Source organism: Ovis aries, chromosome 6 (assembly GCF_016772045.2).
Source record: "Ovis aries strain OAR_USU_Benz2616 breed Rambouillet chromosome 6, ARS-UI_Ramb_v3.0, whole genome shotgun sequence".
Lineage (NCBI taxonomy): Eukaryota > Metazoa > Chordata > Mammalia > Artiodactyla > Bovidae > Ovis > Ovis aries.
Window position 1 is genome coordinate 33,586,244 of NC_056059.1, and position 72,089 is coordinate 33,658,332.

Sequence of the window (72,089 nt, forward strand, 5' to 3'; positions counted from 1 at the left end):
TATTTTCTTGGCCTCCAAAATCACTCCAGATGGTGCCTGCAGCCATGAAATTAAAAGACGTCTGCTCATGGAAGAAAAGCTATGACAAACCTAGACAGCATATCAAAAAGCAGAGACATCACTTTGCTGACAAAAAGGTCCATATAGTCAAAGCTATGATTTTTCCAGTAGTCATGTATGGATGTGAGAGCTGGACCATTAAGAAGGCTGAGTGCCAAAGAATTGATGCTTTTGAACTGTGGTGTTGGAGCAAACCCTTCAGAGTCCCTTGGACTGCAGGGAGATCAAACCAGTCAATCCTAAAGGAAATCAGTCCTGAATATTCATTGGAAGGACTGATAATGAAGCTGAAGTTCCAATACTTTGACCACGGGATGCAAAGGGCCAATTCGTTGGAAAAGACCCTGATGCTGAGAAAGATTGAGGGTAAAAGGAGAAGGAGGTAGCAGAGGGTGAGAAAGTTATATCACCAATTAATTGACATGAGTTTGAACACATTCTGGGAGATAGTGAAGGACAGAGGAGCCTGGCATCCTACAGTCCATGGGGTCTCAAGGAGTTGGACGTTTGACTTAGCAACTGAAAACCAATAACAAAATTATAATTCTATGAGATTTTCTCTTTAATCTGGTGTATTTTATTCCACTATGATATGCCAGAATACTTTTAAAACTATGGTTAATGATTCTATGACCAATGCTCCACTTAGAATTTTGCCATAGATGAAGACTGATAACATGTGGATGAGACAGTTTAAACACAGAAAATATTGTTTGATGAAAAAGACAATGCTTTTCTCATGCACTCTTGTGTTAGTTTTTCCTTAAAAATTTGTAGAAACAAAAGAATCATAAATAGTTTCACATGTACATTATCCATATTTGCAGTTTCATTTAAAAGATCACTGTCATTTTCTTTTTCCCAAGTTAAGGTGGCTGTGCCTGTAAATTCTTTGATTTCATAATACATCTTTTGCAACTTTGTTTCTCTTCATCTTCACTCTCATCTTCTACCACTTTATCTGGGTTTAAAGTGAGTTTTTAATAGATAAGTTTCAGAGAAAGAAATATGGATGCATTAAAATGTTGTCAAGATAGTCCTCTGAGTCATCTTGCAGGAAAGTATTTTAAAATAAATACAGTCTATACTGCAACTGAAATTTCAATGGCAGGAACATCATCAAAGGTATGGTATTTTGTTTTTTACAGTTTTACCATTCCTGCTTGTAACCTTAAACTTGTAAAACAAAGTTATAACTCTTATTTCTTAAAAATGAAAATGCATTATTATAAGGGTCAATGACTAAAGCAGTAATGTTGTTGTTTAGTTACTAAGTCATGTCTGACTCTTTTTTGACTCTATGGATTGTAGCCTGCCAGACTCCTCTATTCATGGGATTTCCCAGGCAAGAATAGTGAAGTGGGTTGCCATTTCCTTCTCGAGGGGATCTTCCCAACCCAGGGATTGAACCTACATCTCCTGCCTGGCAGGTGGGTTTTTCATCACTGAGCCACCTGGGAAGCCCAAAGCAACTAATACTAAACTTTCAATTTGCGACGACACACAACTTAGTAATGACACGAATTCATCAAATTTCCTAAACCTTATGTAGAATGAAAATAGGAGGGAAAAAGGCCTTTGGTATTTTGAGAAGATACAGAACTGGTCCTTAGATAGTAACCCTTGAAAAATGAAATGGTTTTTATTATAAAACATACATAAATGCACGCACGCCTGCTTGTGCACTGACACATACCAGAGATACAGCAGAACATTATTCCTTCAAAACACATTTAAAATACATCAGTAGAAGTAATGATATAACTGCATCTATTAATGAAGCTTAAGACATTTTTCCCTAATGCCATTGTTTCAGTGGTTCTTATTATTGTGTGTAAGAAAATATTATAACTTTTTAAATTATCTCTGTTTCATCTTAAACTAATAACAATCAAAATGACTGTGAATGATTTAGACTGAATGTCAGCAAAGTGGTGATGATAAAATTGTGACGTTAATGCATTGCACAGATCAGAATTTTTTTGAGTTATGTGTAGGAATGCAGATTAATAAGAAATGAGGATAATACATTTGAATTTAGACTTTCATGTATCTTTTCTCTGAGCAGCAGTAGGAGTTTACAGAGGATACATCTAAATGATAGACAGTGCTCCAAAGATAATCATGGCTTAGAAATCTAATTATAGAATAATGTTCAAGTTTCCAAATTAAGTTGAATTCTAGAGATGGGATTTAATATATTCAGGTGGTTAGAGTCATGTTAAAAAACAAAATAAAGAAACAAGTAAACTTCTTATTGCTACTCACTAAAGACAGAAACTTTGCTTTCCTAAGTATTAAAACTATCCTTTAATATGTATATTATCTGGAACTCGACCTTCAGTTTCAAGCTCAGACTGTTTGAACATGGAAATCCTGTCTTGATCTTTGACTCTGTAGAATTTATTTCATCAGAATCAATCAGTCTTACATTTTGTTATAGAAAGGAAAACAAATGCAAAATTTGTGCTTTGCTTATGTGGCAGATAATATGATTAACTTGTTCAGCATTCTTTCCAGTCTTTTTAAAATTTGGGTTCTGCAACAGTTTTACAAGTTCCAAACTGAGACAGGTGAGAGGAGAGAAAGGGTGCAAGACCTTTATTTTATCAGATTCGATATCAGTAGCAACAGAATAGTTTTAAGCTATTAATAAAACCTTCCTGAATCTGTCACTTACTACAGCGAAGGCACCATTTTTCTATATCACAGCTCTGGTTGTAGTGGAGATAGAAATATCATTTTTCTGTAAGTAGCTTTTGAAGTGGCAATGGTAGCTTTCCCAGATATGGCAGTGACAGAGGAGATTTTCCTGGGCTTTGATTCAGTGTGTTTAGCCTAGAGCTTCACTCTTCTACTTGCATGCCCACCACTCCCCTTTCCCCTCTGCAATGGTCTTATATGCACCTATTAAAATTTTATGCATAACTTGAACCATACAGAGGTATGAGAAATATTTGTAGACATTCAACTTCAAAGAAGGAGAACTCTATGATTGCCTTTCTGATTTATCTAACTTGTTTCCAGTTCCAGTTCAGTCAGTCAGTTGTGTCTGACTCTTCACGACCCCATGAACCGCAGAACGCCAGACCTCCCTGTCCATCACCAACTCCTGAAGTCTACCCAAACCCATGTCCATTGAGTTGGTGATGCCATCCAACCATCTTATCCTCTGTCATCCCCTTCTCTTCCTGCCCTCAATCTTTCCCAGCATCAGGGTCTTTTCTTTCCAGCATCAGAGTCAGCTCTTTGCATTAGGTGGCCAAAGTATTGGAGTTTCAGCTTCAACATTAGTCTTTCCAACGAACCCCCAGGACGGTTTGACACTGTCTGACTTGTTTGACACTAGTGAAAATCCTTTAGTAGATGAAACACAATGCTATGACATCGAACCATAGATGAATGGACCAATTACTTACATTACCAAGTGCAATGACCCAGTATGAAATGCCTGTTGAAGTTAACATTGTGGTGGACCACATGGCTGCCAAAATAGAACAAGATTGCCATACTGCTACTGCTAAGTCACTTCAGTCGTGTCCGACTCTGCGCCACCCCGTAGACAGCAGCCCACCAGGCTCCTCCGTCCCTGGGATTCTTCAGGCAAGAACACTGGAGTGGGTTGCCATTTCCTTCTCCAATGCATGAAAGTGAAAAGTGAAAGTGAAGTTGCTCAGTCATGTCCGACTCTTAGTGACGCCATGGACTGGAGCCTACCAGGCTCCTCCGTCCATGGAATTTTCCAGGCAAGAGTACTGGAGTGGGGTGCCATTGCCTTCTCGGAAGATTGCCATAAGGAATATACTAACTCTGTTGCTGGTATGTTCTTGAAACTGTATTAGAGAGCTTAAAGAAAGAAAATTTGCATGTCCATGTTCTTATCTTCAGATCAAGATGAGTTCTGAAAATTGGAAAGCTTCTATGACTACCAAAAAATGATTTCTTAAATTTTTTTTTTTTTTTTTGCTCAAAGCTTGTTTTAAAAATCACAATAAAGTTGATGGCATTGTCCTAGTTTTTGGATAGTAGAAACAAAGTCATAGAACTGGAATTTTAAAGTCTTAAATTATCTCTTCAATATTGTGCTAAGAATCTTATATGGAAACTAATTTGGTATAATAAGGTTGGGAAATTTATGATGAGCTTTGTGTGATTTTTACTGTAATTACATGAGAGTCCTTAATACAGCCATGTTAGGAATCTTAAGTCTTCTTTAGAAAGCAGTGATGGGATATTATTTACATAAGTAAATCTTTATACTTTTCCTTTATCAGCAGATTTCCAAAGTTTGATAAGATTTCCCAGTAAAATTATCAGAATTCCATGGCATTCTCAATAAATTATTCTTAAAAATAGAGTTTTATTATCAGATATCTACAGTAAACATACGTTTGTACAAATATTCTCATTTTATTTATTTATCCATTCTTTCATTTAATATAAAGCTTTCCATATTTACCATTTTATCCTGTGTTTTAATTCTTTCATTAGTTATATATATAAATATTTAACTAATTTTATTTTTTATTTCCCTCTCCCTTTTTACACTACTATTTTATATAGAATGGACTAGATATGTTATTTTATCTGTGCTGTGCTTAGTCACTCAGTCATATCCGACTCTTTGTAACCCCGTGGACTATAGCCCACCAAGCTCCTCTGTCCATGGGGATTCTCCAGGCAAGAATACTGGAGTGGGTTGCCATGCCCTCCTCCAGGGGATCTTCCCAACCCAGGGATCAAACCCAGATCTCCTGCATTGCAAGGTGGATTCTTTACCATTTGAGCCACCAGGGAAGCTCATGAATACTGGAGTGGGTAGCCTATTCCTTCTACAGGGGATCTTCCCAGCCCAGGAATCAAACTGGGGTCTCCTGCATTGCAGATGGATTCTTTACCAGCTGAGCTACCTGTTATTTTATAAGCTACAGGAAATTAAGGACAGATTTTTACTGATCTAAAAGGGAGAATAAATACCACTCAGACATGAAAGTGTGACAGATCAGAGTCTGCATGTTCTATTTTGTGAAAGGGGTAGGGACATACAAGGGATTATTTCTGTTAAGTTAGTTGGTTTCAGGCTGTTGTTGCAGTACTATTGCTCAAAACTTTAAGCATAAGAAAGATATGTGCTTATGTGAGTCTTCTGAGTAGTTGTTGACTTTGGCAAATACTGGGATTTACTCACTCAATATCCTTTCCTATAATCTCTCATGAGCAGACAGCAGAAAAGCAAAAAGTACATGCTCAGATTTCTTTGCATTTAGAGTTTGAAATATAATTTAAAGCAATTGGAAGCATTTTTGCAAGGGTTAATTTAGATAAAGGTAGGATGTAAGACATCTATTTTGTAGCACAGATCATACTAGTGGTAAAATGGTCCTGAAGCTAGTAGATTCTTTTTTTAAAAATTTTATTGGAGTACAACTGATTTACAATGTTGTGTTTAATTTCTGCTGTACAGCAAAGTGAACCAGCTGTGCATATATGTATTCTTTATCATATTTTTTCACTATGGCTATCACAGGATAGTGAATATAGTTCCTAGTGCTATACAGTAGGACACTGTTGTTCATCCACCTTATATATAATAGGCTTCATTTGCTAATCTCAAAACTCCCAGTCCTTCCCTCCCCGACCTCTCCTTAGCAGCCACAAGTCTGACCTCTATATCTGTAATTCTGTTCTTGTTTCTTAGCTGGGTTCACTTGTGTTGTATTTAGATTCCGCATATAAATGGTGCCATGTGGCAGTTGTCTTTCTCTTTCTAACTTATTTTGCTTAGCATGATAATCTCCAGGTCCACCCACATTGCTTGAAGCTAGCAGATTGTTGATTCATCAATATCTGCAATGATGGGACAATGTTCTTTATTTTAGCAGAGTTACAATAGATTTCTGTGCTCAAAATTGTTCCTGGGATCTAGACAGTGACCTTCTGCCTTTTAAAAAATTATGTACAAGCCCAATTCCCTGCATTTATTCATTTCCGACCTTAAAAAGACTGCAGTGTATTCAGTTGTTTACAAGTGAACACTTTCTAATATATAGTCTCCAAATGGGTGCTCTATTAATTTGATCAGATAGAAGAAAGGGTTCAAACTCTAATAAAAATAGTCACCTGACTAAAAACATTTGATAATACTTAAAAGAAGTAACAAGATTAGATGTGAAATGTCCTTCTATAAAGTGACTAACAATATATTTCTAATCTGTTAAGAATATAAAAAATAACATCAAACTAATCTGAGAAATTTTCCACCAAGCTACAACTTGATACACTGCCAGTTGAAAAAATAATTTTTTTAAATTTGCCATATTTCTGTACAGTTTCCAAGTGCTCCTAGTTTGGGTTAATAAAAATCTATTTTCATTAAATTAACTAATGTTTATGCTGTATATATTGATTTATTTCTATTTTCAGTAGGTAAATGAAGATAAAATATATGACAGTATTTTTTTAAACTCATCAGTAGTAGGTGAAATGTGTAGATAACCACATTGTTGCAGTCTTTCAAAAAACCAAATCTGGCTTTTTTAAAAAAACTGAAACCACATTCTGCATGTGTAGGCAGTTGACACTTGCAGAATAACTTGCAATTATTTTATGGAGCCTATTTTAGAGATCTAGTATTATGATTAGATTTCAACTGTCACTATTTCAGTTATCACCATCAATTTAAAAAGCTAACCATTGACATGAATCCACCACGGGTGTACATGCATTCCCAAACATGAACGCCCCTCCCACCTCCCTCCCCATAACATCCCTCTGGGTCATCTGTATGGCAAAACCAATACAGTATTGTAAAGTAAAATAAAGTAAAAATAAAAATTAAAAAAAAAAGTTAACCAGGAGATCTTATGTGATTCATCTATATCATCCTAATTGTCTCAAAATCATTATAGCAAAAGAAATTGTATAACATAAAGTATACAGACACTGGCAATATCTAGAAAATGAGAAAAGATAAAGAGCGATAATCAAGGGATAGACTGGAAAGTCACATACCCTCAGCAATGCCAGATTAATCCTTTTTACTTCTTATCTCCTGCAGCAAAGATTAACTTGATAGGTGATTTGGTGTCCTAATTCTCCCTAAAGTGTTGTATTAGAGATAAAATAAGATTGGTATTGACTGCAGGTTTGCTGAAATGAAAAAAGCAACATTCAAATACTCAGAGGTTTGTAGTCAGAAAGACAAAGTGAAAATGCAGATATGTTAATGTAGAGGAGTAGGAAGTTAGGCCACCTCCTTCAGCCTCCCATGGTGTTGGTTGCTCAGTCACTCCTGACTCTTTGCCACCCCAAGGACTGTAGCATGCCAGGCTTCCCTGTCCTTCACACTGTCCTGGAGGTTGCTCAAACTCATGCCCACTGAGTTGGTGATGCCATCCAAACATCTCATCATTTGTCTTCATCTTCTCCTCCTGTCTTCAATCATTCCCAGCATCAGGTTCTTCTCCAATAGTTGGCTCTTCACATCAGGTGGCCAAAGTATTGGAGCTACAGTTTCAGCATCAGTCCTTCCAATGAATATTCAAGACTGGTTTCCTTTAGGATTGACTGGTTTGATCTCCTTCCAGTCCAAGGGACTATCAAGAATTTTCTCCAAAACCACAGTTCAAAAGGATCAATTCTTCTATGCTCAGCCTTCTTTATGGTCCAACTCTCACATCCATGCATGACTACTGGAAAAACCGTAGCTTTGACTAGACAGACCTTTGTCGACAAAGTAATGTCTCTGCTTTTTAATATGCTGCCTATGTTTGTCATTGTTTTCTTCCAAGGATAAAATGTCTTTTAATTTCATGGCTGCAGTCACCATCTGTAGTGATTTTGGAGCCCCAAAAAATAAAGTCTGTCACTGTTTCCATTGTTTCCCCATCTATTTACCATTGAAGTGATGGGACCAGATGCCATGATCTTAGTTTTTCACTCTTCTCTTTCACCTTCATCAAGAGGCTCTTTAGGTCCTCTTCACCTTCTGCCATGAGGGTGGTCATCTGCATATCTGAGATAATTGATATTTCTCCAGCAATCTTGTTTCCAGCTTGTGCTTAACCCAGCCTGGCATTTCACATGATATACTCTGCATATCAATTAACCAAGTGGGGTGACGATATACAGCCTTGGCTGACTCCTTTCCCAAATTGAGCTAGTCCATGGTTCCCTGTCTGGTTCTTACTGTTGCTTCTTGGTCTGCATGCAGGTTTCTCAGCAGGCAGTTAATTTGGTCTGTTATTCCCATCTCTTGAAGAATTTTCCAGAGTTTGTTATGATCCACACAGTCAAAGGCTTTAGTGTAGTCAGTGAAGCAGAAGTAGATGTTTTTCTGGAATTCTTGCTTTCTCTATGATCCAATGGATGGATCCAATTTGACCTCTGGTTTCTCTGTCTTTTATAAATCCAGCTTGGACATCTGGAAGTTCTCAGTTCATGTGCTGTTGAAGCCTAGCTTAAAGAATTTGAGCATTATTTTGCTAGTGTGTGAAGTGAGGGAAATTGTGTGCTAGTTTGAACAGAGTTCCCTGTGATTTACAATAGATTCTTTTATTTATAGAATTAAATAATTACACATTTTAAAACATTAGCTAGTCCTTATGGTTTAGTGTTCAGTTCAGTTCAGTCACTTAGTCATGTCTGACTCTTTGCGATCCAATGAACTGCAGAACGCCAGGCTTCCCTGTCCATCACCAACTCTGGGAGCTTATCCATCGAGTTGGTGATGCCATCCATCCATCTCATCTTCTATCACCCCCTTCTTCTCCTGCCCTCAATCTTTCCCAGCATCAGGGTCTTTTCCAGTGAATCAGTTCACATCATGTGGCCAAAGAATTGGAGCTTCAGCTTCAGCATCAGTCCTTCCATTGAATATTCAGGACTGATTTCCTTTAGGATGGGCTGGTTGGATATCCTTGCTGTCCAAGAGACTTCCAAGAATCTTTTCCAGAACCACAGTGCAAAAGCATCAATTCTTCAGTGCTCAGCTTTCTTCACAGTCCAACTCTCACATCCATATGTGACTACTAGAAAAACCATAGCTTTGACTATACAGAACTTAATTGGCACCCATCAGTGGTTTAGTGTAGAGTGAAGCAATTCTTTTCTCTGTCCCCTCTGTATCCCTAGGCTTACTTCCCAGAAACTATGTTTTACTTCTTTGCTTGCTTTTTAAACTATTTCATGTGATAATGCTATACACATAGATAATATGGTTATATTTTTTATCAATTTTATTTGTTTAATTTCTCTTTTTATTATACTTGGAGGATATTTACTTTACAATATTGTGATGTTTTTGCCATACATCAATATGAATTGGAGTTCACTCAGACTCACGTCCATCGAGTCAGTGATGCCATCCAACCATCTTATCCTCTGTCGTCTCCTTATCCTGCCCCCAATCCTTCCCAGCATCAGAGTCTTTTCCAATGAGTCAACTCTTCGCATGAGGTGGCCAGAGTACCAGAGTTTCAACTTCAGCATCATCCCCTCCAAAGAAATCCCAGGGCTGATCTCCTTTAGAATGGACTGGTTGGATCTCCTTGCAGTCCAAGGGACTCTCAAGAGTCTTCTCCAACACCACAGTTCAAAAGCATCAATTCTTCGGGGCTCAGCTTTCTTCACAGTCCACCTCTCACATCCATACATGACCACTGGAAAAACCATAGCCTTGACTAGACGGACCTTTGTTGGCAAAGTAATGTCTCTGCTTTTCAATATGCTGTCTAGGTTGCTCATAACTTTTCTTCCAGGAGTTGATGATGGACAGGGAGACCTGGCGTGCTGTGATTCATGGGGTCGCTAAGTGTCGGACATGATTGAGCAACTGAACTAAACCGATACATGTGCACCCTCCATCCTAAACCCCCCTCCCACCCCTTTCCCCACCCCATCCCTCCAGGTTGTCACAGAGCACAGGTTTGGGGAGCCTTGCTTCATATATCAAGCTCTCACTGGTTATCTATTTTACATATGGTAGTACGTGTTTCGATTCTATTTTCTCAAGTCATCTCACTGTTTCCTTCTCCCATGAGTACAAAAGTCTGTTCTTTATGTCTGTGCCTCCTTTCCTGCCTTGTACATAGGATCCTTGGTACCATCTTTCTAGATTCCGTATATATGTTTTAATATACTGTATTTGTCTTTCTTTTTCTGACTTATTTTACTCTGTGTAATAGGCTCTAGATCCATCCATCTCATTAGAACTGACTCAAATGAGTTCCTTTTTATAGCTGAGTAATTTAAATACCTATTTTTTTAATATTATGCTAGTTCAGAATTTACCAGGTGTGTACATCTCACCTTCTGCTTTCTATCCCCCATTCAGTACAGTTTTATCACAATTTCAGTTGAATCAACAGCATGAGTATTTGTATTATCTAGGGTTCTCCAAAGAAACAGAAATAATAGGAGACATATGGGCTTATTTGTCTGCATGTTAGAGATCCGGGAGAGTCAGCGGTATGATGCATTCTCAATCTGAAGACCTGAGAACCAGGGGAGTCAATGGCGCATGTCGCAGTCTAAGTCTGAAAGCCCAGATAACCAGTAACACTGCTGTCTGAGGACAAGAGAGGGCAGATGTCCCAGATCAAGCAGACGACTGATTTAAGCTTCCCCCACGTTTTTGTTCTATCCAGGCCTCCAGCAAATTGGATGATACCCACCCACTTTGGTGAGGGCCACTTTCTTTATTCAGGGTACCTATGCAAATACTAATCTCTTCTGGAAGCATGCTCAAAGATATAGTGAGAAATAATGCTTTACTAGCTATCTGGACATCTTTTAGCCCAATCAAGTTGACACATACAATTAGCTATCATATTATTCATACTGTTTGACTATGTAAATACTTATTTGATAATGTTAAACCAAATAAATTACTTTGATTATGTTTCATTTTGTCTATAATTTTCCTGCATTTTTATCTCTATGTGTAAACCACAATGTTTCCCTTAATCTTTCACAGTTCATGTATATTCCTACAGCAAAATTTTATTTTCTCCCTTATGTTATACCTTTATTCTTGAGGAAGTTAGAAAAGGTATTTTGGAGGTACAATTTGGAAACTTGAAGGTCAGAAAATTTTCTCATCCTGCACTTACAATTGATTTGTTTGGAAACATCTTTTTTTTTTTTTTTTTTTTTTGGCTGCACTGTGCAGCATGTAGGATCTTACTTCCCAACTGGGAATTGACCCTGTGCCCCATGTAGTGGAAGTGTGGAGACCTAACCACTGGACCACCAAGGAATTCCCCTCAAAAAAAAATCCTTTTTTCCCCCATAATATTGAAGGCATTGCATTCTTTTATATCTAGTGTCACTATTAAGTTCTGTTATTATTTTCTTCTGGGGGTTTGTTCTGGGAGTTCTATTTCCCTTGACATTTCTTCAAGTGTCAGTCTATTCTTGGCCTCACATGAATAATTAAGAGTAAAACACTGAAAAGATTGTCAAAAGCTCTGAGGACATGGATAGGAATGACTAACAGATGGTTACATTGACAGAGAAATGGAAAAATAGCCTTTTCTTTGGAAGACCCCCAAACGCCGGCCTGTTAAGGTCTTTTATTTGGGACTGAACAGTTTCTGTAAAAAGCTGTCCTCCAGTTTCCTGGCTTTGAGGCATGCATTTGTAGCAGGGGGAGGGTGGTTCTACCATCCCAATTTTCAGTCTTGAAACTTATCTCACCCTCTACTGTGCCCAATATTCCAAGTATAGGAGTTCTCTGATTAAATTTTTCCAGAAAATAAAGCTTTGCTTTTTGTAGGAATGTGAGGAAAGAGTCGGTAACTATCACCTCCACATCCTCTTCCTTTATTTCCAGTACTCTGTGGAGTAAGTAAGCTCTTGATATTTTAATCATTACCTACATCTGCTGGTACACAGAGGGTGTTTTCTTTTGTCCTTTGTTAGTATCATTTGGATTATTTTAGTCTTCCAAAAACTTGCTGACATCTCTCATCTACTATTACTTCTGATCCCATCTCTTTTGTTCCTCATGACTGGATATCTTACTTCAAAACAAATCACAAATTTAGCATCTTCAAGTAATATATATTTATTATCTCATGGTTTCTGTGGGACAGGAATCTGGGTATGGCTTAATTGATTCTTCTGCTCCTAATTTCATAAGGCTAAAATCAAGATGTTGACAGGAGCTACAGTATAATCTGAGGCTTGGGATCCTCTTTCAAGATCACCAATTGTTGATGAAATTCAGTGTCTTGCATATATAGGACAGTGTTCTTTTTTAATGTCAGTGAGGAAATGTTTTTGGCTCCTAGAAGCCATCCTAAAGTCCTTGCCACATGAACTCACCATCAGAAACTTACAGAATGATTATTTGCCTCTTCAATGACAGCAGGAGGGAAATATTTGATTTCTTCTAGGGTTCAGCGGATTAGGTCAGGCCCAAGGATAATCTACCTTTTAATGATCTCAGAGTTAAGTAATCAAGAATCTTACATTCATCTGCAAAATGTCTTGATATCTAATGTAACACTTAACAGGAGTTATATGCCATATACTCAGGTGGGCTTTACATGAAGCATGTAGCAGGTTGGAATCTCTGGTGCCATCTTGGAATCTTGCCCTCCATTCCATATATCCTTTGTTGAAGAAAATAAAGAATATGAGCATCTTTTAAAATGTCATTTATGAGAAACAACATATGTACACACACACATACACATATCCTTTACTGATATTTTCCTGAAATATTAGTGGTATTTTTTAGAAAGATTAGAAAATATTTTTAGAACTCCAATGCCATCAGGAGTAAAATTTCTTTAAGATTATTTTACATAAAATTAAATTACTTAGAATCTAGAATCTTATCTTTGGATACTCTTTCTGTTCTATGGAGAAATGAGTCTGTTTTACCCATACTATCACATCACCAAGGAGATGAGACTATAAACAAGTATTCATAATGGTCTTAGAAGAATATTTTGTCTATAATCATTGTGCCCTGAGGCACCACACAAAAGAATATGTGATAGATTATAGATCATTCTGTAGAATCATTACAGCATTACAGATCAACAATTTGTTTACAGTAGAACAAGGTCATCTTTGAACTTGCATGCCAAGTAATTCTCACACACATTGTCAGCTCAGAGATAAAAGCTGTCACTAAATTATGCTATCCTGTGACTTCAAGTGGTGCATCAATAAACAGGAATTGGAAATTCATGTGAAGAGAGCCAACATGTCTTTTTGGCAAAGCAGTGGCTTTATACTAATGTACTTTTGATTTTCAGAACAAGTTCATGAGGTATAATTGCTAATGTATCTAATATTTGCTTCAAAGAATACCTCAGTGAACAAAATCTTCAACTGCTAAATAAAATAGATATGAGAAATTCTTTCAGAAGTCATAAATTTCCCAAAATATAAATGGCCAAGTGTTTTAGAACTGTTTTTATCCTGATTGTCAATATTTTAATTCAGATTCTGAAAATAAAAAACAATTTGTTCAAATGATTGTTTTATCTATCAAGTTTATCAGGGACATCCTTAAAGCATCTTTGAACCAAAAGTAAATAAAACCAATACAATAATGTAAAGTAATTAGCCACCAATTAAAATAAATAAATTAGAATAAATAAGTAAATAAAAATGTTGGTTAAAAATTTCAAAGTCATCTAGCTCCTTATTCCACAAAACTTGATTATCAAACTAGCAGCCTTGGCATTATCTGGAAAGTTGTTAGATATGCAAAATCTAGAGCCTGACCTCAGACTTTTTGTCATAAAAATCTGAATTTTAACAAGATTCCTTAAGTGATTCAAAGGCACATTAATATTCAGGGTTATAATTCTTCCCATGTAGGTAAAGGAACTCTGTGTCACACATGGTGCAGAATGTCTGAGACCGCATGACTGACATTGATGAAAAAAATCAACAGTCACTCTAAGAAAACAGTGGAAAATTTTATTTGAGCCAACCTGAGGATTTTAACCATGGAGTAGTCAGTCTTTCAGAAAGCTCTAAGGACTGTTCTGAAGAGGTAAGGAGGTGTTTGTGATTTTGGCAGAGGAGTACATGCAACCAAGCACACATCTTGGTAGAAGGTTGCTGCTATTTGTGCAGAAAAGGCATCTAAGTTAATGGTTCTAGTGCTTTTCTATGTATGGAAAGATGTAAGAATCTTGGTTCATAAAATTTTCTCCTGAAAATATATGACGGTTAAGTTCTACCAGTTTGTTCACAGAATAAAATGCCTCATCCATATCTTCACCCTGAATTCCTTTCAGGATGTATTGTAGGTCAGCAACTGCAATGGCTAGAAACTTGATTCTTGTAAAATGGATGATGGGCACCTTTCTTTATTTTCCAGTCCCCTTCTTTTCAGCCTTAACTTTGACCAAGGATGAGGAGGTGTTTCCTGACCGACTTGTCTCCCACACTAGCAATGCTCATTTCCAGATCAGGTGAGGATTTTGTTGGTAGGTCACTCTATATTCTGTTGGACTTCCCAGGTAGCTCAGCTGGTAAAGAATCTGCCTTCAATGCAGGAGACCAGGGTTTGACCTCTGGGTTGGGAAGATCCCCTGGATGAGGGCAAGGCAACACACTGCAGTAATCTTGCCTGGAGATTCCCCATGGACAAAGGAGTCTGACAGGCTACAGTCCATGGGGTTGCAAACAGTTGAACACAACTGAGTAACTAAGCACAGCACATACTATTACTGGACTAGATTCTATTAATAGTAGAAAAAAAAGCCCCTAGACTGCCTGCTTTATGAGTCTGTTATGGTCCAGAAACTGATTCTTGTTGCTTCTTCCTGTATCTAGCATTACCCTATTAGCCATCATTGATATTACAGAACTGTATCTTTAGTCAATTGTTTCGAGTTTCCTAGTGGTCATTATTTTTACCAGAGTCTGTCACACATTTGTTACTGTAAGAAATAATACAGTTAGTGACATTAATAAGTTCATAAGCAACTATTTAAGCTAAGAACTTACTCTAGGTGCAGTCTAGTATCTCCCCAGATCATTTGACCTAGTCTGTTTTGTATCAGTTGCACTATCTTTGAGGGAAATTATTTACTGGCATTGTACATAAAGTTCACCAAAGATGTCTTCATGTGCAAGGCGAGTGAATGGTCATAGTGATTCTTTAAGGGCTGATAAAGAAATGTTATCTTCTAAGGAGTTACATAGGCAGTGCCAAAAGAAGAAAAATTGATCTTTAACACTGAGTAGGTATTTCTGCCAGTGAGGAAGTCTGGACAGTGTATAATGCACATATACAATTCACACTGCAGGAGAGAGAAGAGGCCCAAATAGGCAGAAAAACATTTTCTGTTTAAATTTTTCTTGTCTTGCCTTGCCTTAAAATATGAATTTTATTTCATCACTGGTTAGAGGCAAAGCTGAAACTAGGACCCAATTCTCCTGACCCTCCATTCTGCCAACAACCTTTATTTCTTATCTCAAAATAAGCCTCATAGTTTAGAAGAGTGATATCAAACCTGAATCTAACAATTTAATTATTGTAGCTTTTTATGCAACATTAGTTTATTTCAGAATCCTACTTCTTTGTAGTAAGCTAAATGGGATAACTACAATGGAGGAGAACTGAAAGTTCTCTCACACCGTTGATTTCTGAAAATAAGAGTGAGACAAGCAAAAGAATAGACTGATTTACTGTGAAAAAAGAAATAACAAAATTTAACATACATAAATGAACATTTCCATTTGCATGTGTTTGCATCATTTGGAGATTTGTTGAATTTTTAGTTAATTAAAGGCTTGCTATTCTTTCATAAGTTAAAGGCTATTTTAATTTAATAATAGTTTTAGGCTTTGGATTATTATGCTTTAGTGCCTGTTAATGTAAGGGGTTTAAAGATTTTATTATTCAAACCATTATTGCATCTCAAATAATAACTATCTGACATCTATTTTAGGAAGTGATTATATGTGTGCATGTGCTGTGCATCGTGTGTGTGTACACACTAATGATTATAAAACCAAGGCATAAAATGACATTCTGCCCCAATAAATTATTTAATTGCTTTCAATTTTAAAATGAGCTTAACTCTCAAAGTTTCCCAGGAATAATTTCATATATTTTACAGAAACACCCAAGTCATTTAACAGTGATTCTCCCCATAGCCCAATGTAACTAACACATAATGCTGAAGACAGATTTTTCTGAAAACAAATTAAGAGTTTTTTAAGTGCCTCCATTGCATGTGGTCTTGCTTGCTGACTGGCATAAACCATATTTTTCCAATTACCAGAACACTTTTATTATTGTTTGCAACTATATCTGGCTGAGCACCAAAAAGGAGTAGCCAGAAGTACAATATTATGTGTTGGCTTTGGTAGAGACTCTTTTGTAATATTCTATTTCCTTTGGAGTCCTATTTTTCTTTATCTTGGGACGAGCTTGGGATATTGCTTTTGATGGTACTTTAATAATTTGCTTTTCATTTGATTTTTGCTTTCATTAATTGTTTTCTTTTCCTTCTTTCTTTGTTATATATTCGAGGTAAATGCTTTTATATGTTGGTTAAAATGAAAGATCCTTGCTGTTATTTTGGAATGAATAATTTATATTTTCATTAGCAAAGTCTTAAGGTTTTGTTTTTCATTATATATATATATGTATGATTTTTTTCAAAAGATATGAGAAAATGTTTACATTAAATTTTCTACATGTTAAATTGTTTTGTATCTTTTCCCTTCTAGAAGAGAACTGATATGAGTTTTTTGCTAATTCTACTGGATTAAAGTTAGACAGTCAATAACAGTTGTGGGGATCATGAGATACATGCTATAAAAGTGTGATGTGGCTGAAATAATATTCTTCAGAAGTCATGTGAATGGATTAGGGCAAGGTTGCTCAGATTTGGTACTCTTGGCATTTGCCCACGTAATTCTTTGTTGTAGGATGCTGTCTTATGCTTTGTAGTATGTTTAGGAGCAACTCTGCTTCTATGTGGCTAGATGCCAAAAGCACTGACCCACTCATGATAATCAGTAATGTCTCCTATTATTGATAATGTCTCCAGTTATTGATAATATCTCCAAAGGAGCAGCATTATTTTGGATGAGAGGTGCTGGTTTAGAAAGATAGGACTGTTTAAAACTATGAATATCTGAAAAACATAGTAAAAGAATTTAGAAGGATAATTAAAAAGAACTCATTTCAAGATGATTAAACTTCAACTTATAATTGGTCCAAATGTAATCTTATTAATAATTTAAGACAAGTCACCTTCTTGGTAGGAATAAGCGATGCATGAAGAATAGATATCTGTAGTGATTAATTGTAAAATAATATATAATTTCAAGGCATATATAGTGGAGGAGTATAGTGTTGAGATTAGGGAAGCAAAGAGTAATTGTGGATAGATTCATTCTGGAATAATGTATAAAAAATTTGTAAACTTGCTTACCAGAGAAACTATAACTGGTGAAAATTATTTTAAACAACAAGCATGCATTTGATGTCTCTAGAAATTATCCTAAGAAGATACAATAACTGTAGTAATACTGATTAAAGAAAGTCTATTGTCTCAGTATGACCATCAGTGAGGCTTCTCTGGTTGCTCAGATGTTAAAGAATCTGCCTGCAATGCAGGAGGCCTGGGTTTGATTCCTGGGTTGAGAAGAACCCTTGGAGACGGGAATGGCAACACACTGTAATTAACCACAATCCACTGCCTTCCTCTACACCCATATAAACTCAACCTGATTGATGCTCCACACTTTGTGTGTGTGGCAAAAAAAAAAAGGAAGAAAGAAAATGGAACTCCTTATCCCCCAGCTGCCAGGCAAAGGTTATAGTGTCAATCTGAAAAGGGCAAGATTCACACTATGGATGAAACAGACATCACCAAAATTATCCAACCAAATCACTGAACAGATACAAAACAAACAAGAAGCCCCAGAGGAATACGAGTGTTTAGTACTCAGAACTGCTGCAATATATTATCAAAACTGTCCAGTTTGAATATGAAATTGGTAGATGTGAAAGGAAACAGGCAGACATGACCAATACAGAGGGAAACAAAAGCATACAAAGGAAACAGCCTGTGAGAGGGCTCAGATATCACTTTCCAAAAACAATTTTCAAAAGAGGAATTATAAACATTGTTGAAAATCAAAAGACCTTATGCTTAAAGAAGTAAATTAAGGTGTAATAACAATCAACTATTAGGTTGGTGCAAATGTAATTATGACTTAGGACCCTGAATTTTAAATAATTATAACTAGGCTCAACCACATCTTTATTAATCAAAACAGGAACCACTACAGTCAACACATTTTTTTTTTTTTTTGCCATTGAGAAATGCATTCATTTATTATTCCTGTAGCATTAATATGCCAGCAAATTTGGAAAACTCAGCAGTGGCCACAAGAATGGAAAAGGTGAGTTTTCATTCAAATCCCAAAGAAAGGCAATGCCAAAGAATGTTCAAACTACTGTACAATTGCATTCATTTCACATACAAGAAAGGCTATGATCAAAATTGTCCAAGATAAGCTTCAATACTATGTGAACCAAGAAATTCCAGATGTTCAAGCTGGATTCAGAAAAGGCAGAGGAACCAGAAATCAAATTGCCAACATCCATTGGAGCACAGAAAAAGCAAGAGAATTCCAGAAAAAACATGTACTACAGCTTTATTGACAATGCTAAAACCTTTCATTGTGTGGATTACAGCAAACTATGGAAAAGTTTTAAAGAGATGGGAATACCATGCCACCTGACCTGCCTCATGTAAACCTTGTATGAAGGTCAAGAGGTAACAGTTAGAACCAGACATGGGACAACGGACTGGTCCCAAATGGAAAAGCAGTACATCAAGGCTATATATTTTCACCCTGCTAATTTAACTTCTGTGCGGAGTACATCATGTGAAATGTCAGGCTGGATGAAGCACAAGCTGGAAATAAGATTGCTGGGAGAAATATCAATAACCTCAACTATGCAGATGATGCCACCCTTATGGCCAAAAGCAAAGAGGAACTAAAGAGCCTCTTGATGAAGGTGAAAGAGCAGAGTGAAAAAGCTGGCTTAAAATGCAACATTCAAAAAACTAAGATCATGGTATGCAGTCCCATCATTTCACAGCAAATAGATGGGGAAACAGTGACTGACTTTTTTTTTTGGGGGGGGGGGCTCCAAAATCACTGCAGATGGTGACTGCAGCCAGGAAGTTATAAAACGCTTGCTCCTTGGAAGAAAAGCTATGAAAAACCTAGACAGCATATTAAAAAGTAGAGACATGACTTTGCTGACAAAGGTCAGTATAGTGAAAGAAATGGTTTTTCCAGTTGTCAAGTATGGATGTGAGAGTTGGACCATAAGGAAGGCTGAGCATAGAAGACTTGATGCTTTTTAACTGTGGTGTTGGAGAAGATTCTTGAGAGTCCCTTGGACTGCAAGATCAAATCTGTCAGTCCAAAAGGAAATCAGTCCTGAATATTCATTGGAAGGACTGATGCTGCAGCTGATGCTCCAATACTTTGACCACCTAATGCGAAAAGCTGACTCAGTAGGAAAGTTCCTGATGCTGGGAAAAGATTGAAGGCAGGAAGAGAAGGGAATGATAGACGATGAGATGGCTGGATGACATTACCCACTCAACGGACATGAGTTTGAGTAATCTGTGAGATGGTGAAGGACAGGGTATCCTAATGTACTGCAGTCCATGGCATCACAAAGAGCCAGAAACAACTGAGCAACTGAACAACAGCATAAAAATCCACACTTTAAGGTTCAATGAACTCTTGGAAAAAATTTTCTATGTCCTGATGGTTGTGGAAGAATTTTCTCTGCAAAAAGTTGTCTAGATGCTTGATGAAGAGATAGTCAGTTGTTAAGAGGTTAGGTGAATATGGCAGATGAGGCAAAACTTTGTAGCCCAATCCTTCAAATTTTGAAGTGTTTGTGCGACATGCTATCAGGTGTTGTTATGGAAAAGAACTGTGCCCTTTCTTTTGACCAATGCTGGCTGCAGGCCTTTCAGTTTTTGCTGCATCTTATCAATTGCTGAACATACTTCTCAGTTGTAATGGTTTCACCTGGTACAGAAAGCTGCAGGAGACAAGAGCAGCAGCAGACCCACAAACAGTGACCATGACCTTTTTTTGGTGCAAGTTTGGCTTTGGGAAGTGCTTTGGAGCTTCTTTTTGGTTCAGCCACTGAGCTGGTCATCACTGATTGCCATAGAAAATCCACTTTTCATACCATGTCACAATCTGATTGAGGAGTCATTGTTGTGTGGTATAAAAGATGACACTTCAAAACTATTTCTTTTTATTTGCATTCAGCTCATGAGGCACCCACTTATTGAGCTTTTTCACCTTTCCAGTTTGCTTTAAATGCCAAACGATTATAGAATGGTCAACTTTGAGTTCTTGGCCAACTTCTTGTTTAGTTGTAAGAAGATTAGCTTTGATGATCCTCTCAGTTGGTCATTATCAACTTCAAATGCCAAGCACCATGCTCCTCATCTTCAAAGCTCTAGTTTCCTTTGCAAAACTTCTTGAACTAACACTGCACTGTAAATTCATTATCAGTTCCTGGGCCAAATGCATATTAGATGTTGCCAGCTGCCTCTGCTGCATCATGACCCATTTTGAACTTGAATAAGAAAATTGCTTGAATTTACTCTTTGTCCAACATCATTTACATAGTCTAAAATACATATAGAATAAACATCAAGTAACAATTCTTTCTTTCTTTCCCTTCTCCAGGGAATCTTCCCAACCCAGGGATTGAACCCAGGTCTCCTACATTACAGGTGGATTCTTTACCAGCTGAGCCACAAGGGAAGCCCACAAATACTGGAGTGGGTAGCCTACCCTTCTCCAGCAGATCTTCCTGACCCAGGAATTGAACTGAGGTCTCTTGCATTGCGGGTGGATTTTTCACCAACTGAGCTATCAGGGAAGCAAAATACATGTAGAATAAACATTAATTAATAATTCATTAGCAAAAATCATGAAGCAAGAATTGTGCATTAAAGTGATTTATTTAAGAATATTTTCCAATATCAAATGGCAAATTTCCACAATGCAAGCCTGAAATTACTTTTGTACCAATGTAATATCAAAAAGAGAATATCAATAAAGAGATACACAGTTTTAAAAAATAACCAAATAAAAACTCAAGTTGAAGGTACAGTAACTCAGTGAAAATTTAACCAGAGGGACTCAACAGCAGATATGAACTTGTGAAAGAAACAAATCAGCAAATGTGAAAACTGATCATTAGTTTATGCAATCCAAAGAAATTTTTTTTTTTTTAAATTTTAAAATCTTTAATTCTTACATGCATTCCCAAACATGAACCCCCCTCCCACCTCCCTCCCCATAACATCTTTCTGGGTCATCCCCATGCACCAGCCCCAAGCATGCTGCATCCTGCGTCAGACATAGACTGGCGATTCAATTCACATGATAGTATACATGTTAGAATGTCATTCTCCCAAATCATCCCACCCTCTCCCTCTCCCTCTGAGTCCAAAAGTCCGTTATACACATCTGTGTCTCTTTCCCTGTCTTGCATACAGGGTCGTCATTGCCATCTTCCTAAATTCCATATATATGTGTTAGTATACTGTATTGGTGTTTTTCTTTCTGGCTTACTTCACTCTGTATAATCGGCTCCAGTTTCATCCATCTCATCAGAACTGATTCAAATGAATTCTTTTTAACGGCTGAGTAATACTCCATTGTGTATATGTACCACAGCTTTCTTATCCATTCATCTGCTGATGGACATCTAGGTTGTTTCCATGTCCTGGCTATTATAAACAGTGCTGCGATGAACATTGGGGTACATGTGTCTCTTTCAATTCTGGTTTCCTCGGTGTGTATGCCCAGAAGTGGGATTGCTGGGTCATAAGGTAGATCTATTTGCAATTTTTTAAGGAATCTCCACACTGTTTTCCATAGTGGCTGTACTAGTTTGCATTCCCACCAACAGTGTAGGAGGGTTCCCTTTTCTCCACACCCTCTCCAGCATTTATTGCTTGCAGATTTTTGGATCGCAGCCATTCTGACTGGTGTGAAGTGGTACCTCATTGTGGTTTTGATTTGCATTTCTCTAATAATGAGTGATGTTGAGCATCTTTTCATGTGTTTGTTAGCCATCCGTATGTCTTCTTTGGAGAAATGTCTATTTAGTTCTTTGGCCCATTTTTTGATTGGGTCGTTTATTTTTCTGGAGTTGAGCTGCAGAAGTTGCTTGTATATTTTTGAGATTAGTTGTTTGTCAGTTGCTTCATTTGCTATTATTTTCTCCCATTCAGAAGGCTGTCTTTTCACCTTGCTTATATTTTCCTTTGTTGTGCAGAAGCTTTTAATTTTAATTAGATCCCATTTGTTTATTTTTGCTTTTATTTCCAGCATTCTGGGAGGTGGATCATAGAGGATCCTGCTGTGATTTATGTCTGAGAGTGTTTTGCCTATGTTCTCCTCTAGGAGTTTTATAGTTTCTGATCTTACATTTAGATCTTTAATCCATTTTGAGTTTATTTTTGTGTGCGGTGTTAGAAAGTGATCTAGTTTCATTCTTTTACAAGTGGTTGACCAGTTTTCCCAGCACCACTTGTTAAAGAGATTGTCTTTACTCCATTGTATATTCTTGCCTCCTTTGTCAAAGATAAGGTGTCCATATGTGTGTGGATTTATCTCTGGGCTTTCTATTTTGTTCCATTGATCTATATGTCTGTCTTTGTGCCAGTACCATACTGTCTTGATGACTGTGGCTTTGTAGTAGAGCCTGAAGTCAGGCAAGTTGATTCCTCCAGTTCCATTCTTCTTTCTCAAGATTGCTTTGGCTATTCGAGGTTTTTTGTATTTCCATACAAATCTTGAAATGATTTGTTCTAGTTCTGTGAAAAATGTGGCTGGTAGCTTGATAGGGATTGCATTGAATTTGTAAATTGCTTTGGGTAGTATACTCATTTTCACTATATTGATTCTTCCAATCCAGAAAGGATAAATAAAATTGACAAACCATTAGCCAGACTCATCAAGAAGCAAAGAGAGAAAAATCAAATCAATAAAATTAGAAATGAAAATGGAGAGATCACAACAGACAACACAGAAATACAAAGGATCATAAGAGACTACTATCAGCAGTTGTATGCCAATAAAATGGACAACGTGGAAGAAATGGACAAATTCTTAGAAAAGTACAATTTTCCAAAACTGAACCAGGAAGAGATCGAAAATCTTAACAGACCCATCACAAGCACGGAAATTGATACTGTAATCAGAAATCTTCCAGCAAACAAAAGCCCAGGTCCAGATGGCTTCACAGCTGAATTCTACCAAAAATTTCGAGAAGAGCTAACACCTATCCTACTCAAACTCTTCCAGAAAATTGCAGAGGAAGGTAAACTTCCAAACTCATTCTATGAGGCCACCATCACCCTAATACCAAAACCTGACAAAGATGTCACAAAAAAAGAAAACTACAGGCCAATATCTCTGATGAACATAGATGCAAAAATCCTCAACAAAATTCTAGCAATCAGAATCCAACAACACATTAAAAAGATCATACACCATGACCAAGTGGGCTTTATCCCAGGGATGCAAGGATTCTTCAATATCCGCAAATCAATCAATGTAATTCACCACATTAACAAATTGAAAAATAAAAACCATATGATTATCTCAATAGATGCAGAGAAGGCCTTTGACAAAATTCAACATCCATTTATGATAAAAACTCTCCAGAAAGCAGGAATAGAAGGAACATACCTCAACATAATAAAAGCTATCTATGACAAACCCACAGCAAACATTATCCTCAATGGTGAAAAATTGAAAGCATTTCCCCTAAAGTCAGGAACAAGACAAGGGTGTCCACTTTCACCGCTACTATTCAACATAGTTCTGGAAGTTTTGGCCACAGCAATCAGAGCAGAAAAAGAAATAAAAGGAATCCAAATCGGAAAAGAAGAAGTAAAACTCTCACTGTTTGCAGATGACATGATCCTCTACATGGAAAACCCTAAAGACTCCACCAGAAAATTACTAGAGATCATCAATGAATATAGTAAAGTTGCAGGATATAAAATCAACACACAGAAATCCCTTGCATTCCTATACACGAATAATGAGAAAGTAGAAAAAGAAATTAAGGAAACAATTCCATTCACCATTGCAACGAAAAGAATAAAATACTTAGGAATATATCTACCTAAAGAAACTAAAGACCTATATATAGAAAACTATAAAACACTGATGAAAGAAATCAAAGAGGACACTAATAGATGGAGAAATCCAAAGAAATTGAGAAAAAGAATGAATAAAAAGAAACATATCCTTAGACCAAGTTTTGGAAACATTAAACACATCAACGCACATGAAAGGTGAGTGCCAAAAGGAGGAAAGAAAAAGAAGCAGGCAATTTTAAGAACAAATAATGCCTAAAAAGTTCTCAATTTGATGAAAAACATTTCACATCCAAAACTTCAACAAACTCCAAGTAGTATAAAAACAAGGATAATTACACATAGATACATCATATATGTCGAAAGACAAATTCTTGGAAAGATACCAACTACCAAAACTGACTCAGGAAGAAACAGAAAATCATAATAGAACAATTTCAAGTAAAGAGATTAAATTAGTAATTTAAAATACATTTTCCACTAACTAACACTTAGAAAATTTCCTGGTGTAGCCTACCAAACATTTTAAAAATGACTGATACCAATTCTTCACCTAGTCTTCCATAATAAGTTGGAGAACCTTTACTAACTAATTTCATGAGGATAGTATTACCTTGATACCAAAATCAGATGAAACATCACAAGAAAATAAAACCACTTATCAATATATCTTATAAATATCAAAGTAAAAATTATAAACAAATTGCTAATAAACCAAACCCAGAAACATATGAAAATATACCATGACGAAGGTGAATATATCCAGAGGAATAGAAAGTCGAATTAACATTCAAAATAAATTCATATATAATATACCGTATCTACAAAATAAAAGACAAAATCATATCATCTAAATAGACATATTAAAAATTATTTGACAAAACCTAACAGCCTTGCATGATATAAAAAAGCAAAACAATGAATAAAAGGGAACTTTCACAATCTATAAAGAGTATAAAAACCTATAACTAATATGATATTTAATTTAGAAAAACTGAGTATTTTCACTCTAAGATCAGCCACAAGTGAAGAATATTCACTCTAGCCACATATACTCATCATTGTACAGAAAGTTCTAGCCAGGCCATTTAGGCAAGAAAAGCATTCCAAATGGAAAAGTAAAACTAAAATTATCTCTATTCATCCATGACCTGATGTTGTATATTCTTAGAAATCCAGGAAAAAAAGTTAGAACTAGTAAATTACCAAAATACATAACACTAACATAATATATTTTTATTCTCTACAATAATACAATACAATCCTATTTTATTACTTTCGTCAAAGGACAATAAGCAAAAGATCACAAAAAGTGTTCATAAATGAAATGACAATATAAATAGTAGAAGGTAATAGTTTTGAAATTCTTACCAACAAATATATATTTAACATAAACATTTTGCCAATTAATAACAAAAATAGGAATAAATCAATTTATCAAAGGAGTTAAGCAATTTGCTGAAGGGGAAACACAGTTGGCCAATAATATCTGAAGCGATTAAAAACTTGATAATTGTCAGCTTTGGTAAATGTCTTAGGCTGTCTTCTGTGAAAGCACAACCTGAAATTCTGGGATTTCTAGGCTAGTGATTTCTTGAGAGAGTATTCTTGGGAGATGAGGAATGAAGGAAACAGGGTGGAGCTTCAGAAGAAAGCTGAGAGAGGATAGAGTCAGCTGGAGCTGGCGTGAGCTCAGCTCTCTGAGCAGCATGAGCGCTCATTTGCTCAGTCATGTCCAGCTCTTTGTGGCTCCGTGGGTTGTAGCCTGCCTGTCTCCTCTGTCCATGGAATTTTCCAGGCAAGAAGACAGGAGTGGGTTGCCGTTTCTTTCTCCAGGGCATCTTCCTGATGCAGGGATCAAACCCACATCTCCTTCATTGGCAGGAGGATTCATTATCACTGAGCTACCTGGGAGGCCAAGATAGCTATGAGCAGCTGAGAACAGTTAGTTAATTGCAACAAAGAGTTAGTCCTACCTTGAGCACTTTGTCAGTTATTGGTTGTAGACGCCCCCTCCCCTCATACTGGAATGTATAAAAAGTGAAGGGAATCCATTACTTCAAATGTTTAGAGGTTATTCACAGACTTTAATAATTAGAATATTCATCAGGACATATTGAGTGTTTTTGTAATAGTTATTAACAAAAAAAGTTCATATATTTTAACCTGTTAATTTGAATACTTCTATAAATATAAATCACAGAAATACTGTACTTGCCCTATTACAGAAAAGTGTACATGTCAGTGCTTATTGCAGGATGTGGTAGGAGAAAAATAGGACTCCTACATTCTAATCCCCAGAATCTGTGAATGCTACCATATATGGTAAAGTCGCAGGTGGACTTAAGATTGCTAATCAACTTAAAATAGAAAAGCTATCCTGAATTATACAGGTGTGCCCTATGTAATCACAGCTTCCTTTAAATGGGGGAGAAGACGCAGAAGAGTTAAGAGACTGAGTGAGATGGCCTGAGGAATGTTCTGCTGGTCATTGTTTGGTTTGAAGATGGAATATGTGACTGAGCCAAGTAATTTGGGCAGCGTCTAGAAGCCAGGAAGGACATGAATACCAAGTCTCCTGTAGCATGTCCAAAAAGGTATGTGGTCTTGTTTACACTCTTTTTAATCCAGTGAGAACTATTTCATACTTCTGACTTCCAAACAGCAAGGTAAGAAAACTATATAGTGTTGTGGTAACTTATTACAACAGCAATAACAAAACTTTTAAAAACACAGGAATTTTGAAATTATGATATGGAAGAATCATGCTACTGATATTGGGGATGGGAGATGTGTTAGAAGGACAAATCAATAGTATGTTTAATCGCTGAACCTAAACTCTGGAAGAATAAATGTTAATGCTACCATTATGTTAAAAAACTTGAGAAAAAATAGCTTGGTGTGTTTTGTTTTGGGGGAAGGTACTTTGTGAGTTCTAATAAATCTGAGGACCTTCTAAGACATTGAGGTGAGCAGACTATGGAAAGGTCAGAATGGAGGTTCAGTTCCAGTACGGGTATCAAAACAACACGTAAAGGGTTTGAACAGTAAGTAAGTGGAAGGGAATAAACGATACAGGCAACTAAATTATTTCCAGAATGTTTGCTGTGGGAAAAAAGCAGAATTTGGTGGTGTTCAAAGAGGTAGAAACTGCTTAGTAAAATGCAAGGATGAAGTGAAGAAACCAGTATAGGGTAAGAATTTGAAGTTTAAAGGAAGGATGGGTAATTATTCAAGTTCTTAAAGGAGGTATACAACAATAATATATAGGGTCTATTACAGAAAAGATTACTACCACTGATTTAATTTCACTTGCTTTTATTAAAGGTTTTATAAGTAGATTAAGATTCTGTGAAAATTAGTGGAACGATATTGGTAACTTCCTTAACATCTGTTTCAAAGTATATTTGAGGAGTTTCTAATTTAAGTTATTCCATTTTAAGTAATAAAACACTTTTATTCATTTTCCCCTTGACTACTTATGAAGAATTAGGTCAAACAAAAAGTCTCTTTTGATTGGTTGCATGCTTTTGTATCTACTTTCTCAGTATTTGGCAATGTTAAACACTTGGGTTAAAATAACTTGTAAATGTCATTTTAGGATCAAATACCTTGCAATTACTAATAGACCTAATATAATTGTCATAATAGGATTCAGATCAAACTTCTAGTCTTTTAAATATTGTAAGACATAATTAAACTTTCTAATAGAATATTATGTAAAATATGTAAAATGTTATATATAAATATGTAAGTGTGTGTATATGTGTGGGTGTATATATAATATACACACATATGTGGGTGTATATATATATACATACACACACATACGTGGGTAGGTGGGTAGGTAAGGTATAATTAATCATAAGGAAGCATCTGCAGAGACTTACAGTTAACAGTTATAGATAAATGTAGTTGAGGCAAGTTGTCTGTGTCTAAATCATCCTCATAAACATTTAGTTGTAATCAACTTATAAAACACTATACAGGTAACTAGATAGTGATTTTAAAGTTCTGTGAAAAAAACTATAAAGTTTTGATATAATGCAGAGGCAAAGTAGAGCTATCTTTATACAATTATAGACAATTATAACTTAAATGCCTAGAAGTTTCTTTCCCTCCAAGACAAAGGAAATGTGGGAAACATGGTGTCCAGGATATACAGACAGCAAACCACTATGTCTACACATCATAGAAGACTGATGGTAAAATATAGTGAGGATTAACTGTCATGATGGACTAAGAAAAAATAGTATAAGGAAAAAATAGTACTAGACTAGACTGGTGGGAACATAGCAGCTAGAAGTAAGTTATTTTATCCATTTCCTTAAAATGAAAGAAAGTTTTCCAACATCTTGGTCATGAAACATCCAATAGAATCCCTATGGAAAAGGAATCTGAGTTTAGGAAAAACAACAACAACAACATTGTATCTATCTATCCATCTATTATCCTCTTCTCCATGCAGAACTCAAGAGGATGCAGTGCATCAGCAACCTACTAGAATATTAGACTAAGCAACAGCAAAGATACATGAGTGGTCAAAAAAGGTACTGTTCAATTTGTTTCCTCAGATGAAACCAAGGATGAGAAATCAGGTTAATAGAAGTTGCCTCAGTAAAAGTGTTACAATATCCTTTCAGTTTGTAGACCTGAGCCAGTCAGAACAGAATCAATGACTGTTAGATAGGCCAGGCTCTGAGGAGAAAGGACCTGCAACACCATGGTTAATATAAAGGTGGTGAGTGTTTCAGTCTTTTCCCAAAGAAACCTATGGTCAATTGCTTTGATAAATGAATGCTGGCAAAAGGTATCTTGAGCATCGTTGGAAACAAGAGTTCATGATGACATTGACTCCCAGAAACTCAAAGCATTTTCACGGCTCCCTGTTTGGTTGGGGCCATTTGGGGGCCAGATAATTAAATGGGTCTGGAAGATGCTTTTTTTTTTCCTGGTTGCTGAATGTATAAATTAGAAGAGATTTGAATGGTATTTAGTGAAACCCCATGTTAGGTCTCAGAGAAGGCAATGGCACCCCACTCCAGTGCTCTTGCCTGGAAAGTCCCATGGACGGAGGAGCCTGGTAGGCTGCAGTCCACGGGGTCACTAAGAGTCGGACATGACTGAACGACTTCACTTTCACTTTCATGTTAGGTCTTGGTCTGTGGGTTAATCATCATAATGAGAAAAACAAATGAGCTGCCTCTAAAACTTGCCTCTTTCAGAGTTCAGTTCAGTTCAGTTGCTCAGTCATGTCCAACTCTTTGCAACCCCATGGACTGCAGCACACCAGACCTCCCTGTCCATCACCAACTCCCAGAGTTTACTCAAAACTCATTTCCATTGAGTTGGTGATGCCATCCAACCATCTCATCCTCTGTCATCCCCTTTTCCTCTCGCCTTCAATCTTTCCCAGAATCAGGGTCTTTTCAAATGAGTCAGTTCTTCACATCAGGTGGCCAAAGAATTGGAGTCTCAGCTTCAACATCAATCCTTTCAACGAATATTCAGGACTGACTTCCTTTAGGATGAACTGGTTGGATCTCCTTGCAGTCCAAGGGACTCTCAAGAGTCTTCTCCAACACCACAGTTCAAAAGCATCATTTCTTCAGTGCTCAGGTTTCTTTATAGTCCAACTCTCACATCCCCTTTCAGAGAGGAGATAGCAAAACAAAAGGAATATCACAGGCTAAAAAGTTTGGAAATTAGTGCTCCTTTTAAATATTTAATGGATGCTTGTGTGTTGGGCCCTCACTATTCCCGTAAATTCATCAGTCTGATTCTGCACAAAGTGATGGATATAGAGACAGTAGAATACCTCAAGCTCAACTATCTCTAGCCTTAATTACTAACAACTAGCCTTAATCACAGCTGAAATGGCAGCAGATTAATACAACCTCTGGTCTGTGGTGTGTTGCCACTGATTTGATGAATCCATTAAATTCAAGTTATTTTCTTTCCTTATAGGGGGAAAAAAAAAGCTCCAGATAGTATAGTTTCACATGGAATTCACTACAGACATATTTATATTCTTTCCTAGGATTATCTCAAGTCCACATCCTAAAACATAGTACAAATAGAGCTGAATTTCTGCAAGCCCCACAGTACATCACCTATCGTAACCTCATGTTAATCCAGATGAGCAAGGATGCATTGCTCACACACAGATGACTAACACACTGGAGGTCTTACAAGCATATATGTGCTCCTAACACTGGGAGTTAAAGTTTATGAAGTTTCTGGGGCTTACCAAATTTGTAAAATATTTAGGAGTCCAGATGGTGGCCTGTCAGGATATTCCATCTGAAGTAAAAAACAGATTTTTTCATCTTGCACTTTCCACCATGAAGGAAAAAAAACACTGGGAGGGCCTCTTTTGAGATTTCTGAAGCAGCATATTCTACAACTGGAAAAACCATTCCAAATCCCATGTTGCATGATGTGAAGGGCTACCAGCAATGAGCAGAGCTCAGAGTCTAAAGAGAGCACTGGGGCAGGTGCAGGGTATCAGTGTTGGAAAAGGATGCTTTGTGAGGTTCTTGACAGGCTCTAGCGGGAAGATGCACTGGAGACCCTGGAGTTTTGTAAAAAGGTCCTGCCATCTTGGTGCATTTCTGGACCAAGTGACAGTACTGCTATAATTGTCCTTTGTGAAATGTGATTTCTCAAATCTACCTAGTCATAAGAGAGGGTGGGTCCAGAAATAGTTTGTAAAATGAAAGCTCTATATGCATTATTGAGTGTGGACAAGTCAAGAATAAAAGCAAAATGCATGGATAGTAACCCCAACTCCTAAGTCATCACAACTGTTGCACCAAAGCTTCTCTCTCGTCTACTACCTGTGCTATGACCTGTAAGTTGGCTCTGTTTATAAGTTCAAGCTGAAAATGATGACAAATGCTTTCTAACTCCACTCAGAAATAGCCTTGAAAGAATGAAAAAGAAAATGAGCAGGATTTCATGACTGCATTTGGTCATTCATTTCACATGGTAAGAGAAATGGCCTGAGGTTACAGTACATTCAGACACATGGTCAGTGGAAAAATGACTTTGCTGAGACTTGGTCACAGACGTGGAAGGAGAAATACTGAAAGATCCAAACCTGAAACAGAAAAATGTAAATGTATATTTAGTAATGTGTGCCATGTATGAAGATTTTATAATTACATGATAAGGAGCAACCCACAGCATCCCCTATTAAAGAGACATTCAACAAGAAGTCCACCAGTGGCCTTCAGCCAGTTTTTGTCATCAGACATCCAAATGCTGACATGATTGACACATGAACTAATTAGTCATTGTGGGCAGGGAGGGAGGCTATGCGTGGACAGAAATTAATATACCTACCGCCAACACTGAATAATTAACCTGTCAATAACAGAGGAAGATCATGGCTGAATCTCCAGTATGGCACCATTTCTCAAGGAAACTAGCCAGTTAGTCACAAGTAAACCACACTGACCCCTTCTACTCTGGGAGGATCTGTGATTCATTCTATTAGAATAAATACATATTCTGGGTGTGCACTTTCTTTATGCCTTTATGGCTGTGGCCATCACTAGAATCTGAGTGCTTACTGATTGTTTGATCCACTGGCATAGAATCCCATTTAACATCATGTCAGACCAGTTTAGAGCAAAAGAGGTTACAAGAGTAAGCACCATGATTGTGGTCTAATGCAGTATAGGGACACCTTGCTGAAGGCATACAGTGCCAGCTCAGTAGTAAGGATGGAGAACTGTGCCCCATGATGCACCAGTGTCTGCATGTCTTCTGTATGCAGCATTCCCCTACTCGAGAGAGTACATAAACCCAGGAACCAAGAGATGGAAATACAAGGAATTCACTTGCTATCGGTCCTCATTACTGACTTGAAATGTGTGCTTTCCATTCCCACAGTGCTGATCTCCGTGGGGTTAAAGACCTGATTTCTGCAGTGGGTGTAATTCTGCCAGGTGTTACAGCCAGAGTGTGATTGCACTATAAAGTTTGCTCATTTGGGGATTCTTGTGTTCAGGGGCCAGCAGGCAAGGAGAAAAATAACTATCTTAGTAAATACAATTGATCTTAACCATCATGAGAAGGCAGAGCTTCTCTTTACACAGTGGGCCTAGTGTGGAGTATGGCTGTCAACCAAGTTTGATATGTGAGTGCTTCATGCTACTAACTTCCTCAGCCAGTTCTGATAGTAAATGAACAAGAATAGTACCCAACACCGTAGAACAGGAACATTAATAATGTATATTTCCCGAATGACTCCCTGTCAGGGATGGTATTAGGGATTTCTGTATGGATTAATAGAGACAGCAGTCTGCAGCCTTTTTGGCACCAGGGGCTGGTTTCATGGAAGACAGTTTCCCAAGGGAGACAGGGGTGCTTCAGGCAGTAATGCTAGCACCGGGGTGGAGAGTAGCAGGTGAAGCTTCATTGCCCGCTGCTCACCCCCTGCTGTGAGACCCTGTTCCTAACAGGACCTCAGCCCAGGGGTTGGGAAGCCCTGATTATAGAGACTAAAGATGTTAAATCAATGTGCTTGAGGTCACACTCTAAGGACAGGACCGTTTTTTCTATTGAGGTAGACTCACTCCATATATTAAGCACAGATTGCTGAACTAGGTGTGTAAACCTAACAAGCAGTATTCATAGTCCAATGCCAGAGCAGGCATATCAACCAAACATTCTTGCATAGAATTTCATGAATATTGCTTACTGTTATTGGGGTTTATCATATATTGAATTAGAGGTTGCATGTTATATGATACAGAGTCCTTACATCCCAGAACAACTCTTTCCATTTAGTATCAATTACTTGACACCCATATCAGAATTTTCGGTCTTGAGATGTTCCTAACAGTACAATTGAAGAATAGTACAAAAGATAAGAACATCCATTTTGACCGTATATAGAAATCTAAGTTGATTTCCTCATTTTCACCCAATGTGGAATGCTAAATAATTAGAAATGCAAATTTGTTGGTGAAAAATCTTTGTCATTTCTCGCATTTGAATTATTGTACTCTTTCTAAATGATTTCTAGTAATTCACAGAACTGAAAGTGATGCTTCCTCTACCTTCCTTACCTCAAGGTGAGATGCAAGGCCCTAAGTGCTGCCAGAATGCTAACTAAAGGCTCTAAAGCCAGTTTCAAAATGTAATGGCAGAATTGCATTTTTGGCCTCATTTTTTAAAATTATAATATAAATTTCAGACATGTTATAGAGTATTTTACAGATATAGAAAATACAATGCCCAATAAATTTTCTTTTTGTGTGTGTGATAGTGATTTTAAAATGACACATAGTGATGGATTAGGAAAGAATATATTTACTATTACAGCACTATGTATAATGAAAACAATAAATGTTATGTGGGAAAAATTATGCATATGAATAACTGAGAAGAAGTAAATGTAAGAGAAGGAAAATGAGCAATACTTAAAAATAAGAAAACATTACTAAATTGTCATAATTTTCACAACAATTCAAGATTCTTTTACAAAACCAGAGGAAAGTAGAAACCTTGTGCTTTCATATGATCATTTCAGGTTTAAGTTTTTCCTTTCTTTTGACTATTCATTCCAAAGAAATACTCTTTTAAAGAGTTTTTCTTATCTTCCACACATTGTGAAATCCTAGCAGTCTTTTCTCTTTTAAACTTTGTTCCATATAATTGGATTAGTATCATTCCATAATGCATTTAAATATCAAATTAATCCAGTCCATGCTACTGGGGGTTGATTTCTTGCTTTTCTTTTTAATAAACTGTCAGATGTTTCTGTATTAGCAAGGGAAAGAATGATGTCACAGACATTTGTAACATACACATTTAGATATTATGACTATAGTATCCTAATTCTGTCAAATTACAAATGCTCTTCTTTTACGTTTAAAGCTCTGCACATCTTGAAGATTCCAAAAACACATAAACAAGGCTGAAGGCAAAAATAATATATAATGATAGTTATTCAAAATTGGTCCCATGGCACCAAAAAATGGAGACAGCCTTGTCAAAGGAAGTCAAGTGCTTTCTTTCCTGAAAAGATTTGCAAGGTGGTGGTTTAGCTGCTATGTCATGTCCAACTCTTGGCAATCCTATTGGACTGGTAGCCTTCCAGCCCTCTCTGTTCAAGGGATTTTCCATGCAAGAATACTGGAATGGGTTGCCTTTTCCTTCTCCAGGGCATCTTCTCCCCACCCAATGGGTCTCACATTGCAGGTGGGTTCTTTACCAACTGAGCTTCCAGGGAAGCCCTAAAGATTTCCAAAGGGGCTCCTAAAATTATTAGGGATAGAGCGACCATTGTTCCATGAATCTTAGAACATCTTCTTGATATACTGCTGGTGTAGAAATTATAGAAAAATAGATTAGTAGAATATTAGTTAAGAAACCAAATCATCATGGATTTTCAGAGTGCCAGAAAAATTTCCTAGCTTAGATTATAAATGAATGTTAGCTTGTTTGGTGACTACAAATGGAAACAAATGATTCCTCCTAAGACAAAGGATAATTTTCATTTTCTCCTCACAAAGTGTGTAGTTGCATTAAGCGGGTAGCTATTTTTCTGTATTAAAAAAACCACATGAACTGTCATTCTACATGTAAATGGCAATAGAATATTTTTTAAATAATATATTTTTTAAACTCAGATTCCATAAAACCTTCTTTTTCTCCCCAAACTAAAATTTAACTATTTTTTAAATCAAAATCTGTTTCAATTGCTAGGTAAGATCATACGAGTTGGGAGTTAACAGTAAATAGAAAAGTACCATAAATCCTATGGTGACTTGAGAGATATTCATCCTTCAGGCAATCGATGCATCTTATAACTAATTTAGAGTTAGTCTACTTTATTTTCTATTAATGTTTTTTATCAGATGATTAAACTGGTATCTTTTAAAAGTCACTGAAATGTTCTTTTATGTATAAACCTGTTGACTGGTAGTATCTGTTCATGATACTTAATGTTTCTTAGTACTGGATACATAGCTAATCTAAACTCCCTAGCCTTATTGTTAAGTACAGGCAAGCGACTGAATTCTCGTCTTTGTAATCTGGGTAGAACTGGTAGGAATTATATCACTGCCTGGCCCTCTAAAACTTCCCCAGGGTGTTGGTGTTCCTTCTTTTCTGGTGAACTTGGAAATGTCCTTTTGAAGAAGATGGACAATGATGTAGAAGGAAACTGCTTCACTGAATCATTGGTTGCTAAATAATTGCCTAAAAACCACAAACATCTATTTTGTACTGCATGGGAATAAGAAATGTATTTCTATTGTGTGAAGTCATTGAGACTTTGGAGTTTGTTACAGCAGCTAACATTACTTTAGCTGATGTATACGACAAATTCCAATGCCCCTTCAGTAGGCAGCATAATACCCCCGCCAACTCAAAACTGTCAATGTTCTCATCCCAGAAACTTTTGAATATGTAATCTTATATAGCCAAAGGGTTTCCGGAGATGTGAATAACTTAAGGGCCTTAAAATGGGAGACTATTCTGGTCATACAAATAGGTCTCAGTAATCTCAAGGGTTCTTATAAGAGGGGGTCATGAGTACCATAATAAAAAAGAGATGTAACAATGGAAGCAAAGATTGAAATGATGCAGGGCTGCAAGTCAAAAAATAGGGGCAGATTCTAGAAATTGGGAAAAGCAAATGAATGGAATATTCCTAAGAACTTCTAGACATAATATATCCCTGCCAACCCACTTCAGACTTCTGACCTCAAGAACTGTAAGATAGCGGTTCTAAATAACACAAACTTACTAAGTTTGTCATATATTTTTGCCTTTTCATACTGTTCATGGGGTTCCCAAGTTATTCCCTTCTCCAATGGACCACATTTTGTCAGAACTCTCCACCCTGAACCATCTGTCTTGGGTGGCCCTACATGGCATGGCTCATAGTTTCATTCAAAAGCTATGACAAACCTAGACAGCATATTAAAAAACAGAGACATTACTTTGCCAACAAAGGTCTGCCTAGTCAAAGCTATGGTTTTTCCAGTAGTCATGTATGGATGTGAGAGTTGGACCATAAAGAAGGCTGGGCACCAAAGAATTGACACTTTTGAACTGAGGTGTTGGAGAAGACTCTTGAGAGTCCCTTGGACTGCAAGGAGATCCAACCAGTCTATCCTAAAGGAAATCAGTCCTGAATATTCATTGGAAAGACTGATGCTGAAGCTGAAGCTCCAATACTTTGGCTACCTTTTGCAAATAACTGACTTATTGGGAAAGACCTTGATGCTGGGAAAGATTGAAGGCAGGAGGAGAAGGGGAGAACAGAAGATGAGATGGTTGGAAGTCATCACCGACTCGATAGACATAAGTTTGAGCAAGCTCCGGGAATTGATGATGGACAGGGAAGACTGGTGTGCTGCAGTCCGTGGGGTTGCAGAATTGGACACGAATGAGCAACTGAACTGAACTTTGTGGTAATTTGTTATACAAACGCTAAAAATTGATATAAATATTAAATATTTAAATATATTAGAAAACATATTTAAATGCATATTTATGGGCAATGAATCCAAGAGTAGCTTCTTAAGTGTATATATTAGAAGATATGTATTGGGTGCTTCTGAGATATAGTTTTTCCATGGATTATGCCATAAATTTTTATGGTGTGTTTTAGGAGATAGAATTCACAATACTAGAGTTGATGAATTTTTCTTCACAGAGCATATATATTTATAGAGTTCTCTTATTAATCCTTTTATCATCTGCCTTTATTTACTGTATTTGAATATCTTAGACACAACTAGAACTCATAGATATTTGTTTCTAATTGATTGATTATCTGGACCTTGAATGTATACGTCTAAAGTACTTTTGGAACTTACCTGTTTAGAGGAACTGTAGCCATTTTTGAACTAAATATATCAAAAATGTATTGCGTCTTACATCATTTTTTCTTCTAATGAATTTTTCATTCAGTTAATGGCCTCACCATATACTCAGCCATCCAAATCAGGAACCGAATAATTTTCTTTTGATTCATTGCTCATATACAGTTCTGTATATCCTTCTGCCCTACTCTAATTGGTAACTGTTTCCCCACAGTGGTAGACATTAGCAATTGTGAACCTACTTATATATTTAACTAGGTTTTCATATATGGTTTGCCCTTGAACAACATGGATTTGAACAGTATAGGTCCAATTTTTTTTTTTCTTTCCCACCAAGTATACATGATAGCTCAGTTGGCAAAGAATCCACCTGCAATGCAGCAGACCCTGGTTTGATACCTGGGTCAGGAAGATCCACTGGAGAAGAGATAGGCTACCCACTCCAGCATTCTTTGGCCTCCCTTGTGGTTCACCTGGTAAAGAATCTGCTGGCGATGTGGGAGACATGGGTTTGATCCCTGGGTTGGGAAGATCCCCTTCAGAAGGGAAAGGCTATAGGTATTCTTGCCTGGAGAATCCCATGGACTGTATAGTCCTTGGAGTCACAAACAGTCTGCTTTCACTTTTACTTTTTACACACTATAGGATCTGAGGTTGGTGAATCTGCAGATGCGGAGCTGCAGATACGGAGGGCCAACTGTACAGTTATGCTCTGATTTTCAGCTGCGGGGAAGGTAGCCAGTTCACCCAAACTTTGTGTTGTTCAAGAGTCAACTGTATAAGTAAAGATAGATAAAGATTAGCTTTCTCATTTTCAGAGAAAAAGTTACAGTATAGGGGAAACGCTAGAATGAGCTGTTTGGTACCAAAGTGAACTCTGAGATGTCAAAAGGAATATATATATATATATACACACATATATACACACACACATATATATTATACTGTATAATATATATGCACATTATGTATTCTATACATACACATACCACTATATATACATATACCAGTATCCAGATAGATCATACATACATATTAATATCTGTGTATTAACATACATTTCTTAGCTCTGTCCACTAAGGGGGCCTTGGAGGGACATCGCACAGAAAAACACATGTAGCATTCGGATCTTGGTTTCTAAATATACTTTTGAAATAAAAAGGGCCATAGTTTCTTTAATCCTAAGGTAGCATAAAATTAATAAAGAATGAGCCTGGAACACATTTTGGTAACAAAAATAAGATGTGCTTCAAAAATGAGAGCTTTCCAAAATGATATAGGAGCCAACCTAAGAGCCTCAATTGCCAGTACTGGAACAATTTGTGAAACAAATCAGTAACAGGTGAATGATTATAACCTTACAATAAAATAAATATGTCTGAGCCCTTTCTGGTTTAAAATAACAAATGTATAAATGAGGAAGGGGCTCTTTTTTGTTTTTACAAAATAATTCTAAGTAATAAATGTGGAAGAAATAAGAGAAATACAAAATGAACTTTAGAACATGACAATAACAATTACTACAGGAAGATGAACTGAATAGTAATTTTAATAATAGATTTATTAGGTAATTTTAGGCTCTGGAACTGTTATCAACCCTCTAGTTATAATCTGATGGTTTCAATATATGTCCGTCCACATGTTCTGCAAAGTGAAGCTTAATTTCCTTCCTCCTGAATAAGGGCTGAATCTTTGACTCATTTCTAATGAATAGAATTTGAAAGGAAAAGACATAACTTTCCAGTAGAGAAATGTTGCAGCCATGACCTCAGCCAAGTGATTAAGATCGGCATAATCAGTAAGAACGCATTGACATTACGTATCCCGTGATATGGTGGTATGAAAAAAGACATTTGCCTCTGTAACATGCTTCCCCTAAACACACAATAGTCAGTTTTATCATGAGATGGCATCAGACAAACCCATATTGAGCAACATTCTTTAAAATATATGATCAATACTCTTCCAAATTGTCCATGTCATCCAAGACAAAGATCAAGGAATTGTCACAGATAGAAAATAACTAAACATACATCTGAATAGAAAAGGTATTCTTGATTCAACCCTGGAGGGGAGAGAAGGGTATTAATGCAAAAACTGAAGAAATTCTAATAAAGTCCGTAGTTCACTCAACAATGATGTTTTGATTTTAAGTTCTTAATTTTAATGAATCATTAACAATGTTACATAAAATGTTGACATTGGGAGGAAGTTGGTTGCAAAGCTATTAAGGAACACTAGGTACTGTCTTTGCAACTCTGCTGGAAGTCTAAAATTATTTCAAAATAAACTTATAAGTATAATATAGAAACAATCTACTTAATTAACCTTAGTGAAATCCTATTCTTGTCTCATTCCTACTTCTGCTAGATGCACCGAGGTCCGTATCAATTCTTACTGACTTTTAAAATTAACTTCCGTGGCCTCTCTGTCTCTTACCTTGTGCTTCTCTACTCTTTAGTACATACTCCCAGTGCAAATTTTGTCACATACAAATGCCACCAAAATATTTTCATGAATTCTCACAACAGTGTCCCATACTTTTCATTACCAATCGCGTCTTCAACTGTTTTCCCTCTGTTCTCTGGCATGTTGGGTATCTTTTCTGGTTCTTTGCATCTGCCAATCTCTTTCATACATCCATTGTCTCATACCAGAGATTCCTTCTGCCCAAAATATTTCCTTTAGCTCTTTAAGTAGATAATTCCTCCCTCCCCAGAAGAAAATTTTGCTCAGTAATATTAATTCCTAGAGTACTTTTTTGTCATCTCTAGTATAATTTGTATTTTTCTCTGGAACCCCGAACATAAATATGTTAGTGACAGGGATCTAGCATATCCATTACTCCTTTCTTAAGCCTAGAAATAAATGTCTTCAACAAAGTTTAATTTATAATGTTTTTATTACTTTTTCCTTTCCTTTTATTTTTACTTTTTTAATTGGATAATAGTTGCTTTATAATGTTGTTAGTTTCTGCTGTACAACATGAATCAGCTATATTTATTCATATATCCCATCCTTCTTGAGCTTCTCTCCCACCACACTCATCCTGCCTCTCTTGGTTGTCACAGAGCACTGATCTGAGCTCCATATGTTATACAGTAGCTTTCCACTGGCTTTTCCCTTCTGACCGACTCTAGGTTCATCCGCATCCCTACAACTGGCTCAATTTCATACCTTTACATGGCCAAGCAATATTTCATTGTATATAGGTACCACCACGTACTAGCTATTATAAATAGTGCTGCAACAACATTGGGAGTACATGTGTTTTTTTGTTATTTTTTTTTCAATTATGATTTTCTCAGGGTATTTGCTCACTAGTGGGATTGCTGGGACATAAGTTAATTTTATTTCTAGCTTTTTAAAGAATCTCCATAGTATTCTCCATAGTGGCTGTTTCAGTTTACATTCTCACCTACAGGGCAAGAGGATTCTTTCTCTACATCCTTCCCAGCATTTATTGTTTGTTGATTTTTTTTTATGATGGCCATTCTGAGTAGTGTGTAGTGATACCTCACTGTAAAATGATCAAATATATATTAAAAACAAATTCAAATAGAAAGAAAGCAAATCTATAATGCAGGAAAAGTGTAAACCAAAAGTAAAATCATATGATTCTATAAAGAACATGTCTGTTTAAAAATTTTCAAAGGTTATCACGAATCTGGACTAACATGATAAAAACCATTTAAGAATATCATCTGTTAAAATACACGTAGCAGGGAAGACACTGCTTCAGGAAAGATCCTCAATGTTCTCCTTATTTGTTGCAAGTAATAAATGCTTCCTTCTCCTGCTTAAAAAGTATACACATAGCTTGAAAACATCTTGTGAAGAAACTAACCCAGACAGCATTGTGCTGTAGAACCATAGGCATTGCTGTGACAGAGGAATCAGATATATTTGTCTGTAAACATTAGAGTTCTAAAGCCTGAGAATCAAGTGCCAAGTGTCACAGCATCACTTTCCCTCTTTCAGAACCACAAGGAGTCCGCAATTCAAAGTGCATCTTTATTTTCAAAGATTAGGGTCCCAGAGGATTCATTTTGAAGGCTTTTAAGGCTGCTATTGATTCTACTGGGACAACCTGGAGAAGTCATTCATCTTCAGTGACTCAGGGTCAGCAATGAAATTTCAGGGAAATAGCGTGAAAGGCATTTTATCTCAGGAGTGGATGGGACAGAGCCAGCCTGTGTAAATCCCTCTTAAACTGGCAATTTATGAACCAGTTCATGTCAGTCATTTCATAGGCAAGTGTTCATAATTTTTTAAGTTGACTTTTAAAAAGAATTTTTTTGTCCTGCATTAGCGTTTATGAAAGTCTTTATATGTAGTGTTAAAATTTTGCCTCGTGTATAAATTTGATTGCTTTACGTGTTGTGTTGAAGAAAGTCATGCTGAGAGTGTCAAGACAAAGGTTGAGGCAAATCTTAAATTTTTGAATTCATTTTCTTAGTTTTATACAGTAAGATTGCCATGGAAACTGGTAAAGAGCTAAATTACTTGTTGATTCTGTATATGCCTTCTCTTCTGTTCTCTTATTCTGATGCTTAAGTGAGAATGTGAAGAGGTAGGATTCTACATCTTTATCTTCCTTTAAATGCAGAATACTTCCTTATAGACTCTAAAGTTAGAAGTGCAGTTTTAAAAATTTTTTTAATTTAAATGCATTTTATATGAGACCACATTTGTTTCAATGACTTGGGTTCATGATTTTTTTCTCATCACAGAATTGTAAAATTTGGAGGAGCACAAAGTAGAGCTGATATACCAGCTGCTGAGGGCAGTACAATTGTGGTGTACCTGAATTCAAAGCTAGATGCCCAGAGTAAGTCGGTATGAATTAGCAGCCAGTAACGACTCCCACTGCCTGATCTTAAGCATAATAAACTAAAGAAAATGTGATTGATTTTTTTTCTTCCGATTGGATGACTATCCTTAGCAAAGGTACAAAAATTGTATTACTAATTATTTACAGTAGCACACTGCTGAAATGCAGCTGTGAAACATCAGGAAGGACAAGGTACGCAAAACAAGAGAGTAACCAGTGACTTTAAAAAAATAATACAAGACTGAGTTGAGTGGCATAAGGGTTATTCTGATGGTATTATTCAGAGTACTAGAAATGGTTAGAACTGGGATGAAGGATTTGAGAATCAAATGTAAAATGACAATTCAGTGTCCAGTTATGAAAAAAATTAAAGTGCATTAAGAAGAGATACTTGGTGGAAAAGGTGTACCATGGATGGTGAGTGCTTTCTCTTTTTAATGCATAGATTACCCAAGGGATATATTAGTACAGATGTGATTTCTCTGTTCAGAGAGTGATATCTCTAGAGTAAGAAATCTGACTAAGCTAAGAAAGGTCATCCCAGGGGAGGAAGTAGTTTAAGGAGATAAAAACCACTGGGAATTAGCAAAGTCCATGGGGTAGAAACAGAGGAAATCTAATAATGGAAGAATGGATAAATAAAAGCACTATACATAAATTATATGTTTGTATCTGGATCAATTAAAAGTAATGAAATTTATATACACTCACATTAACTGAACTCAAATATATATGTTGAATATAAAAGGAAGAAAAAAAATTATAGCATAAAAACAGCAGCGTATATTTTGGGGAGTACATATCTTGAAATAATACTGTAGTGGCTGACTGCGAGAAGATAAGATGGAATTGGAAACGGAATATAAAGGGGGAAAAATAGCGAATTATGTAAGTTCATGGAAATGATGCTTTGTTAACATATAGTGAGATAAATCAGCTTTGCCCTAAAACAATGAATGCATTGAGTTAAAAGATATTTTGAATATTAAAGACAGAACAAATTTAATAGAAGTGAAATGTCCTATACTCCTCTATTGTGGATAATAAAAGGGACCACATGGAATAAGAATACACCGATGAGTTGAAGCAGAGGCTAGGACTGCTGCATTTGATGTTTAGCACAAAGTAACAAGGACATGAGTCTGTGTCAGGGAAGCCCTTGGCCTTGTGTGGAGACTCCAGGGAGTTGGGGGTCTTAGAAGGCAGATCTCAGAATTTTTATGATATACCTTTTCCTTGCCTCCTTGTTTTTCTGTGTTCAAATATCTTGTACTTTCCTTCAAAGAGGGAATCTATCCTGCCATATGTATTGGGGTGAGAGGGCATGGACAGCGGGGCCTTAGGCTTGAGCCCAGCATAGGTTTGAACAGTTCCACTGTGCTGGTGCATGAGGCTGGTATGAACAGAAATTCAGCTGATCTTGGCTCTACAATGCATGCTCTTTCCCTGAGTTGGGCTGCCTTGGGCCTGAGATGGAGCCTTCTAATGTGTGTAGAAATGCTGAGAGCTTGCCCAGCTGCCTACCTACAAAGCTGCATTCTTCCAGAAGGGACAGCTTCCCCCCCACCCCAAGCTGGAACAAGAGTGGTAATTGGGTTCTAATAGTCCTGAATTGAAATTGAACCAAAAAAGTATGCTGATGATTCTGTGTAAATTAATTTGGTGAGATATTGCTTATTATTAGCAAATAGAGGACAAATTAATGCCTGGAAATGGAAGTTCAAGAGGAATTGACTAACAGAGGGTTTTAACTGAGTTCTGTCAGGTCAGAGTCATAGGCCTATGCTCTTATGTCTGTCATGTTAAACTAAAGGGAAAATGGTTCTTTTTTGATAATTTGAGTGTAGCTTCTTTCACAGTTTTCCCATGTGTCCTCAGTTGTGTCTGATTCTTTGCGGCTTCAGGGACTATAGCCAGCTAGGCTCCTCCGTCCGTGGGATTTTCCAGGCAAGAATCCAGTACTCTTGCCTGGAAAATCCCACGGACGGAGGAGCCTGGTGGGCTGCAGTCCATGTGGTCGCGAAGAGTCAGACACGACTGAGTGATTTCACTTTCACTTCCATGCATTGGAGAAGGAAATGGCAACCCACTCCAGTGTTCTTGCCCAGAGAATCCCAGGGACGGGGGAGCCTGGTGGGCTGCCGTCTATGGGGTCACACAGAGTCAGACACGACTGAAGCGACATAGCAGCAGCAGCAATTTCCTACTCCAGGGGATCTTCACCACCCAGGAATCAAACCTTGGTTAGAGCTTGTATCCCCTGCAGTGGCAGGCAGGTTCTTTACCGCTAGTGCCATCTGGGAAGCCCCAATTTTCCCCAGGTGTGTCCTAAAGACTTTGTAGTGCTGAGCTAAAAAGGACTGGGATTAAACTAATTTAACACCTCATCTTTGAAGTTTAAATCAGTTTGTGCCTTCCATTATCATAAAAATATATTTCAAATCAATTAAGGAGAAAAACTTAAAATATTATACTTTAGTTGGAATTGTAAAATAGTCTTGGAATGCAGAAAGCCTTTCCACACAACACAGTAATCTCCAGAAATCATAGAGGGGAAAAAAGTAACAGAATAAAATGTCTAAAATTGTCTTTTATATGAGGAAGGGTACTATAAAATAAACTTCATAGACAAGTATACACTGCAATAATTAGCACATATACAACAGAAAAGAATTAATTACCATAATACATGATATTTTTGCAAGTTGATAGAGTAAAACACTGCTTAAGAGGGAAATGGAGTCTTATTTAACTCCATTAAAAAACAGCCTAAGTCTGGTTTCAGTTGCAATGCTTTATTGTAAGACGCAATCTCAGGGCAGAAAGATTGGGAGCAATAAGAAATCAAATAGGGAGAAGAAAATCAAGAACATGTTTGCTTATTGCTGATATGATTGACATTTGAGCACGTTGGCAGCTTGTGAGGTTGAGAGAAACTAATAAGGAATACATAACAAAACGCTCAAAGAAAATAAACAGAAGAATCATCAAAATGTCATAAAATTTGACAGCAATCATATGAAAAGAGACTCACTTTCACTAAAATCAGGAAAAAATGCTACTGAGTATAATATACAATATATATCCATATCAGGTTGGCAAAATTTGAGTGGCATCACTATTAGAAATATGTATAAAAGTTTTCTTTATGTAAATTGGTGCAGCTTTCTTGGACAGCAAATGCACTATGTATCGTATATCAGCTCCATAATCATAGTTAATCGAACATTAAGAAAGTTAGGGAACAGATTAGACAGGAGCTCTGAATTTTCATGCCAAGCCTCTGTAAACCTAAAATTCCTTCAAAATGAAAATTCAAATAAAGTAACATACAGTACCTTCTGGGAATACCAGATCACCTGACCTGCCTCTTGAGAAACCTATATGCAGGTCAGGAAGCAACAGTTAGAACTGGACATGGAACAACAGACTGGTTCCAAATAGGGAAAGGAGTATGTCAAGGCTGTATATTGTCACCCTGCTTATTTAACTTATATGCAGAGTACATCATGAGAAACGCTGGTCTGGAAGAAGCACAAGCTGGAATCAAGATTGCCGGGAGAAATATCAATTACCTCAGATATGCAGATGACACCACCCTTATGGCAGAAAGTGAAGAGGAACTAAAAAGCCTCTTGATGAAAGTGAAAGAGGAGAGTGAAAAAGTTGGCTTAAAGCTCCACATTCAGAAAACGAAGATCATGGCATCTGATCCCATCACTTCATGGGGAATAGATGGGGAAACAGTAGAAACAGTGTCAGACTTTATTTTTTTGGGCTCCAAAATCACTGCAGATGGTGATTGCTGCCATGGAACTAAAAGATGCTTACTCCTTGGAAGGAAAGTTATGACCAACCTAGATAGTATATTCAAAAGCAGAGATATTACTTTGCCAACAAAGGCCCATCTAGTCAAGGCTATGGTTTTTCCAGTAGTCATGTATGGATGTGAGAGTTGGACTGTGCAAAAGGCTGAACGCCGAAGATTTGATGCTTTTGAACTGTGGTGTTGGAGAAGACTCTTGAGAGCCCCTAGGACGCAAGGAGATCAACCAGGCCATTCGAAAGGAGATCAGTCCTGGGTTTTAATTGGAAGGACTGATGCTGAAGCTGAAACTCCAGTACTTTGGCCACCTCATGCGAAGAGTTGACTCATTGGAAAAGACCCTGTTGCTGGGAGGGATTTGGGGCAGGAAGGGGAGGGGATGACCGAGGATGAGATGTCTGGATGGCATCCCTGACTCGATGGACGTGAGTTTGAGTGAACTCTGGGAGTTGGTGATGGACAGGGAGGCCTGGCATACTGTGATTCACGGGGTCACAAAGAGTCAGACATCACTGAACTGAACTGAACAGTACCTCAAACAAGGAATCGATGCCTCATGATGTCTATAAAATGATTGAACAAATATGCAAATGAAAAGCTATATAATTCAGTGAAGACCTATTTGTAATATCAAAAAAAATTATTTAGGAACAACTAATATCTATTGGTAGGGGCTTCCCTGGTGGCTCAGATGGTCAAGAATCTGCCTGCAATGCGGGAGACCTGGGTTTGATTCCTGGGTTGAGAAGATCCCCTGGAGAATGGCGACCCATTCCAGTACTCTTGCCTGGAGAATCCCATGGACAGAGGAGTCTGGCAGGCTATAGTCCACAGGGTTGCAAAGAGTCAGACATGACTGAGCCACTAACAGTTTCACTTTCACAATATCTATCAGTAGTGGCATATTTAAATACAATAGATTATCCATTTTCTGATATACTACATCATAGTTTGAGAAATGGTCTCTCTGTACAGAAATATAAGGGATTTTCTCCAATACAGATTGCTAACTGGCAAAAAAGTTGACTAAAACACATGCTATTTATGTAAAAGTTTATATGTAAAATCCACAAACAGCTGTAGATGTATCTTAAATACATATTGCAAACTAAAATAACCCCTATGAAATAAGTATATACTGTATGATTATATGATTATAGGGTAAAGCAAAATTATAAACAGGCCAATGTTTATCAGGAGTTTTTTGTTGGAGGTGGGGATTGGCAGTGCTAATAGATGAGAACAGAGAAAGCTATAAGGCTGTAAACCTATTAAGCATGATACTATAACGGTAATATATGACAATGCATTTGTCAAGACCAAATGAACTTCACAGAACGGAGTGAATTTTCATGTATGAAAATTTTAAGTCATTTAGGAGATTGGAAAATCTCAAACTGAAATATAGACTGAAAAAAATATCTAAAAAATAATCTAACTGGAATAGAAATCTATGCCAGAACCTCACTGAAAAGGATGTGGGAAAGGTGCTGACTTTGAAGATGAATAGAGACTATAAGACTACAGGCAAATGAAATACATATTCATTGTACTCTAGTTGTTAAATAATTTTTCATGATGGTACAGGTTAGCAATTCTGAAATCACTATGCAGATACGAGAATTAATTAAGTAAATGGATGACATTTTCTCACTGTTGGAGTGGGAGGTTACAGATATGCAAGGGGAAAAGGGTAGAATGACCCATGTGATAACGGGTTAGAGATAAAACCAGTATGAACTTCAGTTCAGTTCAGTCGCTCAGTCGTGTCCAACTCTTTGTGACCCCATGAAGCGCAGCACGCCAGGCCTCCCTGTCCATCACCAACTCCCAGGGTTCACTCAGACTCAGGTCCATCGAGTCAGTGATGACATCCAGCCATCTCATCCTCTGTCATCCCCTTCTCCTCCTGCCCCCAATCCCTCCCAGCATCAAAGTCTTTTCCAGTGAGTCAACTCTTCTACTCAAAGTGTTGTACTCTTGTACTCAAATGAGTCAACTCAAAGTACTGGAGTTTCAGCTTTAGCATCATTCCTTCCAAAGAAATCCCAAGGCTGATCTTTAGAATGGATTGGTTGGATCTCCTTGCAGTCCAAGGGACTCTCAGGAGTCTTCTCCAACACCACAGTTCAAAAGCAGCCTTTCTTCGGCGCTCAGCCTTTTTCACAGTCCAACTCTCACATCCATACATGACTACTGGAAAAACCATAGCCTTGACTAGACGGACCTTAGTTGGCAAAGTAATGTCTCTGCTTTTGAATATGCTATCTAGCTTGGTCGTAACTTTTCTTTCAAGGAGTGAGTGTCTTTTAATTTCATGGCTGCAGTCACCATCTGCAGTGATTTTGGAGCCCCCAAAAATAAAGTCTGACACTGTTTCCACTGTTTCCCCATCTATTCCCATGAAGTGAGGGGACCAGATGTCATGATCTTCGTTTTCTGAATGTTGAGCTTTAAGCCAACTTTTTCACTCTCCTCTTTCACTTTCATCAAGAGGCTTTTTAGTTCCTCTTCACTTTCTGCCGTAAGGGTGGTGTCATCTGCATATCTGAGGTTATTGATATTTCTCCTGGCAATCTTGATTCCAGCTTGTGCTTCTTCCAGACCAGCGTTTCTCATGATGTACTCTGCATATAAGTTAAATAAGCAGGGTGACAATATATAGCCTTGACGTACTCCTTTTCCTATTTGGAACCAGTCTGTTGTTCCATGTCCAGTTCTAACTGTTGCTTCCTGTCCTGCATATAGGTTTCTCAAGAGACAGGTCAGGTGGTCTGGTATTCCCATCTCTCTCAGAATCTTCCACAGTTTACTGTGATCCACACATTCGAAGGCTTTGGCATAGTCAATAAAGCAGAAATAGATGTTTTTCTGGAACTCTCTTGCTTTTTCCATGATCCACCTTATTACCAAATTCAGACTTAATTTGAAGAAAGTAGGGAAAACTGCTATACCATTCAGGTATGACCTAAATCAAATCCCTTATGACTATACAGTGGAAGTGAGAAATAGATTTAAGGGCCTAGATCTGATATAGAGTGCCTGATGAACTCTGGAATGAGGTTCGTGACATTGTATAGGAGACAGGGATCAAGACCGTCCCCATGGAAAAGAAATGCAAAAAGCAAAATGGCTGTCTGGGGGGCCTTACAAACAGCCGTGAAAAGAAGAGAGGTGAAAAGCAAAGGAGAAAAGGAAAGATATAAGCATCTGAATGCAGAGTTTCAAAGAATAGCAAGAAGAGACAAGAAAGCCTTCTTCAGCGATCAGTGCAAAGAAATAGAGGAACAGATTGGGAAAGACTAGAGATCTCTTCAAGAAAATTAAAGATACCAAGGGAACATTTCATGCAAAGATGGGCTCAATGAAGGACAGAAATGGTCTGGACCTAACAGAAGTAGAAGATATTAAGAAGAGGTGGCAAGAATACACACAAGAACTATACAAAAAGATCTTCACGACCCGGATAATCATGATGATGAGATCACAGACATCCTGGAATGTTAAGTCAAGTGGGCCTTAGAAAGCATCACTACGAACAAAGCTAGTGGAGGTGATGGAATTCCAGTAGAGCTAATTCAAATCCTGAAAGATGATGCTGTGAAAGTGCTGCGCTCAATATGCCAGCAAATTTGGAAAACTCAGCAGTGGCCACAGGACTGAAAAAGGTCAGTTTTCATTCCAATCCCAAAGAAAGGCAATGCCAAAGAATGCTCAAACTACCACACAATTGCACTCATCTCACATGCTAGTAAAGTATGAACTTAGTTTACCTTAATATAGATACGGATGGATACACATAGAAATATTTATAGATATGTGTATATACACATATATATTTTCTTGTTTTATTAGCTGAGAGGGCCTAGATGTCATGAGGCTCCAGGAAAAAAGAGCATACCTAGAGCCAGCATCTTAGTTTCTAATACTGTTCTTCAATGAAAGGAACCAAGACTTTTTGGAGAAATAATTACAGAATTCAGGTAAAATATATACAAGATAAGTCTAGCACACATCTTGTAGTGCCAGAAATAAATACTGCTAAGAGAAAAGAAGAGGGATTATATCCTAGTGAGCGGTATGTCAGATGTACACAAGAGCCAACTGAAAGAGCACCAAGGTTCAAAGCTGGATCAATTTGAGAAACAAAATAAAGTACTACTGGATAATGTCTCAACATGTAAAACATCTATAGTGACACATATAAATGACTAAATACAGATTTTACTTATGCTAGTTGCTCAGTCATGTCCAACTCTTTTGTGACCCCATGGACTGTAGCCCACCAGGCTCCTCTCTCCATGGAATTCTGCAGGCAAGAATACTGGAGTGAGTAGCCATTCCTTTCTCCAGGGGATCTTCCTGACCCAGGGATTGAAGCCAGATCTCTTGCATTGCAGGCAGAATTTTTACTATCTGAGCCACTGGTAGAAGAGAGAAATCTCTTGTGCAGAGGAGTTCCAAGTATTTGAAGATAGTCTGTTCTAGAGACAGTGAAGAATAACTGCACACTTTAAGCTAGGCTGCACATAGGAACTTCCAAAGAGGACAGTATGTAGTGGGGGAAAAGAAGTAATTGTACAGTAGAGAAACCAGACAAACAGTACCTAGAAGCGATGCAGGTTAACAACAACAGTGAAAAGTCATGTTGATAGTCAACATCCTTGATTTGATGTGATGATAATGATACTTAACTCTGTAGTCCACCTCACAGAAAAATGATAAATTATGATAAAGTATCAGAAATATCCCTATTGAGTGGCATTCCAAACAATACCTGACTGCTGCTGCTGCTAAGTCACTTCAGTCGTGTCTGACTCTGCAACCCCATTGACAGCAGCCCACCAAGCTCCCCAGTCCCTGGGATTCTCCAGGCAAGAATACTTGAGTGGGTTGCCATTTCCTTCTCCAATGCATGAAAGTGAAAAGTGAAAGTGAAATCACTCAGTAGTGTCCGACTCTTAGTGACCCCATGGACTGCAGCCCACCAGGCTCCTCTGTCCATGGGATTTTCCAGGCAAGAGTACTGGAGTGGGGTGCCATTGCTTGCCTGACTAGTACTCCTCAAAACAACATCATCCAAAACAAGGAGAATCTCAAACAGTGTCACAACCTAAAGCAGTATGAATAACTAAATATAATATGGTATGCTGGATGGGATCTTGGAACAGAAAATATAGGAAAAAAAAAAAAAACTAAGGAAAATCTGATTTAAACATGGGTTTTGTTTAACAATAACACATCAATATTGCTCCATTAATTCTGACAACTTTGCCATACTAATGTGGTTGCGGTTTAGTCACTGAAGTCATGTCCGACTCTTTGCAAACCTGTGAACTGTAGCCCACCAGCTCCTCTGTCCATGGGATTTCCCAGGCAAGGAAACTAGAGTGGGTTGCCATTCCCTTCTCCAAAGGATCATCCTGACCCAGGGAGTGAACTGGGGTTTCCTGCATTGCAGGCAGTTTCTTCACCAACTGAGCCACCAGGGAAGCCACATACTAATGTAACAAATTAATAATACTTTTAGGTATGTGGGAGATCTCTGTTGTAACCTTCTCAGGTCTTTTTGAATATAGAAATATTCCAAAAATAAAAGTTTTTTGAAAAACTTCTCCATGTTTTATTTTAGAGATTTGTGTGTTACCATATGGGCCATGCTTCTATCTTACTGTTATCAAGCCCTCAAAGAAAAGTTCCACCATGTTTTTCTTTGCCTTTATACAGTTAGGACTATGAATATGTTCAGTTAATTGTTACTTTGAGGAATATATTTTACACATGAATGAATTAATTTTATGAACTCACGCAAGTATGTAATATCATCTGCTTTACCACATATATATTTTTTTATTCACACAAGGTATCACTATCATGACAAAAATTTTATAATTCTAAAAAAAGACAAGGATTTGAAATGTAGATTTAATTCTTTCACCATCTTCTTTTTAAATTTTTTTGGAGTATTGTTGATTGACAATTTTTCATTAGTTTCAGGTATACAGCAAAGTGATGCAGTTATACGTAGACATATACTATTCTTTTCCAATTCTTTTCCCATTTAGGTAATTACAGAATGTTGAGCAGAGTTCCCTATGCTGTATGGTAGGTCCCTGTGGGTTATCTACGTAAAATATACTAGTATGTGTATGTCTATCCCAAACTCCCAAATCAATGTCTCCTCCCCCATCCTCCCCCTCTGGTAACCAGAAGTTTGTTCTCTATATCTGTGAGTCTGTTTCTGTTCCATAAATAAGTTCATTTCTATTATTTATTTTAAATACTGCATCAAGCAATATCATGTGGTATTTGTTTTTCTCTGTCAGAGGTACTTCACTTAGCATGATAATCTCCAGGTCCATCCATGTAGCTGCAAATGGTATCATTTCATTATTTTTAATGATTGAGTAATATTCCATTGAGCATATGTAGCATATTTTCTCTATCCACTCATCTATCGGTGAATATTTAAGTTACCAATTACAAACAATACTACAATGAACACTGAGGTGCATATATCCTTTTGAATCATAGGTTTCTCTGAATATATTCCAGAAGTGAGATTGTTCTATTTTTAGAATCTTAGTGGCTGTACCAATTTACATTCCCACCAACAATGTAGAAGGATTCCCTTTTCCCCATACCCTCTCTAACGTATTTATTGTTTGTAGACTTTTTGATGATGGCCATTCAAACTGGTGTGAAGTGATATCTAATGGTAGTTTTGATTTGCAGTTCTGTAATAATTAATGATATTGAGCATCTTTTCATGTGCTTTTTGGCCATCTCTGTCATCTTTGGAAAAACATCTATTTAGATCTGCCCATTTGAAAATTTTTGTTGTTGTTTTTCCTGCTATTGAACTGCTTGAACTGTTGTATATTTTGGGGATTAATCCTTTAAGAAAATAAAAATAACTTGATCATATTTAGATATGACTTAAATATATCCAACCTCAGGTTTGATCAAGTTATTTTTACTTTCATTATTCTATTTTCTGAGTTTCACCATTTTTATTGGAGATCAACATCCAGAAAGTAAAATGAGAAAGGAAACTATTAAAATAAATGCTTCCCTAAGATCAAACACAGTGTAATGTTATGAAATACTTGATGGTTATCTTACAGGTAGTTCACTGACTACAAGTTTAACCAAATATTAAGAATCATAAAACATGATGCAAATATAAATTCTTAAACATTTATGCTAATTTATAAGCATATGTGTTTAATCATTTATCTATTATATAGACAGAGGATGAGATGGTTGGATGGCATCATCAACTCAATGGACATGAGTTTGAAGAAACTCTGGGAGCTGGTGAAGGACAGGAAATCCTAGCGTGCTGCGGTCCATGAACTGTAAAGAGTCAGACAGGACTAAGTGACTGAACAATAAAAATATAGGTTTAAGGCCTCTTTTTGTGAATGGGTTCACTGAATCGAATTCTGTTTTGGCTTCTGTTTTGAATTCTGTTTGTGGTCTGTCTGCTTTGGTTTTATAACTATATCCATAAAATACCGACTATTATTACTACTTTATTTTCTTTAAAATGCTAAAGAAGTGTCCAGAAACTTCCAAAGTAAATTGAATTTAGAATCTCCTTGTAATTTTGTGAAGTTCCCTCTATTATTTTATATTATCTTGTCCATACATTTTTTTGTCTGCATTCATTTTTTAAAATAATTTTTTTTATTTATTTATTTTTGACTACACTTGGTCTTTGCTGCTGCTCGGGCTTTCTCTAGTTGTAGTGTGTGGGTTTCTTACCACATGGCTTCTCTAGCTGCGGAGCACAAGCTCTAGGCTGCACGGGCTCAGTAGTTGTGGCACACAGGCTTAGTTGCCTCATGGCATGTGGAATCTTCCTAGACCAGGTATTGAACCCATGTTCCCTGCATTGGCAGGCAGATTCTTAACAACTAGACCACCAGAGAAGTCCCTGAATTCTTTCAGTAACTCATTTTTAGCTAGTCTTTGCAAAGCATTCAACTTAGAATTCAAGAAACTATATTCTTTATTTTCATTCACTTTTGTTTGTTGATGTAACATTTCATTACACTGAGTGATTACTGTAAAACTGGGGAAAACTGACTTTTGGATGGCCAGAGTGACTTTTGATATGATGCAATTAACTGATGAATACGTTAAGTGGCCAGCAGATAGAAGGGTAATCTGTAAGTGCAAGTGTTCAGCATGCAAATGGTATGAGATTGAACTCTCATACATTGCCAGTGGGATAGTAAAGTGGTGTGGTCACTTTATAAAACAACGTGGTAGTTCCTTAAATGTAAACATTGTTACCCTGTGACCAAACAATTTCACTCCATGTGTATACCCTGGTGGAAGAAATGAAAGCACATGTTCATATAAAAACTTATATATTTATAGGATTATTCATAATAGCCACAAATACCCATCAGTTGACATGAATAAACAAATGTAGTATATACAACGGAATATTATTCACCTACAAAAAGGAATGAGCACTGATTCATGCTATATTGTGGAGAAATCTTGGAAATGTTATGCTAAGACAAAGAACCCAGACACAACAGACTATGCACTGTAGCATTCCCCCTACATGAAATTTACAAAATAAGCAAATTTGTAGAGTCAAGGACTAGATTACTAGTTGCTAGGAACTGGTAAAATTGGGGCATGGGGCATGGCTGCTATTTGGTACAGTTTCTTTACTGGATGAAAATATTCTGGAATTTAATGGTGATGATAATTACACAGTTTTATAAATTTACTAAATCAACTGAGTTAGTTATACAGTTCAAAATAGTTATTTTCATTTTTGAGATTTATATCTTAAAGATAGTGCCAAAACATACAAAATGAAGATAAATTTAAGCACATGTATGCAAATTTGGTTCACCAAAACTATAGCACATTTTTTAGGGAAACTAAAGAGAAGCTAAACGAATGAGACATCATTTTTTTAAATATCCGAAGTCTCAATATATTACTATATCAATTGTCTCCTAATTATTATACAGGAAATCCAGGTAACAGTCATAGGTAATCAGCAGCATTTGCAAATTATCAAACATATATGCATAACCAAAAAGATAGTATGTTATAGTATAGGCTGGATCAAGAGCTACAAACTCTACTCACAAGACAAATATGGCCAGCCATTGTTTTTTAATGTTTTATTGGAACACAGCTATGCTTGCACTTACCTATTTTCTGTCTCCTTTCACACGAAAAAGATTTGTGATAAAAAGTATAGACACAAAAAGACTATATAGCCTGCAAAGCTGAACATGTTTGCTCTCTAGCCTTTTATAGAAAAAAAAAAAAATTGCTAATTCTTTGGCTAGACTACTGTGGTATTTTCAAATTATCCCAAAATAAGTGGATCAAAACAAAACAGGCTGTTTTTGTTTCTCATTTTATTGCATAGAAGCAGATAAGCACTTTGGGGTCAAAAACTATTTCAATTGTAGCCACCAAAATTTCTATATCTTATGCTGTGCTATCTTGTAGTGTAGGCTAGCTTGTCTTCATCATCATGACTGATGCTTGCTGACCAACACCACCTACATATGTAAGTCCATGTGTAAGTGGAAGGAGAGGAAAGAAAGGGTAAGCATGCTCCTTTTAAATAAATGATGTCAAAATTGCTCTCATTACCTTCACTCATATTTCCTGGCAAGAACTTAGTCATATGGCCATCCCTTCTTGCAAAAATGTAACTACAGACCATGCTAAACCTTTGAAAATATTGTTTTATTGATTACTCAATAGGGAGGAAAAGTGAGCAAATATATATGGGGGAAAGTTTCCTACCACTATCACAAACATGTTCAAAACAATTTTTTTGGTTGCCCAAACAGGGAAAGGGAGGAGAAGCAGAAATAAGTGTTGAAAAGAGGAAAACAAAAATGAGACCTTGGAAAGCTTGAGGACTCCTTAGCCAGTTATGTAATGAGAACTTGGAAATGTGTAGATGCCTGAGTAGTAACTGATCATCGGAGGCCACAAAGTCAGTCTCCAATCTCCAGAAGAGTTGGTATGCTGAGATAAAAGTCAGGGAGCTAGAATGATGTGAAAACTTCCTTCAGTGAGGCAAATGGAGCCCTGCTTTTAGGACATTTCCTCCCTCAGGAGCAGTTACATGACTCTATGGGGGAGTTTTGTAAAAGAACTGGTAAGCTTGTACCTCTATGTGTGAGCATGCTGTGTTGTCTCCTATTTAAGTAATTATCTTCCTAAGCTTCCGTTTCTTTTGCCATTAAAGAAACATTACTTTCTTAACTATATCTGTTTTACTGCCAAGTGTAGCACCATCCTGTTGTGACAACGAAACAAATACTAAATTAAAGAAGCAGCTCTTTCTTAGAAACAACTAACGTAGTAAATCAGCCCTGGCAAAGCCTTATTAAGGAAAAAAGTGGAAACAAAATGATCCAGTTCTAGGATTGACCAAGGAGGTGTGGAAGAGATAAAATGAATTATTTGAAAAATAATATTGGAAAAAGGTAATTTCCTGGAAAATACAAAAACAATTAAATGGACAAAAGGAAAGAACAGGTAATTCACAGAGGACTAAAACCAAACGACTGTTAACATTATATGGTTCTTTCCCTGATTGTTATTCAGGAGAACGCAAATTATAGCAATATTTAGTGTATCTTTCAGATTAGAAAATACTAAAAAACTAATACTCTCCAATGCTAATAAACACATTATTAATTGTGAGTGAAAGGATAACAATTGAAGAATTAAAATTTGAATGCACATACTGCTTTACTCTAAATTCCACTTTTGAGAAACCATCCAATTGAAACAAAAATACTGCCATGTAAGTAAATTTGAATAGGAATATTTATTGTTGTAGTATTATTTATAGATAATAAAACTAAAACGACATTACCGAACGCTTATTGGTTCAGAAAAGATTGATTAAATTATGGCTCAGACATATTAGTCCATGTAAATGTAGTGATTACAAATTATCAAGTTATATTTCTTTATCAGAAAACATAATTAGGACCAAAGTAATTAGGACCAATTTTTTTCCACAAAAACAAAAACTGAACCTTAAATTAATATAATTGTGTATTTTCTATGTAAGTTATTGTACAGAATAGTATATTATTGTTTCAGTAATTCAACTAGCATATATCCCTTTTGTAATTTGAAACACAGGAAAAAATAATGACTGGTATTCACAATTGGAAGAAGATAGAATTGGAGATGGATAGGCAGGGTTAAGGTGGCATGGTGGTAAAGAATCCACCTGCCAATGCAGGAGGCACAAGAGATATGGGCTCAGTTCTTGGGTCAGGAAGATCCCCTCTAGTAGGGAATGGTAACTTGCTCCAATATTCTTGCCTCGAAAATTCCTTGGACAGAGAAGCCTGGCAGGCTATAGTCCGTGAGGTCACAGAGTCTGACATGATTGAGCCGGTGCATGCACACACACACAAGCGTCGTTAAAGAGGGTAGGAAGAGGTTCACAGTTTTGTTTATTAGAAGTGTTCTTGTTAAGTCACTATAACCTCAATGCTAAATCCATGGTCAGTTTATATCCCTTATCATATCTGACCTGTAAACAGCATTTGATGTAGATGGTCACTCTCTCTTTTTTGATATTTACTCAACTTCAGATGTCATACTTTCTTAATTTTTCTCTTACCTCATTGATTGTTCCTTGTCTATCTGCTTTGGTAGTTTCTTCTCTTGTCCTTAATATTCTAATGTGAAATTTCCTAGAGGTCATTCCATGGCCCTCTAGTATTTTTATCTATATTCATCCACTTGTTGATCTCATTTTATCTTGTATCTTTGTATAAAACTTTATTAATCCCCTAATTTCTATTCATAGCTCTGACCTCTAGTGTGATCTTCAGATTCATATATACAGCTTCCTACTTGACACTGACACTTAGATATTTAATGAACCTGTTTCAAAAGCAAACTACAGCTTTACCTTCTCCACATCTCTTCTCCAAATCTGTTTTCCTTGCAGCCTCTCCCATCTCCTAAATTTTAACCCTACCCTTCCAGTGTTTCAAATCTATTTCTTTGAAATCATACTTCACATTTCAGGAAATGCCAAGGTTTCATCACTGAAATATATTCAGAATTTGACCAATCCACATACCTTCTATTTCTAGTACCTTGATGCAAAGAACATAAGCTCATACCTTTAAAAAATAAATAAATTTATATTTTAAAAAAACAAATAGCATTTTTATTTGTCTTCATAAATATCCTTGTCACCTCTCCAACCTAGTGTTAATAGAGAAAACAAAAGAATCTCTATGGACTGAATGTTTGTGTCTCTACCCCTTAACCCATATGTTGAAGCCCTAATCTCCAATCTTATGGTATCTGGAGGCAGGCCTTTGGGAGATAATCAGGTTTAGATAAGGTTAGGAGGGTAGATCCCACATGACATCATTAATGTCCTTTTAAGAAGAGGAAAAGACATCAGAGCTTCCTCTTTCTCCCATGTGAGGATACACATGGAGGTAGATATTTATATGCCAAGAAGTAGGATCTCATCAGATAGTTAATCTGTTGACACCTTGATTTTGAATTTCCCAGTCTCCAGAAATGTGAGGCAGAAATGTTTGTTGTTAAACTACCTAGACTATGGTGTTTTGTTCTAGCAACCCTAAGAGAATAGGACAGAATCTTTTCTAAATGGGAGTACATTCTGCCCTCCATATTCACAGGTTCTGCTTTCTCAAATTCAATCACAGATTGAAAATACTTAGAAAAGAAAATTCCAGAAAGTTCCGAATAGCAAAGCTTGAATTTGCACACCAGCAACTATTTACATAGCATTTACATTGTATTTACAACTGTTTAACACAGCATTATTTAATGGCACCCTACTCCAGTACTCTTGCCTGGAAAATCCCATGGATGGAGGAGCCTGGTAGGCTGCAGTCCATGGGATCGCTAAGAGTTCAGCACGACTGAGCAACTTCACTTTCACTTCTCACTTTCGTGCATTGGAGAAGGAAATGGTGACCCACTCCAGTGTTCTTGCCTGGAGAGTCCCAGGGACAGGGGAGCCTGGTGGGCTGTCGTCTATGGGGTCGCACAGAGTCGGACATGACTGAAGCGACTTAGCAGCAGCAGCAGGTATTATAAGCAATCGAGATGAAAGTATATGAGAGGATGTGCAAAGGTTATATGCAAACACTGCACCATTTTAGATAAGTGACCTGAGCATTTGCAGACTTTGTTATTATTTACGAGACAAACTAAGTTCATATTACTCTTCTGCTAAAACTACAATGGCTGGCCAGTTTCTCACAATAGATTCTAAAGTCCTTAAAATGACCTCTAAAGTTTTAGGTCACTGGATTCAAATTACTGCCCTGACTTCCTTTTTTCTTTCTCTTTTCCTTGCTCTCAACATTGCAGCTACACTGGTCTCCAAGAGCTTCCTGAAACTCCCAAGCAAACTCCCATATTCAGGACTGTGATCCCACTCTCCTCCCTGTCTAGTATGCTCTTGCTCCTTATAGCTGTTTGGCCAACTCCCAAACCTACTTCAAGTCTGCTCAGATCTTACCCTCCCAATGAGACCTACCTTTACCACACTATTTAATAGCACATTTGTTCTGTCCCTGGTGGCTCAGATGGTAAAGAAACTGCCTACAATGCGGGAGACCTGAGTTCGATCCCTGGGTTAGGAAGATGCCCTGGAGAAGGGCATGGCAACCCACTTTCTTATTTCTGTCTAGAGTTAGAGAAGCCTGCTGGGCTAGAGTTCATGGGGTCACAAAGAATTGGACATGACTGAGCCATTAAGCAGGAGATTATTTGATTATTCTGTCCACTCTGACCCCAGAAGCTGTAAATCTACTTTCCTGCTCTATTAATACTTTTTCTTCTATAGAACGTATCATCTTCCAATATATTTTATAATTTTTTCATTATATTCACTTTTACTATCTATCTCCCATTATCTAAAATATAAGCTCCTCAAAGGTAGAGATCTTTGCTTTCTTCTCTGATATACTTCAAACACCTGAAATAGGGCCTGGTGCTGAGTTAGTAAATGCTGGATTGATGAAGAGGCCTGGACAAATTAATGGTAACCTAAGTTACAATTATATGTGCTGACTATCCCAAAGTATGTATAGATTCATGGCATTTATTAAATGTGCAGTTTAGGAAAAGATAATATGAAGTTAGACAAAATGTATGAATTGCTAGTCTTCTTCTACAAGGAATGCCAAAGAACAAAAAAAGAACTTCTCAGGGTAGATTTGGGTATTTTTTGCAGCCAAAGCCAAAAAAAAGAACCTCTGCAAAACTTTGCTTGGATACAAATATGTAAATGTACCACATATTTATACAGTATATTTATGTCTGCACTGCTAGACAATACACAGCCCTCTCTAGTTTTTTCAAAAAACCACAGAATTATAAAGGATGGGTTGGAGTAACACACAATTATAAAATCAAAGTAGTACTTGCCTACTTGCCTTAAAGTGCATATATCTCCATGTTTTTGGTGTGAAAAAGGAAAGCAAATGGCACTCCTAAACTCATTTTTAGAATAAGAAAATAGAGTCAAAATTATTTTTATATTGGATTTTTGTTGATTTTCATATGAAGAGGAATGGTTAATTTCTCATAAGATCATGTAATGACTATTAGTAGGTTGCTTTCTTAGCATTTAATAAACTGTAAGCATAGTGTGCTGAAAAGATTGTTTCTGTTTGGCCAAATCTTTCATTTGGTTGTTGATTCACATGTTCTACTTTAAAACAAGTCACTGTGACCTCTGGGAACCTAAATCTTCAAAAGATCTATTAAATATATCAATTGCATATGTCAGAACCAAAGTAAGAATTTTACATCTTTAACTTACCTGCATAATACCTTTTCTTCATACTTAACACTTACGTTACTGAAAAACCAGTGGAATGGCCAGGAAAGAGTGTGAATCGTGAGGAAGCTTTTCCAGGCTGCTGATACAGCTGTCGCTGCATCTGGGACACCAAGTGGACCCTGGAACAGACGTAGCCTGGGGGAACATTTTCTCCTTTACAGAGTAATTATTAACCAGACTTAACACCATTTTAAGTATTCTATTACCAGAAAATGGTCTCATTCTTACCTCTTTAAAGGTTTTATTGCACAACATAAGTACATACTCAGGAGAACATTGTGTGTGTGTGTGTGTGTGTGTGTGTGTGTGTGTGTGTGTGTGCATGCATGTATGTGTTTTCAGCATATGCGGTGTACATGACTCTGAACATCTACATTATAAAGTTATTTACAGACAAAAACTACTCTAGACTAGTGTGCTTTTTCCAGCACTCAGTCAGTGAGAGTCCTTCTAGTTGTTCAGCATCTGCATTTCAGTGTTGATTTGTTCTTGCTATTTAATATATGATCTCATTTTGTTCTCATAACAGTGTTTTGGATTAGGTATTTTACCTCTGTTTTAATGGAAAAGTTTAAAACTACATGTGTTTTCTGGATCTGAACATATACTCCTCCAAAGTGTCAGCAGCTTGTCATATTTATCATTCACTGACATCTTACCATCTTCTCAAGGGACAGTTCTATGTGACTTTCTTCAAACCACCAAACACATGGAGCACATCAATTTGGAATTTGATTGAATAAGCTTGTGAGAGATCAAGAGAGGCAGGGAGTCAAGATGAAAAATATATTCCTGGATTAGATAATCAGGATGATGAATATAGGATATTCCTGAAGGATAAACTATTACTTACATAGGTAACTGGCTCATAGTATGTTTAATTGGATAAACCCAACTAAATACCATAACCTTAATGAAGAAGAATCATGGATCCCTTATAGGCAAAACTGAAGAATCATGTGGCTGAAGAAAAGCCAGCAAAGAGGAGAATGATACAAGAGAGGTGAGCATAAAGCAGGTACAGGAGGAGATCAGTGTGCGGAGGCTTTCTGGAATATAATTGGTATTTGTTTTCATCTAAGTGCAATGAGAAGCCAAACAGTAAAATCAACCCAAGCTTTACTTATTGAATAAATTGATAGGGATTACTGGAAAATTTGAGTTAAATGGTAAGCAGAAACCTGGAATTAAATGCAGAGATTTTAGATTTCTTCCTCATACTAAAAACATGAATTAATTTTTAGTGATCAATCTCAGGAAGTAAAATGTAATAAATTTATGAACAGTTTTATAGTAACAAGTAATGATACACTGTAACTAAAGATTGTACCCTTGCATTTAATTATCCCTATAAATGAAGTTTATTTTAGGCTTTAAAATTCACAGTGAAATATAAATCTGGTTTTCATTTCAAAAGGTTTGTTAGCATTATACATTTGTAAGATACAATTCATGATTGTATATGGGGGATTGGACAATATTTGGAAGAATCAGGAATTTCTTCCACACTGATTTTAAAAAGGCAAAAAAAAGCAAATAGCATAAAGCATTGCATCGTCATTCAATTTCTTTTCTATTAAGATTTTTCCACCATGCTTTTTTTGTTTTTTCTTAAAATGTCTTTATTTTACATTCATCATTTTCTCATATAATCTTTATTGAAATATAATTCATGTGCCATAAAATTAATCCTCCTAAAGTATTTGATTCAATGTTTTTAGTATATTTTAACAAGATTATACAACCACCAATACTATAACTCCAAAATATTTTCATAATTCTACCCATTATCAGTCACTCCCCATTCCCCAAATCCCCAGCACCTGATGGTTATTAATCTACTTTCTGTCAGTATTAATTTGTATTCTGGACAGTTCATATAAATGAAATCCTACAATCTGTGATTTTTCATTTCTGGCTTCTTTCAGTTAGCATAATATCTTCAAGGATCATCAATAATATAGCAAGTATCAGTACTTCATTACTTTTTATGGGTAAATAAGACTCAATTTTGTAGATATAGCACATTTATTTATCCATTGGTCAGCTGATGGACATAGAGTCTTTCATTATTGAGGTTACTAATAATGGTGCTATGAACATTGATGTACAGGTTTTTTAGACATGTTTTTAATTATCTCAAGTATAAGCTATTTGGTAACTTTCTATGTTTAATTGTTTAAGGAACATCCAAACTGTTTGACAGCTTCAGTATCTCCACATTCTCATGAACACTTGTTATCATCTATCTTTTTGATCATAGCCAAACTAGTGAGTGCAAACTGCTCGTTCATTGGGGTTTTGATTTGTGTTTCAACAAGCATAAGACAACCCTCTGGATGGGGGAAAATATTTGCAAATGATATGACCAACAGGGGATTAATGTCCAAAATATATAAATGAATTCTATAACTCAATATAAAAAATGACCTGATTAACAAATGGCTGGGAGACTTGAATAGAAATTTTTCCAAAGAAGACATGCAGATGGCCAACAGGTACATAAAAATCTGTTCAACGTCACTTATCAAAGAAATACAAATCAAAACCACAATAAAGTATCACCTGACATCTGTCAGAATGACTGTCATCAAAAAGTCGACAAATAACAGATATTAGCAAGGATATGGAGAAAAGGAAACTCTTGTACACTGTTGATGTGAATGTAAATTGGTGCATCCACTAGGGAAAACACTGTAGGGGTTCCTTAAAAATTTGATAATAGAAATATCATATGATCTAGCCTTTCCACTCCTGGGTATATATATGAAGAAAATTAAAAAAAAAACAACCAACTAACTAATTTGAAAAGGCACGTGTATCTGAAGTATCTATAGGAGCGTTACTTCTAATAGCCAAGATACGGAAGTAACTTGTGTCTGTCAACACATGAATGGATAAAGAAGTTTTATATATATATATAAAACACACATACATATAATATACATACACATACATACACATACATATACATACATATACATAATATACATACACATACATATACATACATATAATATACATACACACATATACACAATGGAATAATAGTCATAAAAGATTTTTTTTTTCTATTTGCAACAACATAGGTCAACTGGAGGGTATTATGCTTGGTAAAATAAGTCAGAGAAAAACACTGTGTGTTACCAATTGTATGTGGAATCTCAAAAATGAATGAATGAATATCACAAAAGTAATGCAGACTGATAGATACAGAGAACATACTGCTGGTTACCAGAGGGGAGAATGAAGGGAGGAGAGGCAAAATGGTGATAGGGGATTAAGAGGTAGAAACTACTATGGATAAAATAAATAAGCTGCAAGGATATACTGTACATATTGGGAATATAGCCAATATTTTATAATAACTTTAAATGGAATATAATCTATAAAAATACTGAGTCAGTCGATTGTATACCTGAAACCAACATAATATTTAACATGAATTATAATTAAAAGAAAAAGGAAATGAAATTTGATGAGAAATAAAAACAAAAGCACTAGAATAAATAACTGAACAAAGTACACCTAACCAAATTTTTTAAAATGGGCAAATGTCTTAAATAGATTTTTCTCAAAGGAAGGAACCCAAATAGTTAATACGCATATAATCATCATCTTTAGTCACTGTTGAAATACTTTATTCGGGGGTTCTTTATTTGGTTCCTTTGATATAAGTTTCTGTTTGTGTGTGTGTGTGTGTGTGTGTGTGTTTCCTCAAGATTGTAGACTTTTCTTTTCCACTTAGAGACAATCTTTTAAACTTCTTGTAGGGTCAGTTTAGTATTGACGAATTCTTTCAATTTGTTTTTTCCTTGTCTGAGGAATTCTTTGTCTCTCCTTCATTTCTCAATGATAATCTTGCTGGAAAAAGTATTCTTGGTTGTAGTTCTTTTGCTTTCGGCACTTTAATTATGTCACTCTCCTTTGGCCTGCAAAGTTTCTGTGAAAATTAAGACCACAGCTTTAAAGCTGTTACCTTACATTGACTTTTCTGTTGTTGTTCTATCTTTTAGTACTTTCTTTTTATCTTTCATTTTACTGTTTTAACTATGATATATCTTGTGAAGTGAAAGTGAAAGTCACTCAGTCATGTCTGACTCTTTGACTAGTCCATGGAATTCTACAGGCCAAATACTGGAGTGGGTTGCTATGCCCTCCTCTAGGAGAGCTTCCCAACTCAGGGATCGAACCCAGGTCTCCCGCATTGCAGAGGATTCTTTACCAGCTGAGCCACCAGGGAAGCCCTCGGTTCAGTTCAGTCACTCAGTCGTGTCCGACTCTTTGCGGCCCCATGAATCGCAGCACGCCAGGCCTCCCTGTCCATCACCAACTCCCGTGTTCAATCACACTCACGTCCATCGAGTCAGTGATGCCATCCAGCCATCTCATCCTCTGTCGTCCCCTTCTCCTCCTGCCCCCAATCCCTCCCAGCATCAGTCTTTTCCATTGAGTCAACTCTTCACATGAGGTGACCAAAGTACTAGAGTTTCAGCTTTAACATCATTCCTTCCAAAGAAATCCCAGGGCTGATCTCCTATAGAATGGACTGGTTGGATCTTGCAGTCCAAGGGACTCTCAAGAGTCTTCTCCAACACCACAGTTCAAAAGCATCAATTCTTCAGCGCTCAGCCTTCTTCACAGTCCAACTCTCACATACATACATCACCACAGGAAAAACCATAGCCTTGACTAGACAGACCTTAGTCGGCAAAGTAATGTCTCTGCTTTTGAATATACTATCTAGGTTGGTCATAACTTTTCTTCTAAGGAGTAAGCGTCTTTTAATTTCATGGCTGCAATCACAACCTGCAGTGATTTTGGAGCCCCCCAAAATAAAGTCTGACACTGTTTCCACTGTTTTCCCATCTATTTCCCATGAAGTGATGGGACCAGTTGCCATGATCTTCGTTTTCTGAATGTTGAGCTTTAGGACAACTTTTTCACTCTCCACTTTCACTTTCATCAAGAGGCTTTTAGTTCCTCTTCACTTTCTGCCATAAGGGTGGTGTCATCTGCATATCTGAGGTTATTGATATTTCTCCCGGCAATCTTGATTCCAGCTTGTGTTTCTTCCAGTCCAGCATTTCTCATGATGTACTCTGCCTATAAGTTAAATAAGCAGGGTGACAATAAACAGCCTTGATGTACTCCTTTTCCTATTTGGAACCAGTTTGTTGTTTCATGTCCAGTTCTAACTGTTGCTTCCTGACCTGCATACAGATTTCTCAAGGGGCAAGTCAGGTGGTCTGGTAGTCCCATCTCCTTCAGAATTTTCCACAGTTTATTGTGATCCACACAGTCAAGGCTTCGGCATAGTCAATAAAGCAGAAATATATGTTTTTCTGGAACTCTCTTGCTTTTTCCATGATCCATCAGATGTTGGCAATTTGACCTCTGGTTCCTCTGCCTTTTCTAAAACCAGCATGAACATCAGCAAGTTCATGGTTCATGTATTGCTGAAGCCTGGCTTGGAGAATTTTGAGCATTACTTTACTAGCATGTGAGATGAGTGAAACTGTGCAGTAGTTTGAGCATTCTTTTGCATTTCCTTTCTTTGGGATTGGAATGAAAACTGACCTTGTCCAGTCCTACGGCCACGGCTGAGTTTTCCAAATTTGCTGGCATATTGAGTGCAGCACTTTCACAGCATCATCTTTCAGTATTTGAAATAGCCCTACTGGGCTTCCATCACCTCCACTAGCTTTGTTCATAGCGATGCTTTCCAAGGCCCGCTTGACTTCACATTCCAGGATGTCTGACTCTAGATGACTGATCACACCATCATGATTATCTGGGTCGTGAAGATCTTTTTGTACAGTTCTTCTGTGTATTCTGGCCACCTCTTCTTAATATCTTCTGCTTCTGTTAGGTCCATACCATTTCTGTTCCTTATCGAGCCCATCTTTGCATGAAATGTTCCCTTGGTATCTCTAATTTTCTTGAAGAGATCTCTAGTCTTTCCCATTTTGTTGTTTTCCTCTATTTCTTTGCATTGATCACTGAAGAAGGCTTTCTTATCTCTTCTTGCTATTCTCTGGAACTCTGAATTCAGATGCTTATCTTTTCTTTTCTCCTTTGCTTTTCACCTCTCTTTTCACAGCTATTTGTAAGGCCTCCCCAGACAGCCATTTTGCTTTTTTTGCATTTCTTTTCCATGGGGATGGTCTTGATCCCTGTCTCCTGTACAATATCACGAACCTCATTCCATAGTTCATCAGGCACTCTATCAGATCTAGGCCCTTAAATCTATTCCTCACTTCCACTGTATAATCATAAGGGATTTGATTTAGGTCATACCTGAATGATCTAGCGGTTTTCCCTACTTTCTTCAACTTGAGTTTGAATTTAGTAATAAGGAGTTCATGATCTGAGGCACAGTCAGCTCCTGGTCTTGCTTTTGTTGACTGTATAGAGCTTCTCCATCTTTGGCTGCAGAGAATATAATCAATCTGATTTTGGTGTTGACCATCTGGTGATGTCCATGTGTACAGTCTTGTCTTGTGTTGTTGGAAGAGGGTGTTTGCTATGACCAGTGCATTTTCTTGGCAAAACTCTATTAGTCTTTGCCCTGCTTCATTCTGCATTCCAAGGCCAAATTTGCTTGTTACTCCAGGTGTTTCTTGACTTTCTATGTTTGCAGTCCAGTCCCCTAGAATGAAAAGGACATCTTTTTTGGGTGTTAGTTCTAAAAAGTCTTGTAGGTCTTCATAAAAGTGTTCAACTTCAGCTTCTTCAGTGTTACTGGTTGTGGCATAGACTTGGATAACTGTGATATTGAATGGTTTGCCTTGGAGACGAACAGAGATCATTCTGTCATTTTTGAGATTGCATCCAAGTACTGCATTTTGGACTCTTTTGTGGACCATGATGGGTACTCCATTTCTTCTGAGGGATTCCTGCCTGCAGTAGTAGATAAAATGGTCATCTGAGTTAAATTCACCCATTCCTGTCCATTTTAGTTCACTGATTCCTAGAATGTCAACGTTCACTCTTGCCATCTCTTGTTTGACCACTTCAAACTTGCCTTGATTCATGGACCTGACATTCCAGGTTCCTATGCAATATTGCTCTTTACAGCATCAGACCTTGCTTCTATCACCAGTCACATCCACAGCTGGTATTGTTTTTGCTTTGGCTTCATCCCTTCATTCTTTCTGGAGTTATTTCTCCAATGATCTCCAGTAGCATATTGGGCACCTACAGACCTGGGGAGTTCCTTGTTCAGTATCCTATCATTTTGCCTTTTCCTACTGCTCATGGGGTTCTCAAGGCAAGAATACTGAAGTGGTTTGCCATTGCCTTCTCCAGTGGACCACATTCAGTCAGACCTTTCCACCATGACCCGCCCGTCTTGGGTTGCCCCTCGGGCATGGCTTTGTTTCACTGAGTTAGACAAGGCTGTGGTCCTAGTGTGATTAGGGAAGCCCTACTTGGGGTCTATTTGTGTTTATCTTGTTTGAGACTCTCTGTCTTTCCTGTATCTGGATATCTGTTTCCTTCTTCAGATATAGGAAATTTTCAGCTCAAAATTATCAAATATATTAAAATTTTTTTCTCTCTTTTTCTCCCTCCTTTTTGGGGGGACCCCATTATGCTTGAAGTTGTCTCAGAGTTTCTTAAACTGTTTGTTGTCTCAGAGTTTCTAGAAACTGTCCTCATTTTTCAAATTTGTTTTTCTTTTCACTGATTGGGTGACTTCCATTATTTTATCTTCCAGATCACTTATACATTATTCTCTACCACCTAGTCTGCTGTTAATTCCTTCTAGTATAATTTTCATTTTAGCTATTCTGTTCTTCAGGTATGACTGGTTATTTTTTATACTTTTCAGATCCTTATAAAAATTCTCACTGTGTTCATCTATTCTTTCCCCTAGTTCACTTAGGATTCTTATTACTAATACTTGAACTCTTGTTGTTTATCCCTGTTTTATTAGTTGTTTTTTTTTCCAGGTTTTCTTCTTTGAAATAAATTCCTCTTTCTTTTCATTTTACAAACTTTTTCTGTCTGTATGAATTTAGGTGAAAGAGTTAAATTTTACCCTTGTCTTGGAGGTGTATCATTGTGTGGGTGCTTCTGTGTGTAGATATGTGTGCCTAGTGGCTTTTGTGAGAAAGTTAGGTCTGAAGTGAGTATGGGTCACGTCTTCCACCAGTGTGTTCTGACAGCTATCACCTCAGTGGGAGATAAGGCTAAAGATGGAGTGGGTAGAGCCAAAGTCAGTTGTGAGCCTAGGCTTCTGATATGCTCAGTGGCTGACATCTCCTTTTTTGTGGTGAGTAGGGATTCCAAAGTGCTGGAACAGAAGAGCCCTGTGGTTCATGTCAAAGCTGGTTCCATTTCAGCTCAGTGTGTGTGCTTCTGGCTCCCACTATCAGCTTCTATGCCATACTTCAGAGCAGTCCTGGAGCAACAGGGGCCAGAGCAGGTGACCAGTGTGGGCCAGGCTGTGCACTGGATGGTCCCAGCACTGCACTCAGAGTTCCAGAACGCTCCCAAATCTACCACCTTGTGAGTGCTAGTAATGCCCTGCCCTTGGCCCCAACCTACCCCAGATGCAGGGGTAGGTTGAACTGACTATCCCCCATAGCTATGCATTTTATTTGGCACTGACAGCCTTTACTCTAGCACTGAGCTGCCCAGGAACAGGAGAGGCCAGAGTGGGGTCTCACTGTGACCCGGATCACATGGTGCAAAGGATGTGGTAAACCAACCAGAGTCCTGTCAGATTCAGTCAGCCTTCTCCATCTTGCTACTGGGAGTAAGGAAGCATATGCATGCTCTTCATGAGTGGAGGCTACGTTTCTTACAACCCTTAGTCACACTGGTTTTTAAACCAGCTAAGCAGATTCATCTTCCCAGGGTCCTACTGGAGGGCTAAGGTACCCAATATGTGGTTTGAACCAGTCAATTCCCAGGGAGGGTTTCTGAGCCTCTGTAATCCCTTTACTCTTCCTGGGTCCCCTCTTAGGGTGGCAGGTGCTGACCTATTTGCTTCTCTTCCCTTCCTACGTGACTCCACGTGGGTCTTTCTTTACAGCCTTGGTTTTATAGGAGCTTCTCTGCCATTCTTCAGTTTGTTTTCAGTGAGATTTGTTCCATCTGTAGATGCAGTTTTGATCTGGGGGAAAGTGAGTTCGGTGTCCTCCTACTTTGCCATCTTGATCTTCTCTCTTGGGTGGTTGTTGTTGTTCAGTCACCCAGTCATATCTGACTCTTTGCAACCCCATGGGCTGCAGCACGCCAGGCCTCTCTATCCCTCACCATCTCCTGGAGTTTGCCCAAGTTTTTTTCTTTGCATCAGTGATGCTGTCCAGCCACCTCATCCTCTCATGCCCTCTTCTTCTGCCCTCAATCTTTCCCAGCATCAGGCATCTCTTCGGTTAGGTGACTTTTTGTATTTGAGTTTTAAGAGTTCTTGATATATTCTCCCACACTGTGAGCCCTCTTCAATTTCTTATAGTGTTTCTTGGAACACAAAGGTTTTAATTTTGATAAAGTCTTATTTATGTATTGTTTTTTTGTTGGCTTGTGCTTTCGGTGTCATATAAAAGAAAAAATTGCCAATTCCGATATGTTGAAAGTTCATGACTACATTCCATTCTAAACATTTTGCAGTTTTAGGTCTTACACTTAGGTCTTTGATTCATTTTGAGTTCCTTTTCTGTGTGTTATGAACTTCATGCTTTTGTACTTTTTAAATTTTCTCTAGAGATCTTGCTTTTCTTCTTATATGATGACATGGAGAATTTTAAGCCCATTATCCAGTAATAGAAACTCTTATTAACTTAATGTTTGTGTCCTCTCAAAATTCATAGATTGAAGCTCTAAACCCCAGTTTGTTTTTACTTGGAGATTGGGCCTTCGAGGAACTAATTAAGGTTAAGTGAGATCGTAAGAGTGAGGTCTTGATCCAATAGGATTAGTGTTCTTATAGAGAGACACCAAAGAGCTTACTCTTTCTCGGCACACATACTGAATGAAGGACATGTGTGGAATAGACTTTGCAAGCCAGGAAAAAGACTTCTCCAGAAATTAAATGGGCCTGACCTTGATCTAGCTTCCAGAACTGTAAGAAAATTAAGTCATGCTACTAAGCCACCCAGGTCGTGGTTTTTTATTACAGCAGACTAAAACAGGCCTCAGTGGTACGAACACAAATCTAGCATAGAATTCCAAGCTTTTCAATAAAATACCATTTTGACATTCATTGATTAGAGTCCTTCACTTCCTAAAGCTGGGTAACACGTACACTATATCATTTGTTCTTACAATGTTTATTGCAATGCTTCCCAAGCCTCTACTTTTTTTTTAAATCATTGCTATCACCTTAGGTCTTGTTCTTTTTACTCCATATTAGGATAACTCTCTAACCTGTTCACTAGCTTCATGTTCTGTTACCTCTGCAATATGCCGTTATATACACAGGTATATAAATTTTATATTCTTAGAGCTTAATGTACATTATTTCAGTTTATTACTTAGAAATTTTCAGAGTTTCCCATTATCTATAGGATTTGCAAACTCCTTAGTGCAATAAGGTAGACCCTCCATAACTCTATCCTTACCTTGGTGCTTTGTAATTGGTTTCCTTTGTAAACCCATTATTCAGAGGTTCTCGGTAAGAGACGTTTCTCCTCTCTCCCAGGGCTATATAGAAATAATGAGATGATTTTGGCTGTCACTACAAACAGTGGAATATGCTACTGACATCTAGGATGTAGGGTACAGAAATGCAGCTAATTATCCTATAACACACAGTACAGCCACCCATAATACATAATTACCCAGTTCCAAATGTTAATAGTGCCAAGGTTGAGGAACTTAAGTCTCTGCATTCTTTATTTTTTAAATGTCTCTTTCGTATTTGTTCCATATCTATTCTTCAAAGTTTGACACAAGTTCTTTATGAGGTTGTCTTTGAAAACAGAATGATCTCAAAGAATTATATTCTATATGCTATAATTGCATATTTTTGTCAGATTATCTGGCACTGATCATGTACCATATTTTATGTAAAATTCAAACTTTTATGTATTGTGTGTATCTTTGAGATTTATTCCAAACACTCATAGCCAAGCCAGATTAAAAAAATGTCTTTTTATAATTAATGGCTATTCTGTAATTCCATCCTGCTAGAAAACAGAAGTGTGAAGTTCTAACATATTTCTCAAAATCAGGTTCATCCTTCACTAATATTAATGACTCTAATGATGGAAATGAATTAAAGTAGTAAAGCTGATAATAAAGGAAAAGTATTTCAGTTAATATATACGACAATGGGTTTTTCTTTCAATTTTTGATGTAATGCAGGCTTTTGCTATTTACGGCTTCTGAGCAAAGTATTTTCTGCTTCTTTCACAGAGTTTTACTTTGATTTGAACATATAAACTTTATGGGTTGAGGATGCTCAACCATTTTATACATAATTCTTAGTTTATAAGGGAAAAGGAATACTTTTCTC